We start from the raw sequence: 72089 nt of genomic DNA on the forward strand, positions 1-72089 counted from the left end.
TATACTGTATGTCATGTCACTGTATAACAGGGAGGCCCAACCTGCGTCCCTCCAGCTGTTGCAAAACTACAACTCCCAGCATGTCTGGACAGCCTACAGCAGAGAATGATGAGATTTGTAGTTTTACAACAGCTGGAGGGCCATATATAATGTCATTGTATAATACTGTTGAGGGGGCCCCGACAATAAAACCTTTTAGTGTTTCTCCCGGGTGGGCCCCTTCCTGGCTCCTACTACAGCTAAGCCATTCTTGCCATGCTGATTTTACATCCATCCCCCCCCCCCCCCCTACCTAGTCAGGAATGGGAGACCACCATGATATAAAGTGCACATATTTTGGTCATTTAATTTGCAATTTTTGGAAAAAGGCAAACAAAAACACAAAATAAAGCATTATATACAACATACATAACCCATTTTTTTTTTGGCAGTGCAGTTCCTTAAAATGGCCACAAGGGTACCTGTTGGCCATGAGCGCCCTCTGCAGCGACACTATGTACAGTGGTTGGCACAGTTATATTGCACAAACAGACGGGGGGGAAAAAGGGGACATCAGCACTAAAAACAGCAAAACGTAAAACCAAAACCAAATGCTAGTAATGCCCAGAGAGCAGAGCACCGCGTCTGCTGCGAATGTCCTGAAAAACGAAAGTGCGTCAAGGACAGTGGAGCCTCCTGTCTGCAGCATGACGTATATACATTCCTAAAACGACACCAGTAAGAGAATCCTCTGCTACAGCCAGTCTCATCCATTCTCTGGCCCTAGCAGATGCCTCGCGGGGGCCCGTGTCTACCCATGTCTTTGACGCGCCATTGCTATGGCCCCGGCTGTGTTCAGTTATAAGCAGTTATGGAGTCTGCTCTCTCTGTCCATTCCAGAGCAGTACCCCCTGTGCATGGACAGTGGTATACGTGGCACCCTGAGCCAGGTCCGTATACACAGCTGTCCGGCACAGTGGACGATATTGAACCTTCCATACAACCCCTGGGTTTGATTCCGGGGGGGGGGGGGGGGGGGGGGGGGTTGTAGTAAAAATGGGGCAGTGGTCTCCAGCGTATTGGGTTTTTCTGCAAAATGAAGACGTCTTCTCAGCAGAGCGTGTCTGTATTAAAAGACAACTGAGCCTGTGGGGAAAATAGATATAGATCACAATGGATATTCTGCATTGCTTCTTCTGCTTGCTGTCAGTGAATGGGAACATTCCTGGTTACATTTAGAGGCTAAAAACATGTTCCAACCAAATGCATTTGACAGCTGATTGTGAACTAAACAATGGCCCCTGATACATTGTACCTGCGCTGATACACTGTAACAAAATATCAGGGTGAGTGAGATGAGCGCGGCCATTGTGTTCTAAGGCTACTTTCACACTTGCGGCATAGTGATCCGGCAAGCAGTTCCTTCGCCTGGCAAAAACGTATGCCAACTGATGCATTTGTAAGACTGATCAGGATCCTGATCAGTCTGAAAAATGCATTGAAATGCCGGATCCATCTTTCCGGAAAAACGGATCCGGCATTTTTTTTTTTTTCAGTCTGCACATGCGCAGACCGGAAGGACGGATCCGGCATTGAGGCAAGCGTTCAGTTTTTTTTGGCCGGAGATAAAACCGTAGCATGCTGCGCTTTTCTCTTTTGCCTGATCAGTCAAAATGACTGAACTGAAGACATCCTGATGCATCCTGAACGGATTACTCTCCATTCAGAATGCATGGGGATATAACTGATCAGTTCTTTTCCGGTATTGAGCCCCTAGGACGGAACCCTATGCCGAAAAAACCCCCCGCAAGTGTGAAAGTGCCCTAACAGATCACTGTCTGGGTAGAATACCATTGTAGCAAACACTCAGCTAATACAGAGGTATAAGGACTGTACACGATGGCGGTCTGTGGATGTAAACAGTAATCTTTCCATTCATTGACAACAATCAGAGATCTTTAAAATGCTGAGAAAAGTCAGTCAGATCAATAACGATCCCGCAGACCCTCTTCATACACATGCATGCCAAGGGGCTGTTTACACACCGTTTTTTCTGTGGAATTTTGGTGGGACAGCCACACCGAAAATTCCTGGAAATCCCAGCACCATCCAGTTTAATGGGAGGCAGTGCTGAAGACTGCAGGGCGGCAGTTTAAAGCCACGGCCATGTCCCTTCTTGGCTTTAAGCCACCATTCTGCGTATTCTGAATGGGTAGAGGGGAGAAAGCTGCTGCCAGACAATTCCCCCCCGAGAACAAAAGGGTCGGGCATGTTGAAATCCAAGCCGCCTCCTCCTCCTGACATCTGCCATTAGGGAAGCGTTAGGAGGGCATCATGCACATTAGTCTCGTCAAAATCGGAGGGTTGGTCTGGCTTTAATCTATGGTTAGCTGCTATGAGATGGGGGCAGCCTATGCCGGGTGTGAACAAAGTCCCAGCTACGTGGTTAACATTTGAAATCCCAATAAGTTCCTACCCTTTCCTCTTCAAAGCTGATGAGGCCTTCATCATCAGTCTCTAGATCTTCTGGCTCCTCCACCACAAGGGCCCGTAGTTCAGTGGGGGTGGTCCGGGGTCGCAGGAGGCTCAGCACTCGCTCCATGGGGGACGGCACCGTGTTAGTATGGTTTGCCTCTTGTTGCTCCAGATTATCGCTCTGCTTCTTTGCAAAGTTGACGAATACCTGCCCAGGAAAAATAGGGGATTCATAAGAAGTGAGGTAGGTTTCATCATCTTGGAGATAAGCAGTGCCACAAGTGTTTGGCAGCCCCTACTGTATTATCATGTAGACTTTTGGGGTGGGGGGGGGGAAGGGCTTACAAGGGAATAACCATGTGGTTAGAGGGTGGGGGAGATGTGTAGGCAGAGGTCTCACTTACATTGTCCAGAGTGGTCTGGCTGATAGAGTAGTCCTCGATCCCCAGCACGTCCACCACTTGCTCCATCTTACTGAAGACTTGAGCGAGAGAGACCTGTTCGGACTTGAGTTGGTACTGGACTTTAGTATTGTGTCTTTCCTGCAGGACGCACGGAGGGATGTAAAGAATACGTATACATCACCATGTGTGTGGCCGCTTATCTCCGTCCCGCTATACAATTTATGTAAGGGTATGAGATGGGACGACCATTGCACTCACTTTGAGAATAGCTTCTGGGAAGTTCCTGTTGAAGTACCGTACGACTTCCTTAACGTTGACGCTGGATTTCATCCTCACCGTGATCATGTACCCGTCACCAAATCTGTGCCATACAGGACGGTGTTATTTAGGCTGTGTGATGGTACGGGTGCACATATTTATTGCATAGGTTAAGCCCTGGTTCTTGAGGGATCATATAGAACCGTTACACGTAATTGTTTGAGGAAGAGGAAGGGGGGGCCCCCCAAGGACGGATTTATCTCCCGGGTTCAAGCTATATCTTCCCTTTTTCAAGGAGGCCATAGTCCTAATTTTGCACTGGGATTGTGTCGCACCCCTGCTTACCGGTTTTTCAGATGCTGGATGCTCCCGAGGCATTTGAGACGCCCATTCACCATAATCGCCAGGCGAGTGCAGAGAGCTTCACATTCTTCCATGCTGGAAAAGACAGAGGAGAGTTTTACTTTTAATACGACTGGCCTTCCCATCACAGACAAAATGGCTGGCGACTGGTAATAAGCATTCGCCCCACTAATCTTTAAAAATACGTTGGAACATGTGCTTTGAGGCTCCATCCACCTTCACAATCAATGTTTTTATTCTCCTAAACACATTTAAAGAGATCTTCGCTTTCAGTGTCTACAGCTCTTGTGCATCCCTATAGGTTGCCATGGTAACAGACTACAAACAAACCCTTTGTAGTCTGATCCTGCAGTCATATTGATATCTACCCGTCCCCGGCCTCTGTGAGTAAGAAGTAGGGAAGGCTGTTACTATGGAGACGCACAGATCTGCGGACACAAAACGCTAGGATGCCATTTGCCAAGTTGTTGCAGGTCTCACTTTACGTGCCGGGAGATACACGGCGCACTCATGGATTCTTTATATAATAATAGGAGGTAGAGGACCTGTGTGACGTCAGCACCAGAGAACGCCCCGTTTTTATAATATCCAGGATTAGGTTCCACAGGAAACGGCGAGCTTTGGGGTCCATTCCCGTTGTAGGTTCATCCTGTAAAAATACATTTGTACCGGTCACTTCCCAGCTCATCAGCCACCGTCCTGCACAGATCCATCACCTTGCATAACCCACGTCTCACCAGAAAGATGAAGGACGGGTAGCCGATAAGAGCAATGGCCGTAGACAACTTCCTCTTGTTGCCGCCACTGAACGTTCCCGCTGGTCTGTCCGCATAGGGAGTCAGTTCCAGTTTCTCCAAAGCCCAATTTACCACCTGGCATGGACAGGAAGAAAAAAAAAAAAAAAAAAAAAAACTCAAAACCACAATAATCATAGGGGTCTTAAATTTAGGGAGCTGCCGAGCGATTGTCATTAAGTTGTGGCCCGCCAGACTCACCCTTTCCTCATCTTTCCATGGGATCCCCCTGAGACGGGTGTAAAGCTTTAGGTGTTCCTGGGCCGTCAGTTCGTCAAATAACGCATCAAACTGTGGGCAGTACCCGATGCTCTGCTGCACCTGAAGAAGCTCCTTCAACACGCTGCCACAGAGGGAGAAAGATTGGCAGAATAAAGCCGCCAGCCGTACAGGAGATGCTGGAGGAACACAATCTTTCTGGAAGTATGCATGCAGGCGTTGTGAATGGGAGAAAGCAGAAGGCCACTGCCAGGCACCTTTAAAGTCCACCATGGCCGACCCTTCTCCCCCCTGACATCTGCCGGCAGATGAGTTCATCCGACATACAATGAAAGTGAAGCTACCTGTGACCATTGATGAAGGCTTCTCCACCTGTGGTGCTCTCGTCTCCGGTTAGCATCTTGAAGGTGGTGGTCTTCCCAGCTCCATTTACTCCAAGGAGGCCAAAACATTCCCCAGGCTGGACCCCAACACAAAGACGATCGACTGCTAAGATGCGGCCCATCTTACGAGATTTATACACCTGGGAGTTGAATTTATTTTTTATAACATAGCAAAGTTCAGACACAAAGATTGTAAAAGTTATTATTACATAACTACTGTCCTTGCAGCATGTGTAGTGGTTTAGATTCTGTTTTATACTCCAGTTACACCCAGAGCTGAATTCCAAAACTGGTTTACTGTTGGTTACAAATAATACGGTCATCTAAAGTGGGTTGAAGGGTACTGTACAACAGTATGATGTAGACAAAACGTTTCCCACAATGCACTGCCTGAGGACACAGAGTAATATAGAAGCAGCAAACTGCAGGATTTTGAAGGCGGCTTTGGATGTGACTGGAGTGTGATGTAACTCTAGATCCATACGGTGTAAGGCCTCATGGATCCCGGCCGTGTGCATGCCACCATTTTTTTTTAACTTGTCCGCAAATGGACAAGAATAGGACACGTTCTATCTTTTTTTGCGGCCCCGCTGAAAGCCAATATGCGGATTAGGGACCACAAATGCAGGACTGAGCATGAGGCCCACGTACAGCACAATACTGAACATGCTATGGAGTAGGTTACCTTTGTCAGATTCTCGATCTTTAACATGTCATTATCCGCTCCCCCGCGTAAAACTCTCTGCCGCTCGTTTGCCACATCTATGTCGTCATCCTCAATGGGTTTATTAGAAATGGGGAGACGCCTGTAAGGAAATTCATTTATTTATTTAAATCAGACGCAGAAGGAGTTTTCCTGTATAAGCGCACAAGATCATAGGTCAGAAATTACTGCCATACACTTACACAGCGAATACCGCCATACGGGGCATTGTACTAGTCAGCACAGGACTGCGAATGGCGTCACTTAGAGCCACTATTATGCCCTTGGCTCAGCTGGATCTACATATTAGTTCTCTAGAGTTGGTAAAGATAAGTGGCATCATGCTGCTTATCTCCTTGTTCATCCTATGTAACCATGATTTTTGACGCTGGCAGCCCTTGGGCTCACAGACATGCTCAACCTGCGGCCCTCCAGCTGTTGCAAAACTACAACTCCCAGCATGCCCGAACAGCCTACATCTATCAGCCTACAGCAGGGCATGGTGGGAGTTGTAGTTTTTCAACAGCTGGAGGGCCGCAGGTTGAGCATGCCTATATTAGACTATCTATATCAGGGATCAGAAACCTTTGGCACTCCAGCTGCTGTGAAACTACAACTCCCAGCATGCGCACTTTCTTGGCTGTTCTTGTAACTCCCATAGAAGTGAAAAGAGGATTCTGGGAGTTGTAGTTTCAGGATGGCTGGAGTGCCGGAGGTTGCTGATCCCTGATCTATATGGTAGCAGTGTACAAAGAGGTATCGAGGCCCTAAGGGTAAGACTGCGTGTACACAAGACTATACATCATCATAATAATCATCTCCCAAAGAAAGTGAACCATCCTGCTAGCGCCACCTTGTGGAAGTGACTCCCTACGGTGGCAGCGGTGGAATACTTACTGTGGTTTGCGGAAGAAGTTATACTGGCACATAATCGTGATGAAGAAACCGACAAACCCTTCTATGGTCATTGCCACCAGGCCCCGGGTGACGATATCCCACTCAAATGGAGACTTCATCTTATCAAACTGACCTAGTTAGGGGAAAAGACACCATGACTCCCAGTATTCCCTCAGTCCTGTCCCAATCAACAGTTACGTTATGTCTTAAACACCAGTCACATCCAAAGCTGCCTTCAAATCGCTCTTCTTCGCTTCCAATCCATTAGCAGACTGTAAAAAGTTTAAAGGGGTTTTCTGAGGCTTTTATACTGATGACCTGTCATCTGGATAGTTTATCAGTATCTGATCGGTGGGGGTCCGACACCTGGGACCCCTGTCGATGAGCTGTTTGAGAAGGCATTGACTATACAATATACGGCGCTGTGTTTGGGGAGCTAAGAGAAGGCCACAGCAATCCTGCGAGCAATGGCGCCTTCTTAGAGAGCTGATCGGCGGGGGTCCCAAGTGTCAGACCCCCACCGATCCTGAGGATAGGTCATCAGTAGTAAAGTATCGGAACCCCCCCTTAACTGAGCATGGACAATCTGCTATATTCTGGAGCAGGGCATTGTGGGAGATTTTTTTTGCACACCATAAGAATGCACAGTGCCCGGTGTACAAGATGCGTCTCCCACATTCAGGTGAGAAGAGAATATGTTCTTCGCGCGCATTTCACCATCAGGGGGATGAAGGGAGTTGTGGATTCAGATTGCAGCTCTGGAAGTGCCTGGAGGAATAGACTGGGTGTAAATGAAGCGGTGCTCTGGATGAAACGCAGCCGCTTCACATCTATACATTTTGAGGAGGGCTGCGGTGGTTTTGGCATCCAGTGTTCTTACCGATCTTCGCGTAGTACTCGTTAATATATTCGTTGTAGGCCATTTCCATAAGTCCGTGCCCGAGGTTGTAGTTGGGGAAGATGAGGAAGCAGCTCTTCAGGTAACTGTTCACCAACTTCAAGTCCTGGAAGGACAAGGCAAGGACCCCTGTGATACCTGAGAAGAGCGGGCATGGCCACACCAGCCCTGCCCGTAACGTGCCACCTACCTTATCATGTTCAAACAGCTGCAGCAGGAAAGTGGCCACAGTGGCTGTAATCCCAATGAACAGGTTGATGACGATGAGGAAGACGTAGGCCGTGCTGGGCACCTCAAACCAGAAGGAGGCGGGGTACATGATGGGGGTGATTGACCAGCTGTAAATACATTGGTGTAAGGGCTCATTCACACAACCGTATGGTCAACGTGTCCGTGTCGTGGACCGCAAACAGCCGGGCTGCAAAACACAGGCACCGGCCCTGTGAACCCCACACGGCGGATGCGGACCCATTGACTTGAATGGGTCAGCAATCCGCAAGAGACGGCAAAAGATAGGACATGTCCTATTTTTTGCGGAGCGGAGGCACGGATCAGAAGCTCGTAAGCCCGTCTGTGGGCTTTCGGACCCATGCCTCCGCACCGCAATATGGAGTCCATACGGCTGATCTCCACGTATCGCGGACCGCTGTTTGCAGTAAGCAACATGGGCACTGCGACCGCATGATTATGTGAATGGGCCCTAAGAACAATGGGCTATTTCAGACACCGTGACCCAGCAATGCCCACATGTCGGATGGCAGAACTCACCCGTAGAGTAAGAAGAGGGACAGTACAGCTGGGAAGTTGGTCGGAGACGTATACGCAGGAAGGTCAAACACAAACAGGATAATGATGCAGCAAGTAGCAGGAACCAGATAATTTAGCTGAAAAATAAAAAAAATAAAAAACATAAAAAAATAAACTCTTTTCTGAATGCAAAGCATTACAGATAAATGTCAAACCTGCTGCATTAAAAAAAAGTATCATATGGGCAGTGGTGTCCCTTCAAGGGAGGCAGACCACGCGACAATTCCTAGGCATTAAGCTCCCCCTAGTGGTGGCTTCAGCCAGCTTTGTAATAAGAGGAAGATTTAGTCTTATATATGGGTATATAAGGTGCTCAGAAAAAGTGCCATTTTTTTTTAAGCGCCCATTCCACGTTTTTGGGAAAAAGCCGGCGAGGTGGGGATAGCTTTTCTACTACAATTTGTTTTCAATTAAAATTTCTTCTACTTAAAGGAAATCTGTCCCCAGTTTTATGGTGTCCTAACTAAGGGCACACAGATCCCCTTAGCAAAATGCTGGGTCACTTTCTGCTAAAATCGTGTATTAACAGCTCGAGCACATGCCGACGAGTCTTGAATATTCCCAACCTCTTGATTATCTCCACCCCATGTTGTTAAAGGGGTTGTCCCATCTTAGACAATGGGGGCATATAGCTAGGATATGCCCCCATTGTCTGATAGGTGTGGGTCCCACCTCTGGGACCCGCACCTACAAGGAGAACGGAGCCGGGGAGAGTTGTGGCTGGAGGACCCCTGGTTTCCTGGGGTCCGTCCACCCCCAGGCGCAGCTCGCCGCCTCTTCCATTGAAGTGAATGGGAGTGCACCGCGCGTACGCGGCCACCGCTCCCATTCATTTCTATGGGGCCGACGGAAATAGCCGAGCCAGCGCATGGCTATTTTCGGCGGCTCTATAGAAATGAATGGAGGGCGGCTGCGCATGTGCAGTGCGCCCTCCTCAACTTTCTCCGCTCCGTCCTCCTTGTAGGTGCGGGTCCCAGAGGTGGGACCCACACCTATGAGACAATGGGGGCATATCCTAGCGATATGACCCCATTGTCTAAGATGGGATAACCCCTTTAATTCAGTTGGGAAAAAAAAAATGTCAATCAGTGGCATGGAGGAAGCCAGAAGCTCATGAATATCAAGAATTGTTGCCATGTACTGCATAAGGCCTCATACACATGTCCGTTTCTTTTTGCGGATCGCACACAGAGCCATTCATTTTTATGGGTTTGCAAAAAAAATAAAAAAATCTTACAGCACACGGATGTCCTCCGTGTGCTGTCTGCATCCGTATATGTCCTTTCTGCAAATGACAGAACATGTCCTATTCTAGTTCTCATCCGTTTTCCGGAGAAGAAAAGCCATTTCTAATCAATGAGACTAAAAAAGATTGCACATGAAAGGTATCTGTAATTTGCGGATCCGCAGTTTGCAGAACGCAAAGAGGGTAAGGTCATGTGCATGGTAGCATTAAACTGGTGACAGATTACCCTTTAATACAGAAAAAAGCCAAATCTGGGGGCACTGAGGTTCGCATTCTACATTGCTTGGACTGATGCAGGCGTCCTAGAAAACTAGGAGGGGGCAGGGGGACTCGTAGGGCCCTATGAGATCTGTGTACGGACTTGCGTCCGGCTTCCGCAAATTATGTAGAAACTGAAATCCCCGTCCTGTCACGACGCTACAGAAAAGCCAGGGATTTCAGCAGCAGATTTCACCCTTTACTGTAAAGTCGGTGCCAGAAAGCGTCTGCTACGTGTGAACTTCGCCTTAGGGGCCAATCTCACCATGTCCCAAACATAATTGGCCAACCAGTAGATGACAGGGTTGCAGCCGCTGACAAACTGCAGGTGCTTTGCCTTAGTTGATTTCTCCGCTACGAGGAACACGACAAAACTCGCAGGAACGAAGGACATGGCGACAATGATGAATATGGCGATCACCACATCTGTGCCTTGTAACCTAAAGATGGACGAGAGGAGCTCGTGAGAAGACCGGGAGGTAACGGCTCAGACGTATGGGTGAGGGTTATCATTTACATACAGGTAGTCCAAGGAGAGGCTGGCGCTAGTTTTGTTCATCGGATGATTGGTAACGGTGATACCATAGGCGGCGCGGTTTCCTTTGGATGCTGGCAAGTTGGCCCTCAAGATGGCATTATTCAGGGCATTGAGGTAGGTGGGCATACTGTGGTATCCTTTATTGTTGTAAAATGCCTAAAATATGAAACGGGTCGTTAGTCAAGACTGTTGGCGCCGCGTTGTCAGATGGTCTTAGAAAACGTGAAATGAGCCGACCTGTGCCGTGTGTCTAACCGCAATCTTCCGTAACGTAGGGGGCGCCTTTGTCCCGAAGGATGCTGGGATAGATTTCTGCACATTTCCAAAGGTCACTGCCCCGTACCTAGTTTAAGAAAATTGGAAATAACCCATACGGTACTTTTATTCAAAGGAAGCAGATGATATGGGTGCCCCGTGACTTACCTGTGTAGTCTGAATCGATCTGAGGTAAACAGCAGATATTCACTCACGTTCCGTCCACTGATGTCCACCATGATGTCCCCAGTGACAACCTTCATCTGGTTAGGGTGGCCACCAACCCCATTTGGACAAGAGAAGCCGGTTCCTTGCATGGAACATGTACATCTGACGGGCTCATGGATGCGCCGGGGCAGAGGAGGAGTGGTGGTGATGTCTTCTGCTGGAGGAGAGGCAAAGGATCTATTCAGTGGGTGCAAATAGCTTCCACTGTCATCATCACAGTTTGCACGTGGAAGTCTTCCTGGCGATGTTCTTAGAAGCGGAAACCTTTCCCTATTCATATTTTTCATCAGGGACGGCCTTAGTGGTGCTGGACCTGCGCAGCCACACAAGGCGCTAAACCCTGCCCAAATCAAGGGGGGGCCACTTGGCTGGCATTGCTATAGCCTTTCCTCCTGTCCACACATGAAGGAGTTAGGCCTCATGCACACGACCATATGCATTTTGCGGTCTGCTAACTGCGGATCGACAAAATACGCATACCGTCCGTGTTGCATCTGCATTTTTGGTAGACCCATTGACTTCAATGGATCCGTGGCCCTCATTTAGAGGCCAAGTGTAAGACATGTTCTATCTTTTTGCAGAACAGACATACAGAGGCAGAAAGCACGTGCTTTCCACATCCGTATGTCCGTTCCTCAAAAAGGTAAAATATTTCAGCAAAAGGCTGAAGTCAATGGATCTGCAAAAAAAAGCAGACCGCACATGGAGCGCATCCGTATTTTACAGATCTGCAGTTTACATGGATTAGGCCTTAGCAGCGGAGGAAGCAATGGAGACTCTGCTCAGAACCCGGACCTCAACTTATGACATCGTGCAGCAAAGGAGGAGGTAAGTGCCCGCTGGAGCCGTTTGTGTCTGTGCAACAGTATATGTGCGTATAAATATACATTTATATGCAAGTGTCGTTATTTGTATCCATTTGTGTATCTGTATGCACGTGTATAAATGTGTCTGTGCATATGTATTTGCCTGTATACGAGTGCTCTATAGTGGTAAAAACTGATCTTGTTGCATCAGTTATGCATAGGATCCGGTTTTTTTACAGAATCCAGTAAAAAAAAAATGGATCCTGTTGCATCAGTTGTCATCCGTTTGAGCCATTTCCGTCTGAGATCCATTATTTTTTTAGATGGAAACAAAAGTACAGCGTTTTTCCTCCCGTCTAAAAAAACGGATCTCAGACAGAAATGGCTCAAACGGATGACAACTGATGCAACAGGATCAGTTTTTTTTTTTTTTTTTACAGGATCCTGTTTTTTTTTCTCTCTCTCATATTCTGACAGATCAGAAGAACGGAAAGCTGAACGGTGATGTGAATGCACCCTGATATGGTGAAGCCTAGTAAGACCGCTAAGTAAACAGATTACCGTGGAGACTGGATGAGCCTTCAATGCAGGTCTTGCCTGTGGCTTTTATAATATTATATATAATATATATTCGCTCTGGTAGTTGGGATAAGTGGGCGCAGTACAGAGGCAAAGTACAAGTTCGTAATTTAAACTTCAGTGTTTATTCGCACATGATGCCAAAAGCAAAACGTCACTTTTGCAGTGTTGTTTTTACTTCACACCCAATGGCAAGTTAATATAACAAAAGTCACCTTGGTGGCAGTTCTGCCTCAGAAAGTTCAAATACAGGCTTTAGGCGGCCTGTTCCCCTGACCCACGGGTCTCCGCTCTCCAGCCCAGCACAGGCCTAAGATCCCAGCACACAGACCCCCTGAGCTCCACTGTCAGACGGAGGTAATCCTCTCCACCTGGCAGTGCTGGTTGGTTTTATGCCTGACAAAACCCGGCCTGGAACGTGGGGAGTAGTCACCCACCCAGCACGTTGACTAATCCCAGTAAGAGCCGTCTCGGATCAGCTATTACAGCCATGCTAAGTACCAAGGTTTTTCCCTGCAATGTCCATGTAGTTCAATAAAGTGAACTTTCTACTAACCGGGGTGAGTGCCGTGGAATATATCTATATTTACCTTGGACTTTTTTCATGTATTGCCTTCCTCTGTTGAGCACCCCCATTGTTAATCTGGACTTCGATAGTGTTCTGTGTGGTGCCGACCATCCTATTTTTCCTTCTATGGAGTATGATTATATATATAGAATTTTTTATATATTTTTTTTGTGTCAAGAGGAATGTGCCACACGGTCCTCTTGAAAAAGTCACATGCAAAATGTACATTAAAGGCTCATCCAGTCTCCAAAATGTAAATTGATTTGGTCACTTGGACCAATTTTGACTTTATTCATATTTTGATTGATCACATAGGTACTGAGTGGTACTGTCTTGGTCAGTAGGTATCTACATAATCTTACCAGGTACAGAGGGAGGTAGATAAGTAGTGGCATTCCACAGATGAGCGAGGTCCTCCTCTGTCGGATACTCCGAAGGGGCTGGAGAGGGCGGCAGAGGCACAAAGTTGGAGAGTGGTAGCCCCTGGGTGAAAGAATCCACGCACATGGCATCAAAGTACTGGGCTGCCAGCATCTTGGACTCATTGCTGTTTAAATTGAGGGATTGCACCAGCTGATCCAAGGTGCTGTTAAACGCCGTCTTAAGAACACAGGTAGCCCCGATACCAGAAGGTAGGTAGAACGTGCTAACGAGCATCTGAGGACTGGCGTCTGGGGACAGCTTTAACCTGGAAGAACAAGAGTCACATACAAATACGCCATTGCCAAACTGGGTGGACACCAGGGTCCTCTTCCATGCTCAGACAGACAGAAAGGTCATCTGCAGCTGGATATGGTGTAATAGCATGCATTGCTTGAGATTGGTTATACTACTAAGGGCCACACTAGGCCCAGAATACACACAGATTTCTATCATCTCCTTCCGTTTTTAGCACAGATGGTCACAGCCATGAATAATGAGCGGACTATGCAGCTAATCCCCTCATTTTCTTTGCATTGCATTAATTTTCAAGGGCCTGGTGCACAGCGTACCTGTACTCTGGCTGCTCTTCATTAGCGTAAGGTACAAAGTTACCCCTGGGCTGAGTATAGTTGTGATACTGAGAGGGGGACAAGATCAGCGGCGGGAGATCACCTGATGGAAAAAACACACTAATTAGCAGAAATCTTGCAGACGCATAAATAATGCAGGTGCCTGTCTGCCCGATACACGAAGATGAATTAAACCACGGCCTAGAATAATAATCTGTAGACAAAAGGCCAAAAGGACGACACTAGTAAATGTGCTGAAAACAGTAAATGCGTCAAAGCTCCACGTCAGTGCTTTCTTCTAGAATATATCAGGCAACTGCATACATAACAAGTCCATAATACAGTGCATGTCCTAATGTCCACCATTCTACTGTAAGGTGGTCTATAGTCTGCAATCTGCTGATAAACAAAGACCATACTCAATGCCAGGCTTACACACATTCGCTTCAACCTCCCCACAGACGTGTATGCTCGCGTAGGCCAAGGATGCATGTGTTGTCAATGGGAAGAGGGCACTAAACCACTGGCAGGCATCTCATGCTTAAATCTAACAGCCCGATCCTTTATTCCTTTGACATCTGTCATCAGAGTCAGGAGACCCCGATACACATTAGAGGTTCAGCCAATATTAATCTACGGTAATGTGTGTGGTCAGATTAACATATCTTCCCCAGGCGGCCATATGGTTATCAAAATGGCAGGTTGCAGTTCCCCATTATGGAGGGTTTTGGTACAGTAAGCAAAACCCAGAAATACAGAACCGTCACTTACCAATCTCGGGCACAGACAATGCCACAGTCATGGCAACGCATACAAAGAATGCGGGGAGAAGAATTTGGGAGAAGAGGGCTTTGGTGTTCCTCTTTGCACAGTGGAAACGCTTTACAATCAGTCCATGGAACTGCCGCAGCTTCAGCCAGGAACCTTCCAGCTTGTAGCTGCCTTGACCGTCCAGGACCTGCTCCTCGACCTCTGGATCTGTAAATCAAGAAAAGATGGTCACATCCAACTACGGCCCAGATCTCCTAATCCTGAAGATGGCGTAAGCCAAGACTGGACGTCTAGATCTGCACCAGATTTGTCACAGGGGCTCAGGCTGGAGCAAGGACAGACACTTTTCTCTGACTCTATGCCAACTATTGGTTGTCTCAATTTGTCAGAATTGTGGCACAATTTTGGTGCAAAATGGCGCATCTTAGGCCCTGCACCTTTCCCTCAAAGCACCACCCCCTTGTTGAGCATGTCTGGGAAAAAAAAGTGTACAAACCCTAGATGCGCCAAATTGCACCACTTTTTAAACAGACTTTTGGTGCAGACACATTAATACATCTGGGCCTTTGTTTGTTTTTTGGATGCATTGAAGTGTTGGTTTTCAAGCCACTTACCTTGCAGGCTTAGGTTCTCCACATCCTGTGAGGCATCAAACAACGGCGAGTAGTCACCGTAGAACTCAGCGTATGCTCCACCTTCCTCTCCTCTCACAGATCCCACAGAAGAGGATGAGCCAGAACGCAGGGAACCAGGGGACAGACCCGGGAGAACTTCTGATGCAAAGTTGTTGAGTTCTACTTCGGGTTTGTCTTCTGGATCAGTCAAGGATGATGGATCAGTGCTGGAATCTGGCTGAATAATAGGCCGCAAAGTGTCTTTCTTCGACTCCTTCATATCTAGAAGGCAAGAGGTCGTGATGGAGAAGGATATGGGAGGACATCAACCCAAGTTCTCAAGCCTGGCTAATATTCTGGGACAAACCTGCATCACTGTTTTCAAGGGACTGGTCTTCTTCTGACACCTTGAGGAAAACTTCTTCCAAGGTCGTGTCCATCAGTCCAAAGCTGGTTAAGTCTAGATCATCAAGGCTCTGCTCAAGGTGCTGGAAGAGATAGATGAAGTTTACTCTTACCGGTAATTGGATTTTCCGTATAGCCTCCACAACGACACTGGGTAGGAGGATACCCCGCCTCCTGCTTAGTGCCGTTGGGGAGGCGTACGGAAAAAATGCAATGCAAAAGGGTAAAAACCACTAAAAACATTTAAAAGGAGTAGTACGCGAGTGGTGATGGTGTCAAATCAGTTTAGCCTTGCACTATGTGTAGTGTCAAAATCTACTAACAATGCTAGGCAATCACAGTGAGACGAGGTTTGCTGTATATACCAGGAAAGTTCCTGGCATCAAGGATCTGGTCACCCAGTGTCCTGGTATACACTGGCATATCTTCTTTTACTGTATCGAGATGTGTACTATACTTTTCTATGTTTTCTTATAATGGATTTTCCAAGACTTTTATACGGATGACCTGTCCTCTTGATAGGTCACCAGTGTCTGATCAGCGGGGGCCCCGCCAATCAGTTGTTTGAGAAGGCACCGATGCTTGCAGTAGTGCTGCAGTCTTCTTCCACCTTTACCTAGACCAGTGACGTCACATTCATCGGTCACGTGGTCTAGGAGCAGCCAAGCACCGCCACTATATAATGTACGGCGCTGTGCTTGGTGATCTGGGAAAAGGCCGCGGTGCTAACACCTGTGCCTTCTCAAACAGCTGATCGTCACGGTCCCATGTGTCGGACCCCCACCGATCAGATACGGATGACAGTGATGGCTAACCTACGACTCCCAGCATGCTCCATTCATTTCTATGGAGTTCTGAGAACAGCCAAGCAAGTGTACATCTTGGGAGTTGTAGTTTTACAACAGCTGGAGTGCCGGAGGTTAACCATCACAGACCTATCCTGAGGACAGGTCATCAGTATGAAAGTCTCAGAGACCCCTTTAACAATAGGAGTCAATAGGCAACCCTATGGGGCACATTTGTAAAGCTCGCCTGCTTTTAGACATAAAATTAGACAGGCATATTGGATTCGGTTGTCAGTCTTTTGCCGTGTATTTATTAAAAGTCACACAGCAGTTGATGAATTAGACTCGGAGTATTTGTATTAGTCTGACCTCTGGTGGTTGTTTTTAAGTTAGACAGGTTCATATTCACTTAGACTGGTCTAATATATTTGCACATGAAAAACAGTTGCATCTGTGCACAGAAAAGTTGCTCCCTGAAAGTGCGACTTAATGCAAAAAAAAGGGTCACACTTTACCACTTAAAACTGTGAAATAAAAAGAAGCCAGTCCTGGAGTGGAGTGCCCAGACTCAACAAGACTTTTTTTTAATTTTTATTGTAATTTTCAATTACAGTACATATAAATAAATAAAATTAATAATAATAATAATAATAATAATAAGAAAAAATAAATAAATTATATATCACTTAACATTAATATTAAGACACAGGTGTAACATATACACACGTATTTTATAAAATGTTTTAAATATTTTCCCTAGGGAGTTTTTTTTTCTTTTTTTACATTGTACCATTCTTTGTGTTGGAATCAGATTTTCTATCTTGTGAGTTTGCAAGTGTGTTTCAATAAAATGTTTTTGAATTAGACTGTTTATGCATCTAATTCATGTGTAAAATACGTGCACCTATGAGTCGAATGAAGCAAGAAAGCCTCCAAAACAGACGCACTTTTGGTAGTAAATTAAACTATCTAAAACACCATATTTTCTACTAAAAACAGGTGCAAACACTATAGTAAGTGTGCCCCTATGTGCCTATACAGTGGCATATTTCGGAACCTTTTGTCAGTGGATATACACTAGGCAATAGTCTCAGCATCTGACGGAAGGTTCAGATACCTTACTGGAAGAGGAGAGCTCAAAGCTCAGGTACCTACCTCGAAGAGACGCTCAAAACAGCCTTTCCTGACGGACTCGCTGGGGAGGATGTAGGACAGCTCCGTATTTGTGTCAGAGACCAGGAGACAGGAGGCCACATATTTCTTAATAAACTGAGACACCCGCGGTTCTGAACAGGGACTGATACAGGAAGTTGAGCCGAAATCTGAAGAGTGGGTAGAAATAATACTACAATACTCATGTTGCTTACAGAACCCCATTTCTCAGTGACTTGGAGGCACCTCTATTACCAACCTGGGCCACTCTGCTTTTTCACCACCGTTAATTTATATCCATCTCCGTAGGTACTCTTCAGAAACAGCGGAGAGCCACAACATTTTAGCTTCCCGTGAGAAATGATAGCAATGCGGTCACCCAGAAGATCGGCTTCATCCATATGATGGGTGGAGAGGAGGATTGTGTGGCCTACGGAAAAATCGAATGCTCAAAAGCCGCCATTGAAACCCCAAAAATGAATAGAGAGCGAAATGCTCTTGAGGGTCTCACCTTGTTTGTACTTCAGAATAAGATCCCATATTGCCCTCCTTGCATAGGGGTCAACGCCGGCTGTTGGCTCGTCTAATATAACAGCTTTGGACCCACCGACAAAAGCAATCGCCACGGACAGCTTCCTTTTCATTCCTCCGGATAGGGTCTGGACCAGGGAGTGACGCTTGTTTGATAACTCCAAGTCTTCAATCATCCTGAAGAGGTCAGGATAGGGGTAAAATAAATATGGACCTCTCCCGATGAGGTATAGTGAATTCCAAGTCAAGCAGTACACATTAGATAAATGTCTGCTGAACCCCCCCAATTTTGGCTGGACCGTCCAGCCACCTTATGTGTGCCTCCTGACTCTCCTCTCGAGGTCAGATGCTGAGGGAAAGAAGGGTCGGGCAACTGGATTTTTACTGCCCAATCCTTTTGTTCTTGTGGAGATGCAAAGAGGTATCTCCTAACCAAGACGACCATATCGCCAGTGCCAACTATTGGAAGCGGTTCCCTATGATTCAAGATCAGACTTTCCAACAAGCCTTGGGATTTGACAAGGGAATATAGCAAAGCCAAATATCCATCCGTAGATAGCTGTTTCTGGCTCATCAGTAAGAAGTAGGATTCTGGCTGGTTCAGGGAGATGCCTTGGAAGCTTCTTAGGCATGGGGATGAGGGCAGTCCTGTACGGAGACTTACTGGAAGTGCTCCATGGGAAATGAATGTGCAAAGAGGCATCTCCCAGGAAAGAGAACCATCTCACCAGTGCCACCCCACAACAGCTATCTACAGATGGAAACCTGGCTTGGCTATATTCTCACGTCAAATCCCAAGGCTTGTTGAAAAGTCGGATCTTGAATCACGGGGAGCCACTTCCACAAGGTGGCGCTGCAGAGATGGTTTTCTTTCCTGGGAGATACCTCTTTGCATATTTGTTTTCCATGGAGCATACAGGACTGGTCTCTTCAAGGAGATTCAGCACCCTGCCTCAGCTGCTCCTTGAGGAGATATACCGATGCCAGAGGTGTCCGGCAGTGGCTTTTTACCTTTTTAGGACACATGCATGCTTGGCTGAACCATTGGAGAGGTCGGGAGAGTGTTTGGCCACAAGCTCCCTTAATGTGTATGGCCAGCTTTAGACAGAAGATGCATCAGACCTCAGAAGGCAGCAGGTGGCATACAGCCAATGGGTGAATGTGCCCAATGTCTATATCCTTCCAAATGCCTCTGTCTACTGAGATGTCAAAGCCACAGATAAATCTCAATTATGTGTAAACAGCTTCCATTATGTTCTGAATTATTGAACCCTTTAACAAATCGTGGTAATCATCTGGCATCGGCATCTAGAAGCCAATTACACAAGTAAAAGAGATTCACAGAAACTCCTCTCCTCTGGGGATTCAGAAAGAAATATCAGAGAACAGACAGACCTAGCGGTATACCCGCCGTAAAGGCAAACTGGAGCATAGCGCTGCGGTGGGGCTCATCCCTCACATGCCACAAAGTCTGACCCCCACTAACGACACTTACCTATTCACTGGCGCTCTGTTCCAGCCCTGTCCACCTCTGGACCATCATCACGTGCACTGGCCTTAGCGGTGACGCGTCTCTAAGCGGCACATGAGGGGTGTCCTGAGCGGGGTACCCCCCCTCTATGTCGTCTTTTGGAACTTACACACATAACTAAACTCAAATGCCATGACCTCAGTCAGGTTTTCTCAGTACATACTTGCCCATCTCCTTGCGTATTGCCTCCTCAGCCATGCCTTTCAGTCGGGAGTAGAACCAGAGATGTTCTTCTACAGTCAGTTTGTCGAAGAGCACGTTGTGTTGAGGACACATGCCCAAACTCTTCCGAATCTCATTCATTTCAGTGCGAATATCATGTCCATAGATGGTGGCTGAACCAGAGGTTGGTGGAAACAGACCGGTGAGGATGGACCTGTACGGGTGGAGAGTGCTAGGGTGAGTACAGATGTAGCAGAAGAAATAAGACGCAGATTTTGCCGGAAATCCGTAGCGAATCTGCAGCAAAATCCGCAAGTGTTAGATGCTGCGTATTGTGCTGCAGGATTGGCACGTCCTGTAAAAATCTGGCATGCCCTTAATTTGGGCCAGATTTTTTTTCTGCTTCATGTAGATGGGGTTTAGAATTACTGCAGATTACTGGTGTAGAATCCATACTGCAAGTGGACAACAAACCCGTAACATCTGAACGTAGTCTTCTCAGACTGCCAAATCTGTTCTTGTTTGGAGAAGGAGTAAAGACTTACATGGTGGTGGTTTTTCCCGCTCCGTTATGTCCTAGGAAAGACACCACCTGGTTCTCGTGCAGATTCAGGCTCAGTTTGTTCAGCGCCAGCTTTTTACCGGTCTTGTAGATTTTAGTCAGCTTGTCAATACAAACAACTAACGGGAGATGATTGGGTTCTTCTTCTATTCCGCGGGTCTCCTCTGGTAGGGTCAACAATACAAAATGGGGCATCAATTTGGTCAACTAGGTTATTTCTACGGCTACATGGCAGGGGCTTTGCAGTGTAATGGGGATCACATAGAAATTAATTGGGTCACAGCGACTGTGACCCACGAACTGCAAAAAAAATACAAATAAATCACTTTTTTTAAACTAGCATTGCGACTTCAAACATTTCTAAGGGATCACCGCTACACTGTGATGCCCCTGTGATACCAGGCGCGCCATGTAGCCTTATCCTGTATGCAACCTAGCTAGGACAATACATACCTAGTCTTCGACTCTCCATGGCACAGGCTTGGTCTTCTTCCATGATGCTAAGACGAGTTGGCCGCGACCATGGCCAAGACCATTCCCAGGTTTCTATACGACCACTTCCGAGCCAATAAGATCGTTGGAAGGGAAAGTACCAGGGTCGGGGAAGTCCATACATGCCTGGAACATAATTTTTTTTTAAATTATATTTTCCAGGCTCTAAAGGTAGGTCCTTAAACTATGGTGATACCACCGCCTTAATCTGCATGCGTTAGGTGTGGATTGTGTTGTCGGTTTACTGCAAAATTTCATGTTAAAGGGTCAAAATCTGGGGTCGAGATGGAGATCTACAGCATGTTAGCACGAGAATAAATATGCTGCAAATGTTCTGCTACATGCGGATGGCGTTTTGAAAACCCCATCCACATACGTCTTGTGCTGTAATTTGCTGAACCTGCAGAATCCGCCAAGTCTGAACTTAATCTAAGGTAACCACTCCAAGAACATGACGATACCTGGGTGAACGGCTTCAATGTACCAGGTCAAAATGCCGTACGCTACTGCATCAATTATCAGCATCATCATGGACAGCATGAGGTTGAAGTCATCCCCTTCCACCGGAGACTGGCTGAATGTTTTCCACTGGATTCCGACCCCTGCCACCTCGTACAATGCAAAGTACTTGGAGCCGAGGCCAAAGGCAGTTGTAGACATGAGCGACTGTATGGGTAGAGGGTGACAAACACAATATGTAAGGCCTGGCTGATGATATAGGCAGAAGGCACAATATTTAGGAGATTAGTGATTTTTTTCCCCGTACATAATGATATTTCATGGGTATTATATTTATTATGCACCTGAAACTGGTGACTTGAATGACCATACTTACGGCAATGCACTTCTCGAAGGCGGTGATTTTATCATGAGCCACTTCTTCCCTGATCGCGACATACATATAGGGAACGTAGCTGAGGAAGTAGATTATCCCACCACAGGCAGAGGCCAACTTAGCCTTGGAGTAAAGTACGGACACCAGGAAGCTGCAGGGAGGCGAGTTAGTCAGATGGTAAGGACAAGTAATGTCTATGGATGTCCGCCACCCCCATCATCCTCTATAGCAGGGATGCTCAACCTGCAGCCCTCCAGCTGTTGCAAAACTACAACTCCCAGCTTGCCCTAGTAGCTGTAGGATGTCCAGTTGTAGTTTTGGAACAGCTGCTCGGGCATCCCTGCTCTATAGCTTTCTCTATAGAGATCATGGCGGCTGCTTAGCCTTAATTTGTTTGTCATTGAGCTGATCTTCAGCGATACCCACCAAAACATGATGGTGGCCACAGCGTAGATGGAGAGGAAGAGCCAGATGATGAAGACATTGCTGTGCATGAGGACTTGGCCGTACTTTAGGATGCCGGTAAGAGCGGTCACGGAGATGGAGAGCTGAACAAAGCCGGTGATAAACCAGGCCACCCAGTGCACGGCGTTATTCAGACCCATCATCTTCATCACCTGAGGGCCACAAAAAGGACAATTCAGTCGGTTAGAAATGAATGGCACCACCGACGAAGGAAGATGTAGAACACAAAACCGGCGGCATTATAGAACTGGCCTCATGGATCAAAAAGGATTATGTGCAAAATGGTTTACTTGCTGTAAAAAAAATAAAAATAAAAATAAAAATCTAGCTTGAAGAGGTTGTCTGGTTACTATTTTTTATAGACTGGTACAAAAAAATAAAAGTAAACAAATAAATACAGAGATTTGTGAAAGCTTTATGCCAGTTTTCTGGTGTGGAAAAGTTGCATATTTTGAGACAATATTTGCAACTTTTTACCTTTTCGGACACACTTGCCACGTTTCCAAAAAGTGGGGGGAAGGAGGTGGGCCATGGGCGGGGGCTCTGCAGCCCGACTCTCAACATGTGCATGAGGAAATTGGCACACATTACACCAGAAAGCCATTTCAGCTCCTGGCTGGAGTAGATTTTATTTCTGGTGCATGGATGGCAGAAAAAACAACAAGTTTATTAAGAGGTGTGCATCTCTTAATCTGTTGCATCTTCCGTTAGTGCAGGGCAGATTAAGACCGCCGTACACGACACCGGTTTTGGTAAATCGCCCCTGTGGTACTTACCATCAGATATGCCGTTGCCCCCCTTTCAACACTTCATGGTTTCTATTGACACACACAGGAAATGCCAATTCAGCCAATCACTGGCTGAGGCGGGTCTCCACTAAGGCCTGTGATTGGCTGAGTGTACATTTCCTGTGTGTCAGGAGTACCCAGGAAGGAAGCAGTGGAATGGGAGCGCCAGGGGATTGTCGATTTGTTGCTATTGGCAATAGTGCCACTGTAGTGTATTACAAATCATACTCGGTGTGCTTTTTGCTATACTTATTTATCTCATTTTGGAAGACTCTCATCATACACTTCCATTACCTCTTTCAGACGATGCTCCTTCTCGGCTACTATGTGTTGGATCATCATAGCTACAGAATACACCCAGGAGATGACCATACACAGCGGCATCATGTGCTCGATCACAAACAGGAAGCTGCAGGCAAATATTCAGTGCAATTAAACTCTGCTCCAAAAATGGGGCCCCGATACACGATAATAGTAATATGGAACTCATGCTTACTCGTCACGCGTGTAACACGGATATGGAAAAATCTGCACATAGTTTCCAGGTTCCACTACATCATGGCCCACAATGGTATTAATTATCGCTCTCTCCATCATATCTGTAATGAGAAGTGATTGCTAATCATATAGTGAGAAGTTCTTCGGCTTTCTGAAATATTGTGTGTAGATCACCATTTTCAAGATCTCTGCCTCTTGTCAATAAAAAAACTGAAATTTTCTCTGAAAACTGCCATAAGCATGTCCAGCTGATATATGTGCATGTATCAATACTGTGCATAAGGGCAGGCCACATGTGGCATTCAGGCAGCCGTGATGTGGCCATAAATTGCAGTGGTGTGGGGCTGCTGTAAATTAATTGTTAAAGGGCATCTGTCAGCAGTTTTGTCCCTATGGCACCGGCTGACCTGTTACACGTGCACTTGGCAGCTGAAGGCATCCGTGTTGGTCCCATGTAGGGCTGCAGTAAACGATTATTTTAGAAATAGAGTATTCTACCGATTACTTTTATGATTAATTGAGTATTCTAATAAGAAAAAATGAATTAATAGACTGTTTTCCTTTATAAAAACTCATCCGACCCCCTGCCATCAGTCCCCAACACCCTTCGTTCCCCACTGTGTGATCAGCCCAAGTGCATGTTCCCCCAGTGCCCTCAGCTCCACTATCCCTCAGTGCCATCAGCTCCGTTCCCCCAGTGCCATCAGCTCCGTTCCCCCAGTGCCATCAGCTCCGTTCCCCCAGTGCCATCAGCTCCGTTCCCCCAGTGCCATCAGCTCCCCCCACCCAGTGCCATCAGCTTCCCCTCCAATGCCACCAGCTCCCCCCTACCCAGTGCCACCAGCTCCCCCCCCCACCCAGTGCCACCAGCTCCCCCCCTACCCAGTGCCACCAGCTCCCCCCTACCCAGTGCCACCAGCTCCCCCCCCCCACCCAGTGCCACCAGCTCCCCCCCCCCACCCAGTGCCACCAGCTCCCCCCCCACCCAGTGCCATCAGCTCCCCCCCCACCCAGTGCCACCAGCTCCCCCCCCACCCAGTGCCACCAGCTCCCCCCACCCAGTGCCACCAGCTCCCCCCACCCAGTGCCACCAGCTCCCCCCCTACCCAGTGCCACCAGCTCCCCCCCTACCCAGTGCCACCAGCTCCCCCCTACCCAGTGCCACCAGCTCCCCCCCCACCCAGTGCCACCAGCTCCCCCCCCACCCAGTGCCACCAGCTCCCCCCCCACCCAGTGCCACCAGCTCCCCCCCCACCCAGTGCCACCAGCTCCCCCCACCCAGTGCCACCAGCTCCCCCCACCCAGTGCCCTCAGCTCCCCCTCCAATGCCACCAGCTCCCCCCCACCCAGAGCCATCAGCTCCCCCATGTCATCAGTTGTTCCCCCTACCAGTGCCATCAGCTCCTCCTCCAATGCCACCAGCCCCCCCCCCCCCCACTGCCCCTCCTAGCCATCAGTGCCCAGCCGCAGCACCAGTGAACTAAAATGTCCCGACGATGTGTGTACGTCAGGATCCAGTGCAGCGTTGTGCGAGCAGGAGGGAGACCACGGAACGTGAGTAATAGCAAGCTCTCTACTCACACTCTGTGGTCACATGGCACAAACGAATCATCGATTCAAGGATTTTTTTTTTGTGTCGAGTTAATCGATTAATTCGAGTAATAGTTTCAGCCCCAGTCCCATGTTGATATGTGCCTGCATTGCTGAGAAAAATGATGTTTTAATATATGCAAACGAGCCTCTAGGAGCAACGGGGGCGTTACCATTACACCTAGAGGCTCTGCTCTCTAGGCAACTGCCGCTCCCCCTGCCCTTTGATTGACAGGGCCAGGCAGTGAAAATGTCATCACCTCTGATGCAGAGGACGCGGCAGGTGCAGAGAGAGCAGTGTCTAGGTGTAACGGTAACGCCCCCGTTGCTCCTAGAGGCACATTTGCATATATTAAAACATATGAACATGGGACCAATACAGATGCCTTCAGCTGCCAAGCGCACATCTAACAGGTCAGCCGGTGTCATAGGGACAAAACTGCTGACAGACGCCTTTTAGGCAGCCACACGATTTTGTGGCAGTTGCACAACGCCACCATTGCAATCTGCCTTAGGCAGACTGGGAACTTAAAGAGGCCCTGGAAAAGAACCTTAGAGAGTGTCCCCATGTTGTATGCAAGTCTGAATTGACTGGCCAGCGGCCATGAGGCGGCCCAAAGAGCATCGCCCCACCGGGAAATTTGCCTCTAGGGTCTATGGCCAGTCCACCCCTGCAATCTGCTGTATGGTTTTGCTGGTGAAACAGATGTGTTCTCCAAGGGTATATTTATATGGTTAAAATGAAGATTATGGCGTGCATTCACCACTGAACAGAGCTAATCCGTGGTCAGACCCGTGGCATGACAAACTGCAAATCTGCAGCAGAAATTCAAAAGTCAGCCGTGGATCTTCCCCAGATTCTGTGGCAAATACAGGTTGGATTTTTACCAACGTGTACTTTAAGCCGTATGAACACGTAGACGTGTCAGCTGGACATGAGACAGGTTTTCGGTACATGACTGACTGTTTTCACGGGGATCTTAATGGTGAGGAACAGAAAAAAAAATAAAAAAATTTCATTATCATGTTAATATTCTGCACGAAAAGACGACTATAATGACCTTGTATCCAGACAAAGCCGTAAAGGAAGTAGAAGCGGCCTCCAGTGTTGGGTCCGGGTCTCCAGTACGCCCGGCGGATTTCATTTGTCTTTTCTGTAAAACTGGAATTCTGTCTGATCTTGTACATGACGTGCGGAGGGAGAGAACCATCAGGTTTGGTTTGGAAGATGACACCTATAAAATAATACAGCATCTTCACGGAATCGCTCAGATTTAGAAGTTACAGGTAATTAACACTTTTGATCAGCAGTTTTCCAACACTGCACAGCAGGGGCGCACACAAATCTCATAGGGCCCCATAGTAAAACTTAATGTGGACCCTCTTCCCCACCCAGTTTTCCAATTACAGTACTCCTAAGCAATGCAGAATGCAAACACCCCAGATTTGATGATTATTTTTTTTATTAAGCAGACTAAATTTTAATAAAAAAATAAAATAAAAAAAGTCACCCTCACATCTGACCTTTAGGTCAGTGAAGTTGAACAGGTGCTTTATAAATATAGGACTCATTCTGACCACTATAATCACACCAGATAACGGCCATAAATATATAGATAAATCTCCTTGCTTCCCATCTATTACGGAGCTGGCTACCTGCAGCCACCACTAGGGGGAGCTCAGTGCAAAGAGGTAACTACAGCTTTCATGTCAGTCCATCTCTTTGCACTCAACTCCCCCTAGTGGTGACTGCAGTAGTGTTCACATCAGAACAGCACCGGGCTCTGTAGCAGTTGCATGGTTTGCCTCCATTGCAAGTATGCCACTGCTCCATAGTATTAAAACGATGTAAAAGGTTGAGTTAGGGCTCATCCACATTGCAATACACGAGCAGTGGCCTTGCGAACTCAGTGCTGCGGACGCGGACCCATTGACCTGAATAGATACGGCAAAAGATAAAAGACACGTCCTATCTTTAGCGGAGCGGAGGCACGGAACGGAAGCCCAAGGAAACACTCGTAAGCGCTTCTACGGGCGTTTGGGTTTGTATTTCCGCACTGCAAAAGATAGGACATGTCCTATGTATTTAGCGGATCATGGATCCATTCAAGTCAAGGGGTACGCAATGCAATACGGGATTCACACGGCCGATGCTCATGCATTGCGGACAGCTATTTGCGGTCCGCAACACGGGCACGGCGACCGTACAGTCGTGTGAATGAGCCCTTACTTTGTAAATCCTTTACTTATCTTGTACGGATTTTAGTGGTGTGAGGAGTTCTGGAGTTCTTAAGTTTTGCACGATTTCCCGCAGTCTGACAGCGGGTTGGAGCCACACTGCTGTCTGTTTCCAAGGGCAACCAGCAGAATTTATTTTTTAAAAAGCCCAAAATCAGAGCAAAAGAATAAAGCAAAGAATATATAAAGATACTCAACAATGAATGTCGATATCTAGAACGTCATGACACAATCCAACAGCTAGTGACGTCATGCGCCTGATACATAATCATATGAGATTGCTTTATCGTGATGGTTATATCATCCCGCAGTTAGCCTTGGTGTCTCTGCACGTTCCCCTTCCTCTTACATTGCCAGAGACATCAGGGTCTAATTGTAATTGTTAAAGCACCACAAATGGGGAAAAGACAAGAAGGACATCATGGGGCAGACAACAGGATAGCCTCAGTCACTGTATATGTTGCACAGACTTACTTGCGAACACCGTCACGTTGTCCTGATAGGCCTGGTTCAGGGTGTAATTCACAATGCTGTCCTCATTGGGGAACCCCTTAAATATGTCTACGCTGACCTATTTGGGCAAAAGAACAAAAGCTTATAATAATAATCATTTGACATAACCCGCCGTAAAAACACAAAGCCACATTGCGACCCCTGTCGCACCTTAGACATAAAGCGCGTCCATCCGCACGCTGCGTTGTCAATGGTGTCCAGCTGCTGCAGCAGGGTGCTGACGTTGAGCGCGGTGAAGTTAGAGCTGAGCACCGCGCGCAGCAGTTCACTGTCTGAGCCGTTCTGAAACTCTGGAAGTTTCTGCAGATAGCTGGTAACCTGCGAGAAATGAAACGCGACAGTGCGGGTGTTAAAGAGACAGGAGGCGGGTGCAAAAAACGTGATGGCGACAGTGGAGGATATACAACAGGGGTGCCCGATCCGGCTCCGCTTCTACATCATTAGTACAGAGACGTATTGCCGCTCACCTCTTGCAGCCGCTGGATACGTTGCTGCAGCATCCCGTCCTCCAGCAGACTGCGGATCTCTGACGAGATGTTCATCCACATCTTGGCGTATTGCGTCACGTTACCCACAAATGCAAACGTCTCATTGGCCTATGAGAAAACAGAAGTCACATAAATGGCAACGACATTTTGGAAATGATGACCAAATTCGTTATATTTTTTTTTTATGTGTGAAACTCTGGGGGTTCCAATAAACAGTGTACATACCCAAAAAGATTTGACTTTTATTTTTTAACAAGAGCGCTCAAGTACTCCACAGAGATTATACTGTAATCTTGTTTTCTGCCACTAGGGGGCGATATGTATATAGAGGTATATACCGTAGCAGCCATATACAGATCATACCAGCCTCATTAGAGCTATTAATATTACTAATTATGTAGGTAGGTTGCTAGGTGTGTACAAATGAGTAGCAACGTGACCAAACAAGTCCAGACGGGTGTTAAGTGCTCCAATCCCTTATGTGACCCGTCTGAAAAGGTCTAAACATCCAGGAACATTATAGAAGTGAGGAGAGGTACTGGGCACTACTGGGGCACTGCACCAGATCAGCAGTATGCATGGAAAAACACTGCGCTGGAGGCAGGGAAGTCAATCCCAAATCAATAGAGCAATGTCCGGCGTCCATGCAGAAACACGAAAAACAACGGATTCAAAGTTAAAAATGTGACGTACCTCCATGAAGAGGCTCAGGCGTCTAGAGTTCAAAGGGCTTAATCACGTCACAGACTTTACAGAAATCTCACTAAATTTCTTACGTTCCTGAAGAGATGTAGAACAACCCCCTCCGACTACACCCACCGATTCCATTTATCCCCTTGTAAAAACTACACAGAAAAATGTGTCCATAAAGAGGAACACGATCTCCATGAAAATATATAACGCAACCATAAAATAGTACACAAAAAAAAAATAAGAAAAAAAAAAACACGAAAAATCGCAAATAAATGTGGACAGCTGCAAAAACGCAAGGCATGAAGCCTGCATTATTTGCAATTTTTGTTTGTTTGTTTTTTTTCAGTTTTTTCCCCCTTGAGCAGGTTGTATTTATAGTCTACGAGTCCATAGAAACCACAGACACAACATGGATGGCACCCGTGTTTTGTTTGTGATGATTTGCACCGAACACTGGTAGGAGATGCACTGGAAACTAATTTTCAGCCAAGCAGTGTTGTTATACATATGGAGGGCAAAGAACGGAAACACGGACAGAACATGGATCCAATCCATTGACCATCTGGTCACTGGTGTCAACACGGATGTGTGAAAGAGGCCTTAAAAAGGGTTCTCCGGGAATTAGGAAAATGAAAATACATTATTGCTTTATTATAAATATATTCCTAAATACCTTTCATTAGTTATAATGGCTCGGTTTGTCTATGGAGCAATCATTAGGAAAAATAGAAATGGCCGCCATCCTATTAGTACACACAAAACCTGTCCTAATCACACAGCGGGACAAGTTCCTTCAGAGCAGTGAGCTAAAGAGCTGCCTCATCATCTTCTAGGATCCTGAATACAGTTTAATATGATCTTCAGCTAAATCTCAGTAAAAACTGAGTTCATGAGGAGGGTGGGGGTGATGTGGATAATGTGTAGCAGCGCTTGCATGCAGTCTCCATTACCACAGTCTGTCCTCTCTGTACTTCATGTCTCCTCATGGACTCCATTCCTACAGAGATTCAGTTAAAGTTCTTATAATCTGTATTCAGGATCATAACCCCTGACAAGTAGGAGAGAAGGATGAGGCAGCTCTTAACCTCAGTGCTCGGAAGTAACATGTCCTCCTGTATGATTAGGACAGGTTTTGTGTGTATTAATAGGACGCGGGCCATTTTGTTTCTCCTAACGATTGCTCCCTAAACAAAATGAGCCATTATAAATAATGAAAAGGTATATGGGAATATATTTACAATAAAGTAATATTTAAGTATTTTCATTTTCTAAATCCCCGGAGAACCCCTTTAAGCTGAGCGTGGGACTTAGCGAACTGAGGGTTGTGGCGCTTAGCTGTGCAATAGCCGGGTAATGAGGATGAGCTTAGACTACTTTCACATATGCGTTTCGCATTCCAGTTTTGTGGTCTTGAGAGGATCTCAAAACCGGGGCAAAACGCTTGGGTTTTGTCCCCATTCATTGTCAATGGGGACAGAAGAGAAATCAGATCAGGATGCAGTCTGTTCCGGTTTGTTCCGTTTTTTTGACCGGATACAAAACCGCTGCAAGCTGTGGTTTTGTGCCCGGTCTGCGAAAATTAACAAACCGGATCTGGCATGAAAATCAATGTAAGTCAATGATGCCGGATCCGGCACCCATTATAATCATTTTGTTCAGTTTCTATTTAATACAACCGGATCCGGATGAAACGGAGGCATCCGGGTGTATTAAATGAAACGGAAGGGTTTTATTCAGGTTTTAAGATACTGTGCCGGATCTCAAAACCTGAATAAATAATGCAGATGTGAAAGTAGCCCCAGTGAGGCAACAGCGGCCCTTACACATGTGTTTGGAGCCCCAGGAATGGGAAATCTGCCCCTGTATATGGGCACTGGGTGGCATTTTCTAAGCATCTGCTGGGCATCACTGTAGGCGCCATTTTCTGTGGGCACTGTGCTACTTCTAGACATTTTTCTACTCTAATCTGCTATCTCTGTTTGCTCCGAAACCAAAAAAGTTTGAACCCCACTGTGCTTGCCCCTACCCCGCCTTGGGGGGTGGAGTACACAGGGGCCACAGGGTAATTCGGTCGCCCGCATAAACCTATAGCTAACTCAAATAAGCAGCTTCCACCTGAACCCCTCCTCATGTAAAAAGGTATTCACTCTTTAAAAGCAAGACATATACTGAACCCGTACCTTCAGGATGACTTTGTCGACCTCCGTTCCTACAGGAGAGTAAAGGATTTTGGGGTTGCTGGTCATGAGGTGCACGAGAAGCCCCAGGTTCCTCTGCTCTTTGCTGGTAAAGCCCAGGGAGCTCATATTCCCTTGTTTCAGGGCTTCTGGCTCAATGGTTCTGAGAGACAAAAGCCAAAAACAGAAGCTTAGGGGGTGAAGGGACAACAGGTAAAAGTGGTGTGATATGGAAGGAACATCGTGGGGATCTAGGAGAGGGAATCCCAGCAATGATCAAGCCTACCTCCCAATAGGGCGAGGGAACTGTCGGAAAAACCCATTCACGGATCTGCAATGCTGGCCGACATAGGACGATCAATCAAGCCTAGCTTTGCCAGTTATACTCCTGACCTTCCTCCCGTTATTACACCCGTCACCCACGCCCCCTATAAATGCACAGGCCCTGCTATCTCCTCCGCTCTTCTCCCAATTTGGCTTCTCCTATGGCTCCAATACAAAGTCAAATCAATGGCAGCCGGGAAGTGAAATTCTGTCCTATCCTCACAGGACCATTTATAGGTTAAACCGAAGATCCACTTTCAAGGGGTATCCCCGTCAAGTAAAGCAATGGCATACAGCTAGGATATGCCCTCACTTCATTATTGATGGGGGTACCAACCTCTAGGACCCCCCCTTCACCCCCACAGGTCCTAAGAGATGGGCGGCGGTGCTAGCTGAGCGCGGTGTCCCCATTCGCTTGGATAGGGCTGAGCAGCCAGCACACCATGGTGCGGGGAGATACAGCGAAGGGGATGCAGCACCTTTCTCAGCATCAGCGGGGGTCTCCGAGGTCCGACAAAACAAAAAAGTCATGGTGTATCCTAGTGATATCAAATAGGGATAGCCCTTTAAATGTAGATTCGTCACTGCCAACCCTATTAGAACATACTAGGATATGGATTAAAGGGGTTTTACAAGTGATGACTCTTCCTTAGGATAGGCCATCTGTTCTGAGGGGGTCTTACACCCTGCACCCCACCAATCAGCTCCAGTGCCAGAATTAGACAGCCTTGTCCATTGCGCAGTGGACGGAGCTGGTTAATGCAGCAGCGCTCGCACTGAAGTGAATGGCAACCAGTTCCATCCACTGCACAACGGTTGAGAAGTTCTGGTGCCGCAGCTACTCTGATGCAGTTGATCGTTGGGGGCAGGGGGGGGGGGGGCGTCTTCCCGACCCAAGCTGGTGTGCGAGAGGGGTGCAGCCTGATGAGAAACAAAGGCCTTCATTAGGTCTCAGGCTGACACTGGCACCCTGCAATCTCATTTGTGGGGTGCTCATGGACTCCCTCCGTAACCCCTTAGATGCCACGGTCACTATTGATATAAAAAAAAAAGCCCATATCTGCGCTTCTGTCAGTCGTACCCGTTAGACTAGACTGCCGTAAATAGGCATATTGATGGTCACTAAGGGGTTAAACAATTCCCTAAAGCCTTCTGATAGATGCAACTAGGCTTTAGATTACCATCTGTTCTGTGCCAGAAAAGCATGCCAACCGGAGTAGGTAGATGCCAACATGTACTGTCTGCAACGTTTTGCATGGGCACCAGCGGTGAGGACGTTACAGATGGAGCATGCAGGGCTCGGTACAATTTCATGCCCGCACTATTTATTTGGTACTGACCGGTTGATGCCGCAGAGGATGGGCTGCAGGCCAGCCCAGAGCTGAACAAAGGCCGAAAATTGGCTGCGGGGGTTTTCTTCATCTGCCTTGCTCCCATGGACTCTGCCCTCTTCCTCTTCTCCGGTGGAGTTGGCATTACTGGTGGTGTTGAAGTTCCAGTTAGTGGCATTAACCGACGTTGGGTTGCTTTTGCTGGCACAGGCGCCTTTGGGTAACAGCTTGGCCAGGGCAGAGAGTATATCCACGTCTTTCAGGATTTTCTCCACTTGCAGCAGATCCTCCAGGAGGGAGCGCAGTCGGTGCTGTGTTTCATTGGCATTTACCTCATCCAGGCGAAGCTGAAATGAAGGTTGCACAACATTGACAGTGACAGCGTCTACAGTGACAGCAAGAATGACATCCCTACTGCTCTGCCCAAGTCAGTCTTTACTGAAGATCTAGCATGCTATTCATGAATTCATGAAGCAGGATTGAACAGGATTTCCTAGCGCATGGTATACTTTTTTTTACTGGCTACCTCCGTAGTACTCTCGTTTGGCCAAAAGTACTCTCGTTTGACCTTAATCAGGTGGACGGGGCTTATGGACGTATACACAGGGAGCTTCTCCTAACGCACCAGCATGAACGTGGCCTCAGAAGTGGTGGTGGTAATGGAGGGCACTTACACGGCTGACCGTCTTGTGTATGTCCACCTGCTCCCTCAGCTCCCCGGCCAGTTCTTGGAAACGCTCCATCCGTGCAGGCTCACTGCCATCACATACAATGTTCTTATAGGAGGCGAGTAGGGGTCGCTTGGCTTCAGATACTCCAAGGATACTCCCGAGCTGATCCAAACTCCCTTCACAAGTCAGGAACTCCAGTTCTTTAGGAGTGAAGAGAATTTCCTGAAAAGACACCTCGATAAGAAACAGGGAGAAAGTTCATACCGCGCATGTTCCGCAGCGCGGGCAGGACGGCAGGTGTACCTCTATCTCCTTCACCGCGGCCTGAGGGTCGTAGCTTTCAGGCGACACATTGGGGATGGCAAGGCCGAGTGCAAGGGTCAGAAGCCTGAGGAGCGCCACCCTGTGTTCGGATTTCAGAGGGTCTCGGAGGGCCTTGTGAATCAACCCCTCCTGGAAGGATTTCCATTTGCCTAGAACGTTCCCCTAGAAAAATAGGACGACATCTGGAGTTACAATGCGCATACGGACGGTTTTATAGAAAATGGGTCCCTAGGCAAAAAGAAATAAAAAATAATAGGGAAGTCACTGCTTCCTATTTTGAACAGTTATTTCTCAGAATTTTAGCCCACATAATGCCATATAGTGGCAAGATAATACTGCCATGCAAGCCCCGATAATACCTCCATATAGTGCCAAGATAATACTGCCATGCAAGCCCCGATAATACCTCCATATAGTGCCAAGATAATACTGCCATGCAAGCCCCGATAATGCCTCCATATAGTGCCAAGATAATACTGCCATGATAGAGTCCACATAACACAATCATATGATGCGAAGATAAATATGCCATATAAATCTCACATTACACCCCCATATAGCATCAAAATAATACTTCCATATAGAGCTCACATAATAGCACTATATATAGTACCAAAATAATACTGCCATGCAAGCCCCGATAATACCTCCATATAGTGCCAAGATAATACTGCCATAAAAAGCCCACTTAACACCATATAGTGCCAAGATAAACATGCCATATAAATATCACATTTTAGCACAATATAACTCCAAGATAATACTTCCATGTGATGCCCACAATAGACCATATAGTGCCAAGAAAATACTACCGTATGGAGCCCACATAATACCGCCATATAACTCCAAGATAATACTTCCATGTAATGCCCACATAATACAAACATATAGTGCCAAGGTAATACTACCATATAGATCCCACATAATACTACAATATAATTCCTAAAGAATCCCACTTGTTTTAGTTTGCTCCTGGGGTTACGGTCCTTTTGGTCCCTATAGTAAAAGAGAAGACCAGGGCCCAGCCCGGTGGGCTTTCCTGCTCAGCTTAAGTAGCCTTCTATGTAAGCTGTGGCAGGCTTTCACGGCATGCTGGGAGTTGTAGTTCCACGACAGCTGGAGAGCCATAGGATGCAAGCCACTAATGTAGTGGAAGTGAGATGACGACCTCAATAAGCGCCACAAGACAGCTGCCTATAGGGACCTCAATAGCATTTACATGTGCAGATGACCCAAGTCATTGGGGGGGATCCCTTCCTAGTCTCTTTCCTTGAGCGGCAGACACTCACATGGAGATTGAAGATCTGCCCTCCTGCTGATGTGGCTGCATCCCAGGGGCTCTTCGCTGACAAATCCTCAGACGACAGGTGAGAAGGGCTGAAGAGCAAGTTGTAAACCTGAGGAGACAGAAGTATTGGTCAGGGCTCAATATGACACCATGACAGATGGAGGGCCGCGGGGAGGAGCAGGAGATCATAAGAACAGGGCACCCCAGTCACAGACGGAGAGTTACATAGTGGAAGGAGCAGGGTCCTCGGCAGCACAGAGTATTTCAGGTAAGAAGTGTGCTGAAGATAGACTATATAATACAAGTAATTATGTCCACTTACCGCTTGCAGATTTATACTGGAGCCGGCCAGTAAATCAACAACGTTACTGGGCAGGGAGAGATTGGACTGGAGGAATTCACGGAAATCAGTCTTGTTTTTTACTACTGAATCTAAAGTAAAGCCTGCAGCAGAGAAAGCAGAGGTCATACATAATGGTTGTGGCAGTCACGGCATTTGTGCTGTGCAGGATTTTTATTTTTAAACGATCGGGGTAACGCTAGAGGCCGCCCACAGGACTGCGGGGGTAACGCTAGAGGCCGCCCACAGGACTGCGGGGGTCACGCTAGAGGCCGCCCACAGGACTGCGGGGGTCACGCTAGAGGCCGCCCACAGGACTGCGGGGGTCACGCTAGAGGCCGCCCACAGGACTGCGGGGGTCACGCTAGAGGCCGCCCACAGGACTGCGGGGGTCACGCTAGAGGCCGCCCACAGGACTGCGGGGGTCACGCTAGAGGCCGCCCACAGGACTGCGGGGGTCACGCTAGAGGCCGCCCACAGGACTGCGGGGGTCACGCTAGAGGCCGCCCACAGGACTGCGGGGGTCACGCTAGAGGCCGCCCACAGGACTGCGGGGGTCACGCTAGAGGCCGCCCACAGGACTGCGGGGGTCACGCTAGAGGCCGCCCACAGGACTGCGGGGGTAACGCTAGAGGCCGCCCACAGGACTGCGGGGGTAACGCTAGAGGCCGCCCACAGGACTGCGGGGGTAACGCTAGAGGCCGCCCACAGGACTGCGGGGGTAACGCTAGAGGCCTCCCACAGGACTGCGGGGGTAACGCTAGAGGCCGCCCACAGGACTGCGGGGGTAACGCTAGAGGCCGCCCACAGGACTGCGGGGGTAACGCTAGAGGCCGCCCACAGGACTGCGGGGGTAACGCTAGAGGCCGCCCACAGGACTGCGGGGGTAACGCTAGAGGCCGCCCACAGGACTGCGGGGGTAACGCTAGAGCCCAGCCTAGGCTGACCAGCTGGGATCTGCAGATCTATCCAAGCCTGTACCTGACTGGCGGTGGAAATGGTTCTCCAGGGAGCTGTGGTCACTGCTCAATGACTCCAGGTGATTCTTCAGAGACTCCAGCTCTTCCTCCAACCCCGGCCTGTCTGTATCAAACAGGTTGCTGTTCTCCACCACTTCTGTGAGGCGGTCCAGGAGCTGGGTGACCCTGCAGAGCGGCACAACATGGGGACACATCAGACACCTTAGAGGGTGGGTATATTGAGGCTCATTTTCATGCAGTACAACGAGACCCCAAAGTCTTTGTCTAGAGCTGCCGATTTACTGTATTACAAAGGGGATCAATTTATTTAGTCCTGCAATCAACTGGGGCAACTGTATCTAAACTGTCATGGGTGTAATCACAGTATATATGGGATTCTGCCTACTGAGCCAACGTATCTAATCCTATCATGTGTTATACTTTCTACTAATCTGCTGTATCTAAGCCCATCATGCATGATACTGTCTACAGAGCTGCTGCATTCATCCCTGTATGTTATACTGTCTGTAGGGCTGCAGCATCTCTGCCCATCATCACTATCTGATAGATGCTGTATCTAAGCCTATCCTGTGTGATACTGTCTGCTGAGCTGTGTATCTAATCCTACCCTGTGTGATACAGTCTGCTGAGCTGTGTATCTAATCCTATCATGTGTGATACTGTCTGCTGAGCTGTGTATCTAATCCTATCCTGTGCGATACTGTCTGCTGAGCTGTGTATCTAATCCTGTCCTGTGTGATACTGCCTGCTGAGCTGTGTATCTAATCCTGTCCTGTGTGATACTGTCTGCTGAGCTGTGTATCTAATCCTGTCCTGTGTGATACTGTCTGCTGAGCTGTGTATCTAATCCTGTCCTGTGTGATACTGTCTGCTGAGCTGTGTATCTAATCCTATCCTGTGTGATACTGTCTGCTGAGCTGTGTATCTAATCCTATCCTGTGTGATACAGTCTGCTGAGCTTTGTATTTAATACCATCCTGTGTGATACTGCCTGCTGAGCTGTGTATCTAATCCTGTCCTGTGTGATACTGTCTGCTGAGCTGTGTATCTAATCCTACCCTGTGTGATACAGTCTGCTGAGCTGTGTACCTAATCCTATCATGTGTGATACTGTCTGCTGAGCTGTGTATCTAATCCTGTCCTGTGTGATACTGTCTGCTGAGCTGTGTATCTAATCCTGTCCTGTGTGATACTGTCTGCTGAGCTGTGTATCTAATCCTGTCCTGTGTGATACTGCCTGCTGAGCTGTGTATCTAATCCTACCATGTGTGATACTGTCTGCTGAGCTGTGTATCTAATCCTATCCTGTGTGATACTGTCTGCTGAGCTGTGTATCTAATCCTATCCTGTGTGATATTGTCTGCTGTATCTAATCCTATCCTGTGTGATACTGTCTGCTGTATCTAATCCTATCCTGTGTGATACTGTCTGCTGTATCTAATCCTATCCTGTGTGATACTGTCTGCTGAGCTGTGTATCTAATCCTATCCTGTGTGCTCCTGTCTATGGAGCCTCTGATGTATCTAAGCCCTTGTATGTATACAGCAATCATCTGTATAGTCAGTAAATAGTCACTTAGGTCCTGAAGAACAGACGTCACCGTAGAGGGGAGAAGAATTTTTTGGAAATTGCTCAATCTTAAAACAGGATCAATTCCAGTAAATAAAATGGCTGCTGACAGGAAGGCGACGTCGCGGGGCTGTCACTACTCACGTGGAGTTTGTGTACTGCAGGAACCCATACTCATCTCTCTGGCCATCGGGACACAGAGACTGCATGACCGGCAGGATCCCGGCGGAGGTAAGAGGTGCCGCAGTGTAGAACGCTGAGAGAGACAGGACACAGGGGTGAGAGCGAGGCATGGAAAGAGACGGTCACTGGAGACCGCAGCACTGGACACACACTGGACACCTGCCGGATTACTGAGGCACAGCGAGGAGCGGGATCTGGACACTAATCGTATTAGAGCAGGAATAAGAGGAAAATACAGAGACAATTACAATGCAACACCTCCCACCAATAAAGAGCACCCGAAACCAGGTTACCAGCAGTAGAGGGGTTAATCGGTTAGCAGAGTAAATCCAATAGGAACGGCATTGCTATACACTGCCTGCACAGAAGAAGGAGTACACGCTGCCTGCGCAGCAGAGGGAGCACTGCTAGACGCTGCCTGCGCTGCAGAGGGAGCACTGCTAGACGCTGCCTGCGCTGCAGAGGGAGCACTGCTAGACGCTGCCTGCGCTGCAGAGGGAGCACTGCTAGACGCTGCCTGCGCTGCAGAGGGAGCACTGCTAGACGCTGCCTGCGCTGCAGAGGGAGCACTGCTAGACGCTGCCTGCGCTGCAGAGGGAGCACTGCTAGACGCTGCCTGCGCTGCAGAGGGAGCACTGCTAGACGCTGCCTGCGCTGCAGAGGGAGCACTGCTAGACGCTGCCTGCGCTGCAGAGGGAGCACTGCTAGACGCTGCCTGCGCTGCAGAGGGAGCACTGCTAGACGCTGCCTGCGCTGCAGAGGGAGCACTGCTAGACGCTGCCTGCGCTGCAGAGGGAGCACTGCTAGACGCTGCCTGCGCTGCAGAGGGAGCACAGCTAGACGCTGCCTGCGCTGCAGAGGGAGCACAGCTAGACGCTGCCTGCGCTGCAGAGGGAGCAAAGCTAGACGCTGCCTGCGCTGCAGAGGGAGCAAAGCTAGACGCTGCCTGCGCAGCAGAGGGAGCACTGCTAGACGCTGCCTGCGCAGCAGAGGGAGCACTGCTAGACGCTGCCTGCGCAGCAGAGGGAGCACTGCTAGACGCTGCCTGCGCAGCAGAGGGAGCACTGCTAGACGCTGCCTGCGCAGCAGAGGGAGCACTGCTAGACGCTGCCTGCGCAGCAGAGGGAGCACTGCTAGACGCTGCCTGCGCAGCAGAGGGAGCACTGCTAGACGCTGCCTGCGCAGAAGAGGGAGCACTGCTAGACGCTGCCTGCGCAGAAGAGGGAGCACTGCTAGACGCTGCCTGCGCAGCAGAGGGAGCACTGCTAGACGCTGCCTGCGCTGCAGAGGGAGCACTGCTAGACGCTGCCTGCGCTGCAGAGGGAGCACTGCTAGACGCTGCCTGCGCTGCAGAGGGAGCACTGCTAGACGCTGCCTGCGCTGCAGAGGGAGCACTGCTAGACGCTGCCTGCGCTGCAGAGGGAGCACTGCTAGACGCTGCCTGTGCAGAAGAGGGACCTGTATGGCACTACCAGAGGTCACCCCCTCGCACTATATACTACTGGTAATAATGTGCATGTGAGGACAGTGATAAGTGAGGCACTGAAGTCAGAGTACTCCATGATACTGCAGCAGAAGCAATACCCCGCCTGTCAGGAGCAGAAAGTGATTACTACAGGAGGAGGCGCCATTCCCACCTCCACGGCAGCCGTCACCTTTGTGTCTCTCATGTACTTTTCGCATCATGATTATTTTGAAAACCAAGGCCAAAACTGAGTATTTTATCTGCTGTTTTTGGGGGGGTGGTTCAGAGGCCTGTACGAGTCTGGCCATCTATTTTAGGAAGGCACATCTTAAAAGCTAATGGTGTGCCATATTGAAAGCCGAAACGCGCGGAACCCAAGGTAGGCTGTAACACCGAGAACACAAAGGTCGCACTAACGTGGAGGTGAAAGGCTGTAAATCAAAGCATCTCTACGACATGAAGGTGACCCCCCAAAATACCACCGGACAACTTACAGACTGCGGCATGCGATGTGGAGTCAGACAGTGATGTGGAAGAACGAAAATATAACAAACGCATGGAAAAAGGGGGAAAAAAAAAGGCAAATAAATAAACATCGTCAATGTAAATGTCCAACCACAGATAAAGACTACACGCAAGAAGGGGCCCCTGCCTGCCCATCTGTGGCCCCTATACAAAAGGAGCAACGCATTTCGCCACTCCCCTCAATCAGTGAGCGCATCCGTCAGACCCTAGCTCTGCCCGTTCCAATAAGGTCTTAATCTCTAATTGTCCACCATTCTCAAGACTTCTGCTTGCTGTCAGTGAAGGCAGAAAACTCGTCTTTCCTAGTCCTGTTCATACAGCGGATTATTTTTAATCAGTCTGGACAATCCTCTTGGAGCTAATCCGAGCGGTCCTGGACTCCCGGCTGACACACTGTAACAAAGCTGCATGAGGAGGACTATGGCTACAGCCTCAGATTATACTATTTGCCTCACCACCAATGAGGCCAGGTAAGGCGATCGCCTCAGGTAGCACCCGGTAGGGGCAAGAGGGGGGGCAGCAGAAGGGCCATGGGCAATGAGCGCCGTTTCACTTTTCGCATCAGGCAGCAGAAAGGCTAGGCGCACACCTATCTAGCAATGGCGCTGATACAGCGGGGCGATGTCCGGGTCACAAGGAGAACCAGTCACCATTAGTGACGCGATGTAATTACACCGTAATATAAGAGCAGAGTAATCATTGACCGGGGAAAACACCCGACCGCGGCAGCTGCCGCGTTTATGACGTGTTCCTACCTGCCAAGTCTTATCTATCATGAACTATCTCTGTGGATTAAAGGGCAACTCCACCCTAAAAGATATTCACATAAGAAATTGCCCTTAACCCCTCAGTGACCACCAATACGCCTTTTTACTGACGTAAACAAAGGGGGTTTATAGCTGGTGTTAATCAATGATTATATGCACCCAAAATGGCGCATTAAAAACTATAACTTGTCCTGCAAAAAATAATATCCTCAGGTCATCAATATCAGATCAGTGGGGGTCCAACTCAAGGCAACCCCACCAATCAGCTGCTTTTTGCAGACGGAGGTGACGGAACTATACTGTGGATGAAGGCCTCTGTCCACGGTATAGGTTCTGGAGGCCGATTGTGGGGACAATAGGAGGGGCGAGGCTCTTGGAGCGTCATTCATTCTGGAGGCCCTGGCCTGTTTTACACAGACAACCCATTGATGTGAATGGACACTGTAATACCTCATTCCCCCTGCGGGGACACTGCAGGGAAACTGAACACCTACTGCCAGGTCTTCCCACAAATTACAGGTGATCTCTAGGGGACTATCCATTTAAAGTATGGTTGGTAATCAAGGAGGCGCTCGCTGAGGGGGTGGGGGACGACAAAAATTTTTCCTGCATTGTAGTTCATAAATTCTCCTGACCCATTAAAATAATTTTAGAAAACCAACGCAAAATTCACAACATGATTTTCATGCAATGGTGAAATTATATCAAGCAACGATTCTCCCCCCCCCCCCCAAAAAAAAAAAAAAAAAAAGCAAAAAAGCTTGGTGCTCATGGAAGGACAGGGGACAGTGTGGTTCAATACAAAATGGCCACCAGGGTGTAGGTAGTACAGTATATAGCAGGAGGAGGGTGGGATGCGGGGCCCCTCTGCTACTAATGACAGAGGTGAAATATAACTGGAGCTGGTGAAGGCCAGGACTCCCAGTATCAGCTGTCAGTACATATACAATATATACTCCATGGTCCATTACATAATTAACCCTGACAAACACCCCCACCAAGGAGAATTATCCGTGACTTATGTGCATCCCCTGTCAGACAAACTGTGGGAAGGACGTAAATCAATGAAGTTCTAATCCCCACTGATCACACAAAAATGTCCTGGCTCATAGCAAAGAAAAAAAAAAAAAAAAAAGTGAAAAATAAATAAATAAAATTTTTAAAAAAATGATGAAGAAAAAAAAATAATCAAAAAGAGTAAAATATAAATATAAAAAAAAAAATTTAGTTTTACCCTTATTTTTTTATATTTATATTTTACTCTTTTTGATGTTTCTTTTTTATATTTTTTTCTTCATTATTTTTTTTAAGTTTAAAAGGTAAAAAAAAATAGAGGTAAAAAATGTAATATGAAAATAAAAGTCAAACAGGTAAAAAAAATAAATGTAAAAAATTTAAAAAAATATATAAAAAATTAAAAAGGTCAAAAGGGGTAAAAATAAAAAAATTATAATATATACCGGTATATATATATATAAATAGAAAAAAAATGAGGTCAAAAAGTGCCAGTCACTGATTGATAAAACCGAAGAAGATAAGCGGTTTTACTTCGCTGCTTATCGGGAGCTCTGACCTGATTTCCCTGCCAAAGAGATAGCAAAAGCAGGGCCGAGCAGGCGTGCTTAACCCTTCATGGTCACAGGACTTACCTTCCTTCACGCGGATCGTGGGCTTCTTCTGGCGCAGTCCCAGCAAGATGAAGAACAGGACCAGAGGGATGAAGATTTCGAACGCCAGGACCCACTGCAAGGAAGAGACGTGACATGGTAGAGGCGATACAGAGAAATACCTTCAATCCGGACCCCAGAGGTGGCAGGTTATCCGAAATTCTGGATTATCAGACAGACAGTCATAGAAATGTGTATGAAACTCACATGATGATATTCCACAGCAGGCAAAGCCAAATCATGGAATAACTGGGTGCTGTCTGACTTATGGCTACCTGCTTGCAGATATTTTGCGCCATACACCCAGGAACACCATATAATCCCACCTAAAGGTCCATTTTGGAGCACATTTACACAATCCCCTCCACATGTCCTTTTAATTGGGACCATTATGAAAAAAAACTCACAAAAGACAAGATGGTCGATGTTTTTATCAAAATGTCACCTGCTTAATAATTGGTGCAACTCACTGAACACAAGACACTGTTCTCTACTTCATAAAATGGTTCTAAACCTTAATATACTCAGCTACAGGCACTTGCATGCACCTCTTTGGCAAAATAAGATTTAAAAAAATGGCGGCCATATTGTATGAAAACTGCCTCAGACAAAGACAGGGTTTGTTGCCCATAGCAACCAATCGGCACTCAACTGATAATGACAACCAATCAGAACTCAGCTGACATCTCCTCACCAGCCCTGGAGAGATGAAACAAGGCTTCTGATTGGTTGATTAGAACCAAGGAAAGACAGAGGGGGAACACAAAATGGTGGTGGGCTTCCCCTATATTAGACATTTTGCCAGCTTGTCAGTGTTTAACATTTGTGAACTTAATTTTTTCCTTCCACCTGAATACAAATAGTTTGTAGTGACCAACAAGAGGGAACATCTCTCAGAGACCCGGCAGAGCAGAGGGATGATACTGGCAGGCAGGGGTGCTCACTCACTGCATTGACTTCAATGGTAGCTGTATACATTTGTATGTAGAGAGCTCCCCCTTGTGGCAGGTCTAGAAATCAGTAGTTCTAAGGCCTCCTGCACATGAACGTGCGCCCCGTGGTCGTGCTGCGGCCCGCAATGCACGAACACCGTCCGTGGGGAAGCTGCAGCGGATCCATTCACTTTAATGGGTCCGCGATATGGCCGTTCCGCAAAAAGATAGAACATGTCCTATCTTTTTGCGGAACGGAAGTACGGGACGAAACCCCACGGAAGCACTCTGTAATGCTCCCGTAGGGTTCCGTTCCACACCATTCCGCATCTCTGGATTTGCAGACCCATTGAAGTGAATGGGGGGGGGGGGGGGGGGGGGGGGGGGGGAACGGTGCCCGTGTATTGCGGATCCGCAAATGCAGTCCCACGCTCGTGTGCAATAGGCCTAAGGGCGAGTTCACAGTTCACCCCTTTTTTTTTTTTGTAATTTGCAACAATTCTGAAACTTAACGGCTATGTTGCAGATGTTGGAAGACAGCCTAAATTGCCGCTCCACAGGCCCTGAAAGGCATATAGACTCCCCCACCCCCACTCAGACAGGGGGGCTCACTCAGCTCTCCTACAGCCGATGCCACATATCCCCAGTAACTCTATGACAAAAATGGGGCATGTGCCGTGGTAGATTTGTAGTTTGCGTTTCAATCTGCCCCCACGAAAGTAATTGGGGTCCCTGCAATCCGTGACGAAAAGCCACAGATTATCCAGAGAGACTGAAGGGTTAATCCTTCTGCAGATCCAATGCAACCCTGCTGCACGGATTATCGGATTTCTGCCCTGGATCCTTTAGCAAAAATATGTGTCCGATTTTTCACTGACCAAACCTTGGGATGTGAACTTAAAAGAACCTAGAATAAATATAAAAAAAGTTAATAAATATTAAAAAAGCAAAATAAAAAAAATAAATAAAAATCATTGGAAGAGGATAAATATCATAGAATACAGCGTTAGGGTCCATTCACACGTCCGCAAGTGTGGTCCGCAATTGTGCGGACCCATTCATCCTCTATGAGAACGGAATGGATGCGGAGAGCAAACTATGTGCTCTCCGGAGCGCGCTTCCAATCTTCCGCTCCGCAAGAAAATACAGCATGTCCTATTCTTGCCCGCAATACAAAATAATAAAATCTGAAAAATAATATAAAATAGAAAAATAAAATATATCAAACATACTAAAAAATATTAAGATAAAAACTAAGATAAATGGGAAAGAAAAAATACAAAAAAAAAAAAAAAAAACACACTGAAAAATACCCCAAAACATATGTATTTTTAATAAGGCGAATGCAAACTAAACTGAAAAAAATAACAGTAAATAAATGAATGAATGTGATGGCAGAGGAGGCTGATGCCAGTGTGATGTCGGGCTGATCTCCTGCCCTGGGGTCTGTGTGCACCATGTGGCCGACACGCTAAGCTGGTAACCAGAGCAGATGTTGGGAGTGATCAGGACTCTGCACGGAGGCTGCAGGATGATCACACAGATATTTCCGCCCACTGACAGCCATGTACCGCCATCTCCTCCCTCATGCTCCAAATCACATGGATCTATGACCCATTTACACTCCATGAAGTGTGGGGGGAGTCAAGGCCCAGGAGACAGGTGCAGCGCCCAGCAGCGGGGGCAAAGTCCACATGAAAAAACGGAAGTCTCTGATCGCCGTCGCTTTATCTTTCCATTGGTAGAAACACGAGAATCTTCTCCCAAAACCCCAAATATTCCAATGGCATAAAATCCACGAGTCGCCATCTTCACTCAAATTGTTAGAAAATACAACCCCTTTATTAGTTGTATCTGTTTCTGGGAAAGCTGGGTGACACTCAACATGGCCACCATCACAGCTGACACCCATCTTTCCTAGACACCTGCATAGTGCATGCCTTCTGCTTTGAAGATTTGCTGTTCAGGGTGACAACCTCTGCCACTGTTACAATAGTGACTCTTTTGGTTGTCACCCAGCTTTCCCTGGTACAGATATACCTGCCTAATTTACACAGCCGTATTTTTAGTCCTCATCCGATCCGCATTTTTTGTATGTACATTCCCATCTCTGCAAAAAAGACATAACAACATGTCCTATTCTTGTCCATTTTGCGGACAAGTATAGGCATTGTTACAATGGATCTGCAAAAAAAAAAAAAAACGGATGTAGCACGGACATCAACCGTGTTTTTTGCAGATGCGCATTATGGTCGTGTAAATGCACCCTAAGGCCTCTTTCACACGACAGTATGTCTTTTTCAGTGTTTTGCGGTCCGTTTTAAAACGGATCCGTTGTTCCGTTTTTTGTTTCCGTTGTGTTTCCGTTCCGTTTTTCCGTATGGCATATACAGTGTACAGTAATTTCATAGAAAAAATTGGGCTTGGCATAACATTTTCAATAGATGGTTCCGCAAAAAACGGAACGGATACGGAAGACATACGGATGCATTTCCGTATGCATTCCGTTTTTTAGCGGACCCATAGACTTTAATGGAGCAACGGAACGTGATTTGTGGCCAAATATAGGACATGTTCTATCTTTAAACTGAACGGAAAAACGGAAATACGGAAACGGAATGCATACGGAACACATTCCGTTTTTTTTGCGGAACCATTGAAATGAATGGTTCCGTATACGGACCGCAAAAAACGGCCCGCAAAACGAAAAAAAAAAAAAAAAGGCCGTGTGAAAGAGGCCTAACTCCAGTATAAACAGGGCCTCCCAGTAACTCCAACTATGGCATATGTGAATTAAATCAGGGATATTTTGCATAAGTCACAAAGGATCATGATCATCAATTTTATATCAATAAAAAAACATTTGGGGGGGATCTTTTATAATTTTACCCCTTCATCTACTTTTATACAGAGGCTGATTTTATCCTAAGATATTCTATTCTACCTGGAAATGTCTCTTAAAAGACGGGATCAACCCTATTAAACCATGCATACCGGCTGATATGGTGGTTCCTGCTGATTAAAATGATCCCTATTTTGAGAAAATCGGTTGTAGCATTCCCGAGAAAAGAGACTTTTATTCTTTGTGCAAATTATGGCTGCAGTGCACTGAGGGGTGTGGCCTGACCACTCTGTACTGACCACACCCCTCAGGGCACTGAAACCCTCTTTTGCACAAAGAATCAAAGTCTTGTTTCTTGGGAACGCCACAACCGATTTTCACAAAACTGGTATCATTTTAATCACCAGGATTAACCCTACCTGGTTTTCTAGAGTTGATCCTACTGACCTGCGCACTTAAAAAAATATATAATATCCCCCCCCCCCCCCCCCCCCTATTAAATATTACTGATTTTCAATATGTTAAAAATACTTCTGAAGCTCAGAAGTGGCCACCAAGCTTTTCTAGAGTCCTGAAAGGCATCTGCCTGGGTATCTAATAATCGAAGAGTGGTGGCTTATCATTGGAGGGTGGCCATACTGTCACCTGACTTTTCCATAGCTTCTCAGCAGATGACGACTCAGGCCTCACCCATTTGTTGTCCTATAATGAAGGGTATCACATTCGGTCTTGCCCGGCTCCAAGCAAGCGTGCCACGTCTAGTTCGTGTGCCCTATTAAGAACAAGGGGCCAATTATGAGGGGCCCGTCTGTGATAAACATCCTGGCACCAACACTGGGGACTTTTATCCGGGAAAGAAAAGGGATTTCTATAAACTCCAGTTAGCGCCAAGCACCATTATAAGAGTGGAGGGGGGAGCCGAGAGTCGCATGTTACACCACAGCCTCATCCTGCGTTACAATGTAACAGGAGACGAGAGTCAGTGTGTTCCAGTATTCCTACAACTTCCTAATATACTTTGTATCTTACTGTAATTCTTCACCATTTTCAAGACCTCTGCAGTCAGTGAATGGAAACCTCCTAGTTTATAGGTTTAGGCTTAATCCTTTTTCACAGCTGAGGGCCTGTTACAATAGTGTCCAGTCTAGACAATCCTCTGTGCTGATACACTGTAACAAACAGGCAGTGTTTGGGAAATATCTAGACTGGATACAACTGCAGCAAACCCTGAGCAGGAGCAATTCCATCCAGGGAATGAAAACCCAGAATGTTTTCATTCACTGACACCAAGCAGGAAATCTCTACTTGCTGACAGTGAATGGCTGAAAAATAAAAGTTCAGGTTCCACAACTTTCTAATACAATTTATGTCTAAATTTTTCACCATTTTCAAAATCTCTGCTTGCCATCAGGGAATGGAACCAGTCTTATACACACAGGCTGAAAACCTGTACGTACCTAGCACTTCCCACAGCTGAGGTTGTGTTCCAATTGTATCCAGTGGAGACAATCCTCTGTGAGCTCCAAACCTTACCCTGATCGTTTTGTTACACTGTATCAGGAAAGGAGACTTATTTGTGCAGCTCCCTTGTCTAAACTGGATACAATTGTAACAAACACCGAGCAGGACATGGTCAGGATGGGTATCCGGCCACTGAATGCAGACGACCATCATGTTTCTATTCACTGCCAGGGAGCTTGACAACAGTGAGTACATCTCTGCTTGCTGGCAGGGAATTCAGACTGGGAAAAAAATAATCAGAATCTATGGTCAGCTTTAGATGTGAATGGAGAAGTAAAATAAGTAAAACAAAAGTCTTTACAAAGTTACTAGGAGTTTTATGCAGTTTTCGACTTATAATATTGTAAGAGTGGAGTTCCCCTTTAAATTCTGACATGACTCTCCATAATATTCTCCTACCAAGCAGCACAACAACGCACAAGCGTGCCAAGCAATCCAACAGTACAACGGAGACTTGTCCCAGAGACCATGAAGGGGACCTTTGTTGACCCCCCTCAGCCCCCCTGGACCATTCTTATCTAAAGGGCCCCCCCCATTAATTCAGCAGTGTGAGGGGGTGAGAACAGCTAGGACCTCGCGCCTCCATGTTACCTCAATACTGGCTTTGTATTGCATTCAGTATCTGGTCCTCCATACACCAGAGGACCTACAGCTTTATCACAGATACAGGCCTCCTGCACACGACCGTATGGTTTTGCGGTCCGTTTTAAACGGATCAGTTTTTTTCGCTTCCGTTCCGCCTTTCCGTTTTTGCGGATTGGAAACGGAAGCATACAATAATGTTAAAACAGTAAGTACTTAAAAAAATTGGGCTGGGCATAACATTTTCAATAGATGTTTCTGCAAAAACGGAACGGATACGGAAGACATACGGATGCATTTTGTATGCATTCCGTTTTTTTTTTTTGCGGACCCTTTGACTTGAATGGAACCACGGAACGTCATTTGCGGGCAATAATAGGACATCAGGACATGTTCCATCTTTGAACGGAACGGAAATGGAATGCATACGGAGTACCTTCCGTTGTTTTTGCGGACCTATTGAAATGAATGGTGTGCACGCCGCATCACGGATGCGGACCCATTCACTTGAATGGGTTGGCGATTCCAGGGATGCGGAACGGAGTCATGGAACGGAACACCGGAAGCACTACGGAGCGCTTTCTTGGTGTTTCTTTCCATTGTTCCGCACTGCAAATAAATATGACATGTCATTTTTTGGCGGTGCGGACAGACCACGGACCCATTCAAGTTGAATGGGTCCGGCCCGCTGCAAGGATGTTGCCCGTGCATTGGGGACCGCAATTGCACGGAACGGCCGCACAATGGCCGTGTGCATGAGGACTTAGGTGTAGGATATAGGAAACTGCCCAGAGCTAAATGTGTACACCTCCTGCATAGCCACCGCCTCCTCCTCCACTTGATAGACGGAGGAGGAGAGCGCTCGCCGGCCCTGTCTATCAAGTGGAGGAGGGGGCGTGTTTATAGTCCGAGGAGGCGGCGGCTACCAGCAAGTAACCGCCCAAGTTGCTGGTAGTGAAGTAATTAGCATATTCTAAAATGCATTATATTGGAGATATTCCAGTGGACATGTCCGGACGCCCTCAGGCTGATGTCAGCAGTCGGTATAGAAGGCAAGCTGGACAGATTCTGATAAAGTGATCTGTTATAGCGCTATCAGTTTTGAAACTTAAGATGGAAAAACGCAAATGTGATAACGATCCAGACAATTTCTGCTACATATGTGGCAAATACACGACTTCTGATCAGCGCAGGCGATTGCGTCTTGCAGCTCGGGATGCGTTTGTGCTCGTAGTGCAGAACTTCCTCGGGAACAGACGAGCTGCAGACTCTGCTGAATCCTCAGTAGACAGCGCGCTTACAGCGCATGAACAGCTTGGCTGCCGGATGTCAGTGAAAGTGCATTTCTTACATTCCCATCTTGACTTTTTCCCACCCAATTTGGGACACGTAAGTGACGAACATGGAGAGCGGTTCCACAAAGATATTTCTACAATGGAGAACAGGTATCGAGGCCGCTGGAATCCCAACACGATGGCGGACTACTGCTCGGTTTTGGCAACGGGAAAATATGGCCGTTCACAAAAGCAGAAGCCTGAACCTACCTCTAACTTAGTCATTGGTTCCGATATGGACCATGACCGCTGGGTCTTCTCCAGCCCCTCCCAGTAATCTGATAGTTGTGCCCTATGGGGTCACGCACGCGCGCGCGCCACATGTTTGCAGCGTAGTTGTGCCCTATGGGGTCGCGCGCGACACATGTTGCCCTGTAGCCCTAGCCTTAGATGGACAGCTATAGATTTTTGTTGTTATTGTCGTGTCGCATGTCGCAGTGCAACACCATAGACTATCATTATAAATATTGTCAGGCGACATTGGTGCGAGAAATGTCATGGTGGAGCACTAGCCTAATGCATGCATCCACTGGAGAACAGGTGAGGGTTCCCAAACTACTGTCCTGACATCGCACCGTGGGATAGAAGGGGTATTTGGGCCCCTCTCCACTATGTACATTATCAAATGAACAGTCGAGGATTTTGCAGTCTGATGGCAGGAGCCTACGCATCGGCTGCGATGTACATTACGTTAATTAGAAACGTCGCCATCCACTCATTTTACGCCCAATGCTGGGAACATTGGATTTCAATGAAGCAGCCAATAAATCAGGAGGGTTTGCGTGTCTGCGCTCATCAGTCACCGCTCTGCAATTAAAGTTTAATCAATTGAGTTTGCAAAGAGCGCTCAGGTCTCCGATCCGCGGGGTCACCAACCGCCTTTACCAATTGATGAGCTTCTATCAATATCGGAGGAAGATACCGACATAAAATGTAAGGGCGGTTCTGAAGAAAATGGGGCATAAGCAAAGATGGGCCAATCCATAATACTGCCAAATAGTGCCTGTATAATTCTGTCATACACAGCCCACATCATACCAAGACAGCTCACGTATTACCACTATATAGTGGCAACATAATACTGTCATATACAGCTTACATAATACCACTATATAGTGCCAACATAATACTGCCATATACAGCTTACATAATACCACTATATAGTGCCAACATAATACTGCCATATACAGCTTACATAATACCACTATATAGTGCCAACATAATTCTGCCATATACAGCTCACATAATACCACTATATAGTGCCAACATAATACTGCCATATACAGCTTACATGATACAACTATATAGTGCCAACATAATACTGCCATATACAGCTTACATAATACCACTATATAGTGCCAACATAATACTGCCATATACAGCTTACATAATACCACTATATAGTGCCAACATAATACTGCCATATACAGCTTACATAATACCACTATATAGTGCCAATATAATACAACTGAACAGTGGCAATTTAATACTGCCACATACAGCCCACCTAATATTGCCAATAGTGCTAATATAATACTGTTATATACAGCCCACATAATACCTTTACATAGTGCTAAGATAATATTGCCATATACAGCTCACAAATACCATCATAGAGTTTCAATATAATGTTTCCATATAGAGACCTCATAATACCACCTTATAGTGTAATGATAATACTGCCCTCATAATAATACTCTCAGGAGTCTGGGAAAGCTAGGTGATGCCCCTCTGGATAGTATTATATTAGCCACTGCACACAGCTTTCCCAGGACCAGATAGAACTAAGAATGCAGATCTTCTGCTTGGTATAGAATCCTCTTTCCCTTCTGCACTACAGACTGGAGGCATTCGGTTATTATAGGGCCCGTCCCTCGGGGGCCACATCCTGGGGGAGCGGATGAGGCGGCAGCTGCTATAAACACAAGCTCCACATCTCAGGGGGCCCCTTAAGAAAACCCAGCGTGGAGACATCAGGATGTGCATAGCAGTACAGGCCGCCATACTGCTACCCAGCTGTCCGCAGCCCCCCATGACGGCTTATTGCAGGAACATAGATGGCGGCGTCCTGTAAATAGTTGTCACCTGTCCTAGTTAATAGCATTGATAAGAACTCCATTACCTTCAGCTCGTTGAGCCCAAACAACGCCCCATATAATATAACAAAGGCGTGAAATAAATTGCATAATAACCTAACAAAAGGAGGTTCACCCAGGTGCCAACTCACCCAGCCGGGTGCTCACAGATCTAAAATATCACAAAGAATACCCAGTAAGCGCTAAGATTACCCACCATTTACCCTGCCAGTAATAAAAATGTAAAAAACAAAAAAAACAAAGAAGATGGATGTAAGCAAATACACTCGGAACAGCACTGCAGAGTATTTAAGCACCGCACTACGCTGTCTGTATCCAGTCTGAACAATCAGCAGCGCAAATGTCTCCTGTCCCAGCAGTTGGTTACAATGTATCAACCTGGAGTCCAGGTACAGTACTGGCTGGATACAATTGTAACAACCCCTCAGCTGTGAGCATAGGACAGATCTTCAGCCTCCTGATGTGGAATAGAAATGTAGCTATTGATTGGCAGCTAGCAGAGATCTTAAAAATGTTGAGGAATGTAAAGAAAAAGAAAATTGTGCAGCCTGGGATGTGAGAAGGGGAGTCCTGACTAACAAAGATCTGTGCTGCAGCGGCCGCTAATAGCAGTTATATCCTTGTACATAGGGGGCAGTATTATAGTAGTTATATCCTTGTACATAGGGGGCAGTATTATAGTAGTTATATTCTTGTACATAGGAGCAGTATTATAGTAGTTATATTCTTGTACATAGGAGCAGTATTATAGTAGTTATATTCTTGTACATAGGAGCAGTATTATAGTAGTTATATCCTTGTACATAGGAGCAGTATTATAGTAGTTATATCCTTGTACATAGGAGCAGTATTATAGTAGTTATATCCTTGTACATAGGAGCAGTATTATAGTAGTTATATCCTTGTACATAGGAGCAGTATTATAGTAGTTATATCCTTGTACATAGGAGCAGTATTATAGTAGGTATATTCTTGTACATAGGAGGCAGTATTATAGTAGTTATATTCTTGTACATAGGAGGCAGTATTATAGTAGGTATATTCTTGTACATAGGAGGCAGTATTATAGTAGGTATATTCTTGTACATAGGAGGCAGTATTATAGTAGGTATATTCTTGTACATAGGAGGCAGTATTATAGCAGTTACATTCTTGTACATAGGAGCAGTATTATAGTAGTTATATTCTTGTACATAGGAGCAGTATTATAGCAGTTATATTCCTGTACATAGGAGGCAGTATTATAGTAGTTATATTCTTGTACATAGGAGGCAGTATTATAGTAGTTATATTCTTGTACATAGGAGCAGTATTATAGTAGTTATATTCTTGTACATAGGAGCAGTATTATAGTAGTTATATTCTTGTACATAGAAGCAGTATTATAGTAGTTATATTCTTGTACATAGGAGGCAGTATTATAGCAGTTACATTCTTGTACATAGGAGCAGTATTATAGTAGTTATATTCTTGTACATAGGAGCAGTATTATAGTAGTTATATTCTTGTACATAGGAGCAGTATTATAGCAGTTATATTCCTGTACATAGGAGGCAGTATTATAGTAGTTATATTCTTGTACATAGGAGGCAGTATTATAGCAGTTACATTCTTGTACATAGGAGCAGTATTATAGTAGGTATATTCTTGTACATAGGAGCAGTATTATAGTAGATATATTCTTGTACATAGGAGGCGGTATTATAGCAGTTACATTCTTGTACATAGGAGCAGTATTATAGTAGTTATATTCTTGTACATAGGGGGCAGTATTATAGTAGTGATATTCTTGTACATAGGAGGCAGTATTATAGTAGTTATATTCTTGTACATAGGAGGCAGTATTATAGCAGTTACATTCTTGTACGTAGAGGCTGTAGTATGTTATATTTTAGCACACAGGGTGATATTTGGCCAGATTAGCAGTCCTTTCCCTTGAGCTTACATTCCGGGTAACCCATACATTACTCAACAACAATGATGAAATTTCCTCGGCATAAAAAAAAAAAAAAAAAAATGAAATCTGTTCTCCATTTAGGTAATAACGGAAGACGGCGCATTTAGAATAACAATGATGAGACCAAAGAATAATCCTGAAATCTCTTTTCGGAATGATTGCTGCATCACTGATTTCTATCCATCCATAGGAGATGGAGTTGCCCTTTAAATGTAGCAGAACAGCAGATTTCTGCCATGAGGATTTGCAGGCTCACATGCGGTATGTGGCGGTTTCCTGCAGTGACCCAGTTACAGCCCGAGAGCTCCCTGTGTGTACAGAACACAAACTGAGTCACGGTGTTAGTGGGTTTATAGAGGCTTCTCGTCTTGCAGGGGGCGGAATGTGAAATGTGGAGCTGAGAAGCTGCGGCTCAGGCTCCTCGGCAGAAGGGGGTAGCGAGGCCCTCGTGTCATCGACGACTGGAGCGTCGTCATCTTACCCATCTAGAGACAACCTTCGATCACGGCCTGGGGGGGGCTCTCCGTGCAGTGACAAGCCTTGTCCTCTGCCATGTAGACAGCCCGTCTCAGCAGAACGGTTCATTTCGTGCTCCGATTTCACTCTCAGATCATCGCCTCGAAGATTGCAACAATTTTTAATGACTGTTAGTCGAGTGCATAAATATACACGCCCATATAGCAGTTGATTGAAAAAGTACTCACGCCCCCTAAATCATGGATTTTTATCTGTCACAGCACCCTACTAGTTGAAAAAAAATGTTTTTCATCAGAGTTTTTATCTGAGGTATCGGTACCCCCGACGGGTGGTGGGCGACCGCACGCACGTCCACATGGGCAGCTTTGCATCCGAGTAATGGACCAGTATTGAAGCATGTGACCAATAAGGCAAGATGGCCGCCAATCAAAGCAGAGGACAGATCAGGGGGTGTACAGCAGATGCACTGCCTGCAACGATGGAGTCCTTGCCTCAGGAGCTTGCGCTCTAAATGAGAGACCCTATGCGGATAGACAAGCTGTGTACGGTAATGAAGATGAATGATGAAGTTCTGCAGGGGGGGGGAGCGGCATCGCCCGGCATTCTGCTATCCGCTGCCCCCCAAATCAATGGAGACCGCAAAAGAGACAGCTGCACTCTAGACATGCAAGAGACATCTGAACATAAAGTAGAAGAGACATCAAGGGAAGGCACAGGTAAAAGACAGCTGGATATAGTGTAGAAGAGACAGCCAGAGAATGCACAGGTGAGAGACGGCTCAATAGAGTGTAGAAGAGACAGCCAGAGAATGCACAGGTGAGAGACGGCTCAATAGAGTGTAGAAGAGACAGCCAGAGAATGTACAGGTGAGAGACAGCTGAACATAAATGTAAAAGAGACAGCAAGGAAATGCACAGGTTAGAGACGGCTCAATAGAGTGTAGAAGAGACTGCCAGAGAATGCACAGGTAAGAGACGGCTCAATAGAGTGTAGAAGAGACAGCCAAAGAATGCACAGGTGAGAGACAGCTGAACATAAATGTAAAAGAGACAGCAGTACACAGGTGAGAGACGGCTCAATAGAGTGTAGAAGAGACAGCCAGAGAATGCACAGGTGAGAGACGGCTCAATAGAGTGTAGAAGAGACAGCCAGAGAATGCACAGGTGAGAGACGGCTCAATAGAGTGTAGAAGAGACAGCCAGAGAATGTACAGGTGAGAGACAGCTGAACATAAATGTAAAAGAGACAGCAAGGAAATGCACAGGTTAGAGACGGCTCAATAGAGTGTAGAAGAGACTGCCAGAGAATGCACAGGTAAGAGACGGCTCAATAGAGTGTAGAAGAGACAGCCAAAGAATGCACAGGTGAGAGACAGCTGAACATAAATGTAAAAGAGACAGCAGTACACAGGTAAGAGACAGGTGAATATAGTGTAGAAGAGACAGCCAAAGAATGCACAGGTACAGACAGCTAAACATAAGAAATGTAAGAGAAAAGGTACAGGCAAGAGACAGACAGACAGACAGACATGTTAGGTAAGAGACTGAGGAGAGAGAAGGGTCAGGCAGAGACGGAGCCCAACACACAGGTAAGAGACAGTGGGGGTCATTTACTAACAGTTTTACGCCTTTGTGGTGTAAAATTGACGCCCGACTTTTTAAATGTCCGAGTGACAATATTTTCTGGTGTAAATGGAAGTAAAGAGACTGTTAAAAATGACCCCCAGTGAGTCAAAAAGTGACAGTGATAAGAGACTGCAATAAAGTCCCTGATTATGCAGATAAGAGACTGTCATAAAGGATGAAGAAGACAGACTTCCACATCGGTGCTTGTTGAGAGACAGCAGGGATAGAGCAGAGAGAGTGCAGGGTGAGAGACAGCAGGGAGTAGAGCAGAGAGAGAGAGAGTGCAGGGTGAGAGACAGCAGGGATAGAGCAGAGAGTGCAGGGTGAGAGACAGCAGGGAAAGAGCAGAGAGTGCAGGGTGAGAGACAGCAGGGAGTAGAGCAGAGAGAGAGAGAGTGCAGGGTGAGAGACAGCAGGGATAGAGCAGAGAGTGCAGGGTGAGAGACAGCAGGGAAAGAGCAGAGAGTGCAGGGTGAGAGAGACAGCAGGGATAGAGCAGAGAGTGCAGGGTGAGAGAGACAGCAGGGATAGAGCAGAGAGTGCAGGGTGAGAGAGACAGCAGGGATAGAGCAGAGAGTGCAGGGTGAGAGAGACAGCAGGGATAGAGCAGAGAGAGTGCAGGGTGAGAGAGACAGCAGGGATAGAGCAGAGAGAGTGCAGGGTGAGAGAGACAGCAGGGATAGAGCAGAGAGTGCAGGGTGAGAGAGACAGCAGGGATAGAGCAGAGAGTGCAGGGTGAGAGAGACAGCAGGGATAGAGCAGAGAGAGTGCAGGGTGAGAGAGACAGCAGGGATAGAGCAGAGAGAGTGCAGGGTGAGAGAGACAGCAGGGATAGAGCAGAGAGAGTGCAGGGTGAGAGAGACAGCAGGGATAGAGCAGAGAGAGTGCAGGGTGAGAGAGACAGCAGGGATAGAGCAGAGAGAGTGCAGGGTGAGAGAGACAGCAGGGATAGAGCAGAGAGAGTGCAGGGTGAGAGAGACAGCAGGGATAGAGCAGAGAGAGTGCAGGGTGAGAGAGACAGCAGGGATAGAGCAGAGAGAGTGCAGGGTGAGAGAGACAGCAGGGATAGAGCAGAGAGAGTGCAGGGTGAGAGAGACAGCAGGGATAGAGCAGAGAGAGTGCAGGGTGAGAGAGACAGCAGGGATAGAGCAGAGAGTGCAGGGTGAGAGAGACAGCAGGGATAGAGCAGAGAGAGTGCAGGGTGAGAGAGACAGCAGGGATAGAGCAGAGAGAGTGCAGGGTGAGAGAGACAGCAGGGATAGAGCAGAGAGAGTGCAGGGTGAGAGACAGCAGGGATAGAGCAGAGAGAGTGCAGGGTGAGAGAGACAGCAGGGATAGAGCAGAGAGAGTGCAGGGTGAGAGAGACAGCAGGGATAGAGCAGAGAGAGTGCAGGGTGAGAGAGACAGCAGGGATAGAGCAGAGAGAGTGCAGGGTGAGAGAGACAGCAGGGATAGAGCAGAGAGAGTGCAGGGTGAGAGAGACAGCAGGGATAGAGCAGAGAGAGTGCAGGGTGAGAGAGACAGCAGGGATAGAGCAGAGAGAGTGCAGGGTGAGAGAGACAGCAGGGATAGAGCAGAGAGAGTGCAGGGTGAGAGAGACAGCAGGGATAGAGCAGAGAGAGTGCAGGGTGAGAGAGACAGCAGGGATAGAGCAGAGAGAGTGCAGGGTGAGAGAGACAGCAGGGATAGAGCAGAGAGAGTGCAGGGTGAGAGAGACAGCAGGGATAGAGCAGAGAGAGTGCAGGGTGAGAGAGACAGCAGGGATAGAGCAGAGAGAGTGCAGGGTGAGAGAGACAGCAGGGATAGAGCAGAGAGAGTGCAGGGTGAGAGAGACAGCAGGGATAGAGCAGAGAGAGTGCAGGGTGAGAGAGACAGCAGGGATAGAGCAGAGAGAGTGCAGGGTGAGAGAGACAGCAGGGATAGAGCAGAGAGAGTGCAGGGTGAGAGAGACAGCAGGGATAGAGCAGAGAGAGTGCAGGGTGAGAGAGACAGCAGGGATAGAGCAGAGAGAGTGCAGGGTGAGAGAGACAGCAGGGATAGAGCAGAGAGAGTGCAGGGTGAGAGAGACAGCAGGGATAGAGCAGAGAGAGTGCAGGGTGAGAGAGACAGCAGGGATAGAGCAGAGAGAGTGCAGGGTGAGAGAGACAGCAGGGATAGAGCAGAGAGAGTGCAGGGTGAGAGAGACAGCAGGGATAGAGCAGAGAGAGTGCAGGGTGAGAGAGACAGCAGGGATAGAGCAGAGAGAGTGCAGGGTGAGAGAGACAGCAGGGATAGAGCAGAGAGAGTGCAGGGTGAGAGAGACAGCAGGGATAGAGCAGAGAGAGTGCAGGGTGAGAGAGACAGCAGGGATAGAGCAGAGAGAGTGCAGGGTGAGAGAGACAGCAGGGATAGAGCAGAGAGAGTGCAGGGTGAGAGAGACAGCAGGGATAGAGCAGAGAGAGTGCAGGGTGAGAGAGACAGCAGGGATAGAGCAGAGAGAGTGCAGGGTGAGAGAGACAGCAGGGATAGAGCAGAGAGAGTGCAGGGTGAGAGAGACAGCAGGGATAGAGCAGAGAGAGTGCAGGGTGAGAGAGACAGCAGGGATAGAGCAGAGAGAGTGCAGGGTGAGAGAGACAGCAGGGATAGAGCAGAGAGAGTGCAGGGTGAGAGAGACAGCAGGGATAGAGCAGAGAGAGTGCAGGGTGAGAGACAGCAGGGATAGAGCAGAGAGTGTGCAGGGTGAGAGAGACAGCAGGGATAGAGCAGAGAGAGTGCAGGGTGAGAGAGACAGCAGGGATAGAGCAGAGAGAGTGCAGGGTGAGAGAGACAGCAGGGATAGAGCAGAGAGAGTGCAGGGTGAGAGAGACAGCAGGGATAGAGCAGAGAGTGCAGGGTGAGAGAGACAGCAGGGATAGAGCAGAGAGAGTGCAGGGTGAGAGAGACAGCAGGGATAGAGCAGAGAGAGTGCAGGGTGAGAGAGACAGCAGGGATAGAGCAGAGAGAGTGCAGGGTGAGAGAGACAGCAGGGATAGAGCAGAGAGAGTGCAGGGTGAGAGAGACAGCAGGGATAGAGCAGAGAGAGTGCAGGGTGAGAGAGACAGCAGGGATAGAGCAGAGAGAGTGCAGGGTGAGAGAGACAGCAGGGATAGAGCAGAGAGAGTGCAGGGTGAGAGAGACAGCAGGGATAGAGCAGAGAGAGTGCAGGGTGAGAGAGACAGCAGGGATAGAGCAGAGAGAGTGCAGGGTGAGAGAGACAGCAGGGATAGAGCAGAGAGTGCAGGGTGAGAGACAGTAGGGTAAGAGCAGAGAGTGCAGGGTGAGAGACAGCAGGGATAGAGCAGAGAGAGTGCAGGGTGAGAGACAGCAGGGATAGAGCAGAGAGAGTGCAGGGTGAGAGACAGTAGGGTAAGAGCAGAAGCCAAAAGGTAAGAGACATCCAGGACCAGAGCACTGACAGTGACTGCTCCATCCCAGTCGCTGACCCCCGCCATACAGGTGGCAGCACAGTGCCCGCTCCCTATCGGACCCCGCCATACAGGTGGCAGCACAGTGCCCGCTCCCTATCGGACCCCGCCATACAGGTGGCAGCACAGTGCCCGCTCCCTATCGGACCCCGCCATACAGGTGGCAGCACAGTGCCCGCTCCCTATCGGACCCCGCCATACAGGTGGCAGCACAGTGCCCGCTCCCTATCGGACCCCGCCATACAGGTGGCAGCACAGTGCCCGGTCGCGGACCCCCGCCATACAGGTGGCAGCACAGTGCCCGGTCGCGGACCCCCGCCATACAGGTGGCAGCACAGTGCCCGCTCCCCATCGGGCTGCACGCTAGGCCCTGCCGGCTGCCCACAGCATTAACCCATTAACCCTTGCCGTGCCCGCCTCGATGGTAAGCCGTGCGGTTTCCCCCCGTTTATCGCTGTATAAGGCTGCGGTCACTTACCGGGCTCCTCCGCTTCAGGGTGACATTTTTCCAAAGCAAAAGGTGCAGCTGGTGCAGGAAGCCCATGGTGGGCGCCGAGACCCCCGCCTACAGTGCACAGGGTAGCGGGCACAGTGCCGCCCAGGACATCAGGTACATAGCACAATGAAGTAGACCAGGGCAGCAATGGATTGTGGGAGCAGAGGGTCTCCGGGGACAGCCCCCACTGTGGCCGGCTATGCTCCGAGCTGGCACACTGTCTGCGGCTGGCCAGCTATCAGCTGTGTTTTCATCTCTGCTTCCTCCTCCTCTTCCTCCTCCTCTTACTGCATTCACTTCCATCCTCTGCCAGTCTCTCCTGGCCCCGCCCACCCTTAAAGGGACAGGCCCTTCTTGCCTGGACATCTGTTGCAGTTGCAGCTCCACAGGAGTCTGTTCACACATTGCGGTTGAGATCCACGGCTGAAAACTGCACCGTTTTACCACAATTTTACTGCAGTTTTACAGATGAAACACATTTATATGACCCGTAAAATCTGCACAGTAAAACCGCCTGCGGGTCTCAGATTAGGTAGAATCAGATACACAGCTCAGCAGACAGTATCACACAGGACAGGATTAGATACACAGCTCAGCAGTCAGTATCACACAGGATAGGATTAGATACACAGCTCAGCAGACAGTATCACACAGGATAGGATTAGATACACAGCTCAGCAGACAGTATCACACAGGACAGGATTAGATACACAGCTCAGCAGACAGTATCACACAGGATAGGATTAGATACACAGCTCAGCAGACAGTATCACACAGGATAGGATTAGATACACAGCTCAGCAGACAATATCACACAGGATAGGATTAGATACACAGCTCAGCAGACGGTATCACACAGGATAGGATTAGATACACAGCTCAGCAGACTGTATCACAGGATAGGATTAGATACACAGCTCAGCAGACTGTATCACACAGGATAGGATTAGATACACAGCTCAGCAGACAGTATCACACAGGACAGGATTAGATACACAGCTCAGCAGACAGTATCACACAGGATAGGATTAGATACACAGCTCAGCAGACAGTATCACACAGGATAGGATTAGATACACAGCTCAGCAGACAGTATCACACAGGATAGGATTAGATACACAGCTCAGCAGACAGTATCACACAGGACAGGATTAGATACACAGCTCAGCAGACAGTATCACACAGGATAGGATTAGATACACAGCTCAGCAGACAGTATCACACAGGACAGGATTGGATACACAGCTCAGCAGACAGTATCACACAGGATAGGATTAGATACACAGCTCAGCAGACAGTATCACACAGGATAGGATTAGATACACAGCTCAGCAGGCAGTATCACACAGGATAGGATTAGATACACAGCTCAGCAGGCAGTATCACACAGGACAGGATTAGATACACAGCTCAGCAGACAGTATCACACAGGATAGGATTAGATACACAGCTCAGCAGAGAGTATCACACAGGACAGGATTAGATACACAGCTCAGCAGACAGTATCACACAGGATAGGATTAGATACACAGCTCAGCAGACAGTATCACACATCATAGGATTAGATACAGAGGCTCGGCAGACAGTATCACAAAGGACAGGATTAGATACACAGCTCAGCAGGCAGTATCACACAGGAGAGGATTAGATAGACAGCTCAGCAGACAGTATCACACAGGAGAGGATTAGATACACAGCTCAGCAGACAGTATCACACAGGATAAGATTAGATACACAGCTCAGCAGACAGTATCAGGATAGGATTAGATACACAGCTCAGCAGACACTATCACACAGAATAGGATTAGATACACAGCTCAGCAGACAGTATCACACAGGATAAGATTAGATACACAGCTCAGCAGACAGTATCAGGATAGGATTAGATACACAGCTCAGCAGACAGTATCACACAGGATAGGATTAGATACACAGCTCAGCAGACAGTATCACACAGGACAGGATTAGATACACAGCTCAGCAGACAATATCACACAGGATAGGATTAGATACACAGCTGAGCAGACAGTATCACACAGGATAGGATTAGATACAATGGCTCAGCAGACAGTATCACACAGGATAGGATGAGATACACGGCTCAGAAGACAGTATCACACAGGAGAGTATTAGATACACAGCTGAGCAGACAGTATCACACAGGACAGGATTAGATACACAGCTCAGCAGACAATATCACACAGGATAGGATTAGATACACAGCTCAGCAGACAATATCACACAGGATAGGATTAGATACACAGCTGAGCAGACAGTATCACACAGGATAGGATTAGATACACAGCTCAGCAGTCAGTATCACACAGGATAGGATTAGATACACAGCTCAGCAGACAGTATCACACAGGACAGGATTAGATACACAGCTCAGCAGACAATATCACACAGGATAGGATTAGATACACAGCTCAGCAGACAGTATCACACAGGATAGGATGAGATACACAGCTCAGCAGACAGTATCACACAGAATAGGATTAGATACACAGCTCAGCAGACAGTATCACACAGGGTAGGATTAGATACACAGCTCAGCAGACAGTATCACATGGGGTAGGATTAGATACACAGCTCAGCAGACTGTATCACACAGGATAGGATTAGATACACAGCTCAGCAGACAATATCACACAAGATAGGATTAGATACACAGCTCAGCAGACAGTATCACACAGGATAGGATTAGATACACAGCTCAGCAGGCAGTATCACACAGGATAGGATTAGATACACAGCTCAGCAGACAGTATCACACAGGATAGGATTAGATACACAGCTCAGCAGACAGTATCACACAGGATAGGATTAGATACACAGCTCAGCAGGCAGTATCACACAGGATAGGATTAGATACACAGCTCCAGCAGACAGTATCACACAGGATAGGATTAGATACACAGCTCAGGAGACAGTATCACACAGGATATGATTAGATACACAGCTCCAGCAGACACTATCACACAGAATAGGATTAGATACACAGCTCAGCAGACAGTATCACACAGGGTAGGATTAGATACACAACTCAGCAGACAGTATCACATGGGGTAGGATTAGATACACAGCTCAGCAGACAGTATCACACAGGATAGGATTAGATACACAGCTCAGCAGACAGTATCACACAGGATAGGATTAGATACAGCAGCTCAGCAGACAGTATCACACAGGATAGGATTAGATACACAGCTCAGCAGACAGTATCACACAGGATAGGATTAGATACACAGCTCAGCAGACAGTATCACACAGGACAGGATTAGATACACGGCCCAGCAGACAGTATCACACAGGATAGGATTAGATACACAGCTCAGCAGACAGTATCACACAGGATAGGATTAGATACACAGCTCAGCAGACATTATCACACAGGATAGGATTAGATACACAGCTCAGCAGACAGTATCACACAGGATAGGATTAGATACACAGCTCAGCAGACAGTATCACACAGGATAGGATGAGATACACAGCTCAGCAGACACTATCACACAGAATAGGATTAGATACACAGCTCAGCAGACAGTATCACACAGGGTAGGATTAGATACACAGCTCAGCAGACAGTATCACATGGGGTAGGATTAGATACACAGCTCAGCAGACAGTATCACACAGGATAGGATTAGATACACAGCTCAGCAGACTGTATCACACAGGATAGGATTAGATACATATCTCAGCAGACAGTATCACCCAGGATAGGATTAGATACATATCTCAGCAGACTGTATCACACATGTCTTGTATGGGTGGCCCCTGTAGCGCCATCACCCGTCTGTCCTATAAATGAACCTTTGTGTTTAGTACATAAGAAGACTTGGAGAGAACCCTGGGCCCCGCGTCTCCTGTGACTGAGCTCAGTGCCTCCTGTGTGACATGTGTGCAGGAAGTCTCCAGCTTATACCTGCACTGTACACTGGAGTCCACACTGCGGTTTTGCTTGTTCAGAGCACCAGGCAAACACAGACAGTATACAAACCCCATGGAAATGTTGCCATGGCTGGAAACAAACTCCTGAGCCCAAGACCAGGACATCATATTGAGTCATCACTTTTACAAGAAGCATCTAGCCAATCAGATCCTGGAAATAATCACAGCAGCACAGAGTATTTAAGGGGGCATGCTGATCTTACAATCTATTACCCCCTGTTATCAGCCATTTCAGGGGAGAGGATGACTGTAGGACAGGAGAATACAGTCTATTGCCCCCTGTTATCAGCCATTTCAGGGGAGAGGATGACTGTAGGACAGGAGAATACAGTCTATTGCCCTCTGTTATCAGCCATTTCAGGGGAGAGGATGACTGTAGGACAGGAGAATACAGTCTATTGCCCCCTGTTATCAGCCATTTCAGGGGAGAGGATGACTGTAGGACAGGAGAATACAGTCTATTGCCCCCTGTTATCAGCCATTTCAGGGGAGAGGATGACTGTAGGACAGGAGAATACAGTCTATTGCCCCCTGTTATCAGCCATTTCAGGGGAGAGGATGACTGTAGGACAGGAAAATACAGTCTATTGCCCCCTGTTATCAGCCATTTCAGGGGAGAGGATGACTGTAGGAAAGGAGAATACAATCTATTGCTCCCTGTTATCAGCCATTTCAGGGGAGAGGATGACTGTAGGACAGGAGAATACAGTCTATTGCCCCCTGTTATCAGCCATTTCAGGGGAGAGGATGACTGTAGGACAGGAGAATACAGTCTATTGCTCCCTGTTATCAGCCATTTCAGGGGAGAGGATGACTGTAGGACAGGAGAATACAGTCTATTGCCCCCTGTTATCAGCCATTTCAGGGGAGAGGATGACTGTAGGACAGGAGAATACAGTCTATTGCTCCCTGTTATCAGCCATTTCAGAGGAGAGGATGACTGTAGGACAGGAGAATACAATCTATTGCCCCCTGTTATCAGCCATTTCAGGGGAGAGGATGACTGTAGGACAGGAGAATACAATCTATTGCTCCCTGTTATCAGCCATTTCAGGGGGAGGATGACTGTAGGACAGGAGAATATAGTCTATTGCTCCCTGTTATCAGCCATTTCAGGGGGAGGATGACTGTAGGACAGGAGAATACAGTCTATTGCTCCCTGTTATCAGCCATTTCAGGGGAGAGGATGACTGTAGGACAGGAGAATACAGTCTATTGCTCCCTGTTATCAGACATTTCAGGGGGAGAGGATGACTGTAGGACAGGAGAATACAGTCTATTGCTCCCTGTTATCAGCCATTTCAGGGGAGAGGATGACTGTAGGACAGGAGAATACAGTCTATTGCCCCCTGTTATCAGCCATTTCAGGGGAAGGGATGACTGTAGGACAGGAGAATACAATCTATTGCCCCCTGTTATCAGCCATTTCAGGGGAGAGGATGACTGTAGGACAGGAGAATACAGTCTATTGCCCCCTGTTATCAGCCATTTCAGGGGAGAGGATGACTGTAGGACAGGAGAATACAGTCTATTGCCCCCTGTTATCAGCCATTTCAGGGGAGAGGATGACTGTAGGACAGGAGAATACAATCTATTGCCCCCTGTTATCAGCCATTTCAGGGGAGAGGATGACTGTAGGACAGGAGAATACAATCTATTGCTCCCTGTTATCAGCCATTTCAGGGGGAGGATGACTGTAGGACAGGAGAATACAGTCTATTGCTCCCTGTTATCAGCCATTTCAGGGGGAGGATGACTGTAGGACAGGAGAATACAGTCTATTGCTCCCTGTTATCAGCCATTTCAGGGGAGAGGATGACTGTAGGACAGGAGAATACAGTCTATTGCTCCCTGTTATCAGCCATTTCAGGGGAGAGGATGACTGTAGGACAGGAGAATACAGTCTATTGCTCCCTGTTATCAGCCATTTCAGGGGAGAGGATGACTGTAGGACAGGAGAATACAGTCTATTGCTCCCTGTTATCAGCCATTTCAGGGGAGAGGATGACTGTAGGACAGGAGGATACAGTCTATTGCTCCCAGTTATCAGCCATTTCAGGGGAGGATGACTGTAGGACAGGAGAATACAGTCTATTGCCCCCTGTTATCAGCCATTTCAGGGGAGAGGATGACTGTAGGACAGGAGAATACAGTCTATTGCCCCCTGTTATCAGCCATTTCAGGGGAGAGGATGACTGTAGGACAGGAGAATACAGTCTATTGCCCCCTGTTATCAGCCATTTCAGGGGAGAGGATGACTGTAGGACAGGAGAATACAGTCTATTGCCCCCTGTTATCAGCCATTTCAGGGGAGAGGATGACTGTAGGACAGGAAAATACAGTCTATTGCCCCCTGTTATCAGCCATTTCAGGGGAGAGGATGACTGTAGGACAGGAGAATACAATCTATTGCTCCCTGTTATCAGCCATTTCAGGGGAGAGGATGACTGTAGGACAGGAGAATACAGTCTATTGCCCCCTGTTATCAGCCATTTCAGGGGAGAGGATGACTGTAGGACAGGAGAATACAGTCTATTGCTCCCTGTTATCAGCCATTTCAGGGGAGAGGATGACTGTAGGACAGGAGAATACAGTCTATTGCCCCCTGTTATCAGCCATTTCAGGGGAGAGGATGACTGTAGGACAGGAGAATACAGTCTATTGCCCCCTGTTATCAGCCATTTCAGGGGAGAGGATGACTGTAGGACAGGAGAATACAATCTATTGCCCCCTGTTATCAGCCATTTCAGGGGAGAGGATGACTGTAGGACAGGAGAATACAATCTATTGCTCCCTGTTATCAGCCATTTCAGGGGGAGGATGACTGTAGGACAGGAGAATACAGTCTATTGCTCCCTGTTATCAGCCATTTCAGGGGGAGGATGACTGTAGGACAGGAGAATACAGTCTATTGCTCCCTGTTATCAGCCATTTCAGGGGAGAGGATGACTGTAGGACAGGAGAATACAGTCTATTGCTCCCTGTTATCAGACATTTCAGGGGGAGAGGATGACTGTAGGACAGGAGAATACAGTCTATTGCTCCCTGTTATCAGCCATTTCAGGGGAGAGGATGACTGTAGGACAGGAGAATACAGTCTATTGCCCCCTGTTATCAGCCATTTCAGGGGAAGGGATGACTGTAGGACAGGAGAATACAATCTATTGCCCCCTGTTATCAGCCATTTCAGGGGAGAGGATGACTGTAGGACAGGAGAATACAGTCTATTGCCCCCTGTTATCAGCCATTTCAGGGGAGAGGATGACTGTAGGACAGGAGAATACAGTCTATTGCCCCCTGTTATCAGCCATTTCAGGGGAGAGGATGACTGTAGGACAGGAGAATACAATCTATTGCCCCCTGTTATCAGCCATTTCAGGGGAGAGGATGACTGTAGGACAGGAGAATACAATCTATTGCTCCCTGTTATCAGCCATTTCAGGGGGAGGATGACTGTAGGACAGGAGAATACAGTCTATTGCTCCCTGTTATCAGCCATTTCAGGGGGAGGATGACTGTAGGACAGGAGAATACAGTCTATTGCTCCCTGTTATCAGCCATTTCAGGGGAGAGGATGACTGTAGGACAGGAGAATACAGTCTATTGCTCCCTGTTATCAGCCATTTCAGGGGGAGGATGACTGTAGGAGAGGAGAATACAATCTATTGCCCCTGTTATCAGCCATTTCAGGGGAGAGGATGACTGTAGGACAGGAGAATACAGTCTATTGCTCCCTGTTATCAGACATTTCAGGGGGAGGATGACTGTAGGACAGGAGAATACAGTCTATTGCTCCCTGTTATCAGCCATTTCAGGGGAGAGGATGACTGTAGGACAGGAGAATACAGTCTATTGCTCCCTGTTATCAGCCATTTCAGGGGAGAGGATGACTGTAGGACAGGAGAATACAGTCTATTGCTCCCTGTTATCAGCCATTTCAGGGGAGAGGATGACTGTAGGACAGGAGGATACAGTCTATTGCTCCCAGTTATCAGCCATTTCAGGGGGAGGATGACTGTAGGACAGGAGAATACAGTCTATTGCCCCCTGTTATCAGCCATTTCAGGGGAGAGGATGACTGTAGGACAGGAGAATACAGTCTATTGCCCCCTGTTATCAGCCATTTCAGGGGAGAGGATGACTGTAGGACAGGAGAATACAGTCTATTGCCCCCTGTTATCAGCCATTTCAGGGGAGAGGATGACTGTAGGACAGGAGAATACAGTCTATTGCTCCCTGTTATCAGCCATTTCAGGGGAGAGGATGACTGTAGGACAGGAGAATACAATCTATTGCCCCCTGTTATCAGCCATTTCAGAGGAGAGGATGACTGTAGGACAGGAGAATACAGTCTATTGCTCCCTGTTATCAGCCATTTCAGGAGAGAGGATGACTGTAGGACAGGAGAATACAGTCTATTGCCCCCTGTTATCAGACATTTCAGGGGAGAGGATGACTGTAGGACAGGAGAATACAATCTATTGCCCCCTGTTATCAGCCATTTCAGGGGAGGATGACTGTAGAACAGGAGAATACAATCTATTGCCCCCTGTTATCAGCCATTTCAGGGGAGAGGATGACTGTAGGACAGGAGAATACAGTCTATTGCCCCTGTTATCAGCCATTTCAGGGGAGAGGATGACTGTAGGACAGGAGAATACAATCTATTGCCCCCTGTTATCAGCCATTTCAGGGGAGAGGATGACTGTAGGACAGGAGAATACAGTCTATTGCCCCCTGTTATCAGCCATTTCAGGGGAGAGGATGACTGTAGGACAGGAGAATACAATCTATTGCCCCCTGTTATCAGCCATTTCAGGGGAGAGGATGACTGTAGGACAGGAGAATACAGTCTATTGCCCCCTGTTACCAGCCATTTCAGAGGAGAGGATGACTGTAGGACAGGAGAATACAGTCTATTGCTCCCTGTTATCAGCCATTTCAGGGGAGAGGATGACTGTAGGACAGGAGAATACAGTCTATTGCTCCCTGTTATCAGCCATTTCAGGGGAGAGGATGACTGTAGGACAGGAGAATACAATCTATTGCTCCCTATTATCAGCCATTTCAGAGGAGAGGATGACTGTAGGACAGGAGAATACAGTCTATTGCTCCCTGTTATCAGCCATTTCAGGGGAGAGGATGACTGTAGGACAGGAGAATACAATCTATTGGCCCCTGTTATCAGCCATTTCAGAGGAGAGGATGACTGTAGGACAGGAGAATACAGTCTATTGCCCCCTGTTATCAGCCATTTCAGGGGAGAGGATGACTGTAGGACAGGAGAATACAGTCTATTGCTCCCTGTTATCAGCCATTTCAGGGGAGAGGATGACTGTAGGACAGGAGAATACAGTCTATTGCCCCCTGTTATCAGACATTTCAGGGGAGAGGATGACTGTAGGACAGGAGAATACAGTCTATTGCCCCCTGTTATCAGCCATTTCAGAGGAGAGGATGACTGTAGGACAGGAGAATACAGTCTATTGCCCCCTGTTATCAGCCATTTCAGGGGAGAGGATGACTGTAGAACAGGAGAATACAGTCTATTGCTCCCTATTATCAGCCATTTCAGAGGAGAGGATGACTGTAGGACAGGAGAATACAGTCTATTGCCCCCTGTTATCAGCCATTACAGGGGAGAGGATGACTGTAGGACAGGAGAATACAGTCTATTGCTCCCTATTATCAGCCATTTCAGAGGAGAGGATGACTGTAGGACAGGAGAATACAGTCTATTGCTCCCTATTATCAGCCATTTCAGGGGAGAGGATGACTGTAGGACAGGAGAATACAGTCTATTGCTCCCTATTATCAGCCATTTCAGAGGAGAGGATGACTGTAGGACAGGAGAATACAATCTATTGCCCCCTGTTATTAGCCATTTCAGGGGAGAGGATGACTGTAGGACAGGAGAATACAATCTATTGCCCCCTGTTATCAGCCATTTCAGAGGAGAGGATGACTGTAGGACAGGAGAATACAATCTATTGCTCCCTGTTATCAGCCATTTCAGGGGAGAGGATGACTGTAGGACAGTAGAATACAATCTATTGCCTCCTGTTATCAGCCATTTCAGGGAGAGGATGACTGTAGGACAGGAGAATACAGTCTATTGCTCCCTGTTATCAGCCATTTCAGGGGAGAGGATGACTGTAGGACAGGAGAATACAGTCTATTGCCTCCTGTTATCAGCCATTTCAGGGAGAGGATGACTGTAGGACAGGAGAATACAGTCTATTGCTCCCTGTTATCAGCCATTTCAGGGGAGAGGATGACTGTAGGACAGGAGAATACAGTCTATTGCCCCTTGTTATCAGCCATTTCAGGGGGGAGGATGACTGTAGGACAGGAGAATACAGTCTATTGCTCCCTGTTATCAGCCATTTCAGGGGGGAGGATGACTGTAGGACAGGAGAATACAATCTATTGCCCCCTGTTATCAGCCATTTCAGTGGAGAGGATGACTGTAGGACAGGAGAATACAGTCTATTGCCCCCTGTTATCAGCCATTTCAGAGGAGAGGATGACTGTAGGACAGGAGAATACAGTCTATTGCCCCTGTTATCAGCCATTTCAGAGGAGAGGATGACTGTAGGACAGGAGAATACAGTCTATTGCCCCCTGTTATCAGCCATTTCAGAGGAGAGGATGACTGTAGGACAGGAGAATACAGTCTATTGCTCCCCGTTATCAGTCATTTCAGGGGAGAGGATGACTGTAGGGCAGGAGAATACGGTCTATTGCTCCCTGTTATCAGCCATTTCAGAGGAGAGGATGACTGTAGGACAGGAGAATACAGTCTATTGCCCCCTGTTATCAGCCATTTCAGGGGAGAGGATGACTGTAGGACAGGAGAATACAATCTATTGCCCCCTGTTATCAGCCATTTCAGGGGGAGAGGATGACTGTAGGACAGGAGAATACAATCTATTGCCCCCTGTTATCAGCCATTTCAGGGGAGAGGATGACTGTAGGACAGGAGAATACAGTCTATTGCCCCCTGTTATCAGCCATTTCAGGGGAGAGGATGACTGTAGGACAGGAGAATACAATCTATTGCCCCCTGTTATCAGCCATTTCAGAGGAGAGGATGACTGTAGGACAGGAGAATACAGTCTATTGCCCCCTGTTATCAGCCATTTCAGGGGAGAGAATGACTGTAGGACAGGAGAATACAGTCTATTGCTCCCTGTTATCAGCCATTTCAGGGGAGAGGATGACTGTAGGACAGGAGAATACAGTCTATTGCCCCCTGTTATCAGCCATTTCAGGGGAGAGGATGACTGTAGGACAGGAGAATACAGTCTATTGCCCCCTGTTATCAGCCATTTCAGGGGAGAGGATGACTGTAGGACAGGAGAATACAGTATTGCCCCCTGTTATCAGCCATTTCAGGGGAGAGGATGACTGTAGGACAGGAGAATACAATCTATTGCCCCCTGTTATCAGCCATTTCAGGGGAGAGGATGACTGTAGGACAGGAGAATACAGTCTATTGCCCCCTGTTATCAGCCATTTCAGGGGGAGGATGACTGTAGGACAGGAGAATACAATCTATTGCCCCCTGTTATCAGCCATTTCAGGGGAGAGGATGACTGTAGGACAGGAGAATACAGTCTATTGCCCCTGTTATCAGCCATTTCAGGGGAGAGGATGACTGTAGGACAGGAGAATACAGTCTATTGCCCCCTGTTATCAGCCATTTCAGGGGGAGGATGACTGTAGGACAGGAGAATACAATCTATTGCCCCCTGTTATCAGCCATTTCAGGGGAGAGGATGACTGTAGGACAGGAGAATACAATCTATTACCCCCTGTTATCAGCCATTTCAGGGGAGAGGATGACTGTAGGACAGGAGAATACAGTCTATTCCTCCCTGTTATCAGCCATTTCAGGGGGGAGGATGACTGTAGGACAGGAGAATACAGTCTATTGCTCCCTGTTATCAGCCAATTCAGGGGAGAGGATGACTGTAGGACAGGAGAATACAGTCTATTGCCCCCTGTTATCAGCCATTTCAGGGGAGATGATGACTGTAGGACAGGAGAATACAGTCTATTGCCCCCTGTTATCAGCCATTTCAGGGGAGAGGATGACTGTAGGACAGGAGAATACAGTCTATTGCCCTCTGTTATCAGCCATTTCAGGGAGAGGATGACTGTAGGACAGGAGAATACAGTCTATTGCTCCCTGTTATCAGCCATTTCAGGGGAGAGGATGACTGTAGGACAGGAGAATACAGTGTATTGCTCCCTGTTATCAGCCATTTCAGGGAGAGGATGACTGTAGGACAGGAGAATACAGTCTATTGCCCCCAGTTATCAGCCATTTCAGGGGAGAGGATGACTGTAGGACAGGAGAATACAGTCTTTTGCCCCCTGTTATCAGCCATTTCAGGGGAGAGGATGACTGTAGGACAGGAGAATACAGTCTATTGCCCCCTGTTATC

The 72089-nt window shown here is 47.4% G+C and overlaps 1 protein-coding gene across 3 annotated transcripts; it reads right to left on the reverse strand.

Annotated features, from left to right (window-relative positions):
* Positions 1-431: 431 nt before the first annotated feature.
* On the reverse strand, positions 432-59993 carry ABCA2 (ATP binding cassette subfamily A member 2). Of its 3 annotated transcripts, none has more exons than XM_040406061.1 (49): positions 59662-59993; positions 42357-42450; positions 39910-39912; positions 37912-38023; positions 36200-36363; positions 35201-35322; positions 34880-34987; positions 33570-33752; positions 33270-33488; positions 32605-32942; positions 30944-31103; positions 28050-28178; positions 27733-27900; positions 27544-27640; positions 25893-26066; positions 23240-23342; positions 23038-23152; positions 21917-22107; positions 21491-21641; positions 21117-21321; positions 20617-20781; positions 20147-20327; positions 19603-19815; positions 17889-18085; positions 17637-17807; positions 17381-17547; positions 15403-15523; positions 15036-15317; positions 14422-14628; positions 13651-13753; positions 13021-13346; positions 10646-10859; positions 10460-10565; positions 10206-10378; positions 9950-10124; positions 8142-8257; positions 7564-7711; positions 7356-7479; positions 6476-6608; positions 5561-5681; positions 4837-5015; positions 4475-4616; positions 4217-4351; positions 4025-4128; positions 3462-3554; positions 3117-3219; positions 2859-2996; positions 2456-2662; positions 432-1125 (listed from the first exon to the last, which is right to left on the reverse strand). In XM_040406061.1, exons 1-49 carry the CDS (start codon positions 59725-59727, stop codon positions 1090-1092), a joined length of 7482 nt encoding a protein of 2493 aa, XP_040261995.1. In that variant the 5' UTR covers positions 59728-59993; the 3' UTR covers positions 432-1089. The 3 variants fall into 3 exon arrangements, with proteins under 3 accessions (XP_040261995.1, XP_040261994.1, XP_040261996.1); XM_040406060.1 differs by having other exon boundaries at positions 10646-10862; XM_040406062.1 differs by lacking the exon at positions 39910-39912 and having other exon boundaries at positions 10646-10862.
* Positions 59994-72089: the final 12096 nt, after the last annotated feature.

The sequence above is a fragment of the Bufo bufo genome, chromosome 8 (assembly GCF_905171765.1).
Source record: "Bufo bufo chromosome 8, aBufBuf1.1, whole genome shotgun sequence".
NCBI lineage: Eukaryota > Metazoa > Chordata > Amphibia > Anura > Bufonidae > Bufo > Bufo bufo.

Coding starts and splice junctions, on each gene's coding strand:
- ABCA2 (XM_040406060.1), bottom strand. CDS start 59,727: ATGGGCTTCCTGCACCAGCTGCACCTTTTGCTTTGGAAAAATGTCACC. Junction 31,104..32,604: donor ATCCTCTGCGGCATCAACCG/GTCAGTACCAAA, acceptor TTTGTCTCTCAG/AACCATTGAGCCAGAAGCCC. Junction 13,347..13,650: donor GAAGAGCAGCCAGAGTACAG/GTACGCTGTGCA, acceptor TTGTTCTTCCAG/GTTAAAGCTGTCCCCAGACG.